The sequence below is a fragment of the Nothoprocta perdicaria genome, unplaced genomic scaffold, assembly GCF_003342845.1.
Source record: "Nothoprocta perdicaria isolate Ctin4 unplaced genomic scaffold, notPer1 scaffold_103, whole genome shotgun sequence".
NCBI classification, from domain to species: Eukaryota; Metazoa; Chordata; class Aves; order Tinamiformes; family Tinamidae; genus Nothoprocta; species Nothoprocta perdicaria.
This window is the reverse complement of record NW_020454128.1, coordinates 102661-171490: the sequence shown is the minus strand read 5'-3', so window position 1 is coordinate 171490 and position 68830 is coordinate 102661. Positions and strand designations below refer to the sequence as shown.

Genomic DNA, 68830 nt, shown 5'->3' with positions numbered 1-68830 from the left:
AGCGCAGTTGAATAAATGAGTAGCACCTTTTCCCGATAGCATTTAATTCTGGATAAGTATCGTGTTAAATATTAAAAGCTTGAACCTGCGAGAGTTGAAACTCCTCCAGAGTTTAAGTCAGTAAATAATAGCCATTTGTAGAGTGATTAAGTTTACGAAAGCTGACTTATTGACTGTTTTTGACATATCAGGATCAAGTTATCTATGCAAGCTCAAAATTCAGATAAAGCAGCTTACCGTGGTGTGGCATGTAGATATGGAATTGCTCAAGTCATGAAGAACATTTGTCAAGTGTCTCCCACACCTCCAGTAGGATATAAAAGTTGAATGTTTCTGGGGCTGTTTCCCATTTTCATTTTCTGCAGCCTCTTGTTATTATCTGAAAGGAAAATGAAGGGATTTGTGAGTATACACATTTTTATTGAATTTATATTTTAGAAACTTCCTTTCTAATGATACAAATGGGCATTTTCTTCTGTTCACTTCAAAATGACTTTTATGTTTTTATTAATTTTTAATTAACTTCTAATTCAGAAGTGTAATTTATTATATTTTATTAAGCTGGTGTGCCACTGCCCTATGTTTCTGTTAGATGTGAATGTGTATTCCTTTTACAGGCTGCAATCCTCGCTTTGCTGGGAGTCTTCTCGATTCCGACTTTGGCATTGAAGGTAAGCAGACTGAGAAGCCTTCTACTACATGGATTGTTTAAAATGCATTATATTTTTGGGCATGGGGGAATATAATGGGAGGAAAAGCACAGTGCTAATTTCCAGGAACTGAGGAAAATACCCTTTCTCAAAGGAGACAACTGTACAAGCCCAAGAGGGGGTTCTGTGCAGCCATATAGCAACAGGAAATTCCGAGTGGGTAGCCCATTAGCTCAAGCTAAGGTTTGGAGCCTGTCGCAGGCTTCCCTCGTGTGTGTCTGCTGCCACGCAGTGACAGGCTGCCCTGTGTGCTTGTGTGCTTCACCTTTTCCTACAGTGTGGCTCTGTCTCCTCCTTTCTTCCCCTAAATTGAACTTTTGGGCATTTAACCTCCACCTTAAAGACCTCCTGGCATTGCTAGAGAGTTGTAAAGAGAGTTAGGATTTATGTGAAGCAATTGTCTTTGATTATTTGAAAGGAAACACTTTAATTTATGTGATAATGATGAACAACTATTTTGTGTTTTGTTCCAAAGACCTATGACTTGTCAGGACCTGAAAATGCTTTTGTCACTGCAACTATGACTATTGACAATAGTAAAAACGTAGCTGATGTCCATATCCGTTCTGGGATATACTCCTCTGATACCATTTTTGACTACTGGCATGTAAGTAAATCCAAGAATCTACCTAGGCTCAAACAATCTCTGTGAGGAGTTTTTAAACACACAAAAAAATATAGTGGTATATTGTCCTTGTGAGTTGTCTCAAAACATTCTTTTCCATCACTTCTATTCCCTTTTCCCATCTCTGTCTCATACATATGATCATGCAGTTGTTTACATTAGGCTTGTAATGAAATACATGGTGATTATTCATGAAAGAGTTCAGAAGTCCATGGAAGAAGAAAATTTCACAATTATAGGTAGATATTAATATAAGGAATCTGCTTCAGTACCCCAAAGGTTGACGGTGTAAGTGCAAAGTCATCATGGGCTGTATAGCATCTTTTTTATTTGTTCACCCTAAAGAATAGGGGGAACTGCCAAGTGTGAATGGTAGCTGTTTTTAATGAACTAACTGCAATTTCTTATCACAGGGTTATATTGCAACAAGGATGTTTTCACGGAATGCCTGCTTTATCCTGAAAATGGATAAAAAATCCTTCCCAGAGATACAGGAAATTGGGCGCAGGGCTTATGAGAAACAGGTATGGAGATTCTTGTACTGTATATTAAGAAAGTTGCCTGGTTGGGTGGTATGACAGAAGCCCTCTCTTCTAACATTAAGAACAGTTGTTGTTAGGAAAATATGTTATTGGATTTGAAATGATGAAACAGAACGGTAAGATAAAACCTCAAATGCATATAAAATACAATATTATTTTAAGATAATGAACAATTATGGCCCACTTTGCAGTATTATAGTGCGTGGTAGCTATAGATAGAACTATAAGATATCTTGTCTATGGAAACAGTGTGATTGAATATTTTGGGTGCTTCTAATAGGAATTCACACAAGCTTTTGCCCTTTTTTCATTGTCATGCTAATATTTGGGGATGAGGTATTTGAAGTTATTTTGTTTTCAGAACAGAATTTGGAAATCAATTTACTCTGAGCAGACTATGACTTTCCTACTCAGGCAAAACTTTCACAAAGATTCATTGGGAATACTGTTTGAAGATGAGTGTCAGCTGTGGCCCATTTTATGACAGCCTAACAGTAGCACTTCTAGAGCAAAATGTACTATTGACCTCTTTAAAATGCCTGTGCAGAGTGGGCAGATGAACATTTAATTAACAGATTAAAAACCAATTAACAGATTAAAAAGTATGTATTTTACTTAACTTGTAGCTTTCTCAGCTAATGTTTTGTGTGAGACCAAAGGAAAACAATTTTAGTTTGGGCGATTTTCTCACAAGATATGTTAGCAGACCAAAACCAAATCTACACTGCTGATGATATTTCATGCTTTCTCTTTAGACTTTGAAGAAGATATTCTCCCCAACTAATCTGTGGGTACAATATACACCTGGCAATTCAGTAATCGCAAACATAAAGGATTGGTTTATGTATGGTAGCGCCATTGAGCATCTCTGCAAAGATCTGCCTATCTACAAACTTGTAAAAACCGAAGGTAAGGAGTAATAACAGCACCTAAACCTTCCATTACAGATAGCAAGCAAGCATCTTTCAAACTCTTATACCTAAATCCATGTGGCATCTTTGTGAGGTAGCAACATATCGCTCCACTTTAGAGAGAAGTGAATTGCCTAGTAGAATTAAAAGTGTAAGGCCCTGTGATGCTTTGAAAAAATTCCCTGAAGCACCTTTCTCATCTTAGGCATCTTTATGGAACAGCTCTCTGTAAGTAGTTTGCCCAGAGTCGCAAAGGAAGTACCCATGGGGTACAGCTGTACCCCACTTGTGTCCTGATGATACAAAATACATCTAGCATATGCCAGGATGGTACCTCAACTCCTTTGGCTATAGTAAAGCAGGAACACAAAAGTGGGTTGAAACCACACACGTATTTCACACAGATACCATAGAAGTTTTACATGGTATCCATTCAGATCAATGGGACCATAACTGGGAGGGAAACGTTTATGTAATTAACAGACCTTTTGCTACTGCGTGCTGGGAGCTTGTCATTGAAAATACCTTCATTTTCTTGTTCCTATTTTAGCACCACTAAATACTCAGCATTGCGCCGATGCAGGAATCCCAAGCATTTTGGGCATTAAAATCTGTCCAAAACTCGTCTAAACCTGGTCCTGACAATTCCACTGCTTGGAAATGGTTTGTTTTCCTGTGTGCTTCCTCTACTGCAGCCGTGTTCTTAAACTGGGTCAGATCTTACTCATAGACTCAATCAGCCTATCCTAATCTGTGAACACAACACAACTCCCATGTGCAAATAAAGATAATGCATTTAAGAGTTTCTTTTTCTTTTCTTCATCTGAAAACATAACAAAACTAAACCAGGCCTTGCTATAACCTTTCATCTAAAACCAAATAAACATTCTTTTGGCACACTAATATATGCAGGCTACAGCAGATGCTTTGTGTCAATGAAGAAATGGGAGAAGAACGTTTTTTAGTGAAAAAGTCCCCTTTGGAATCAGCACTGAGCATCTTCAGGCACTGACTCACCTCATATGATCACTTGAGAGACTATGGGAGGGATCAAACCGATGAAAGCGTAGAGGGTAGAGTGGATATATATTGCCATCAATCACCATAACACTTCATAGCATCTTTTAGCAGATTGGATTTAAATGTTATTTTTAGAGGTGTGTCTGAACCAAAGCCCTACTTTGAGAAAATTCACCTCTTCTAGAATTTTATGTTCAACTCTTGATTTGGTCCTGCTGTAAGCCAAACTATGGACCGGTACAGCATGTTGTCAAGCTGCAAAAGTTCTGTATAGCAAGCGAGAATTTTACAATCCCTGTCAGATTCTTTACAAATTTACCCTGTGATTTGCAAAGAAGCTTAACTTCTGCAAGGCCAGTGAGAGTTTGGGTTTAATAATTTCAGTAGGTCAAAACCCCAATGTTTAGGGTGTAGCACACTACGCATTGTAGCATATTTTATAGGTCAGGAGCTGATGGAAAGGCAAGATGAGGCAGTACTGATGCTGCCTGCATGGTCCTCTGCTGGATACCACTGAATGGTTAAATACTTATGCATCCTTTTCCATTAATGCTTGGAAGGAGTGTACATTTTTAGGCTGAAAACGGAATGTTTGTAGTTTATTTGGGCTGCCAGAGAGCAAGGCAATCCTTTGGGGTCCAGAAAACTGGCCCCAGGTTCTCCATTTGTTATTTTCAATATAGGCTCCTGGTCAAACCATCTGTCAGTTATTAGAAGAACATTTTATTGTGAAAATGCTCTTTTAGATTCATCCTATTCACAGCAGTCTGCAGGATTTTGGTGCTCCAAAGTGCACAAGCTTAGATCTAAAAAAGGTGTTGAAGGAAAGAGTCTAGAAAAGAGCATCAAGATGTGACTCTCATTACCTTCAAGGTCACCTGATCTTTGTAAGAGGTTCTTTCAAAGTCACATACTTACTTTTAAAGTTTAGCTARCTTCTCAGCTAGTCTAGTTCAATAAAAAGAAGGGAATATATTTTATGTAGGAGAGAGGGAGCATATGGGGGCATGTCTGGAAATGCCTGAGTATCTATGCACGCATGTGCCTGTGCATCAAGAATACTTTATAAGCAGCTTTTATAAGTTAAAACAGTATTTATCCTGTACCAAGATAGCAGAATAATGATGTTAATGTGCTTCCAGCTTAAAAGAAAAGAAAGAAAAGAAAGAAAAGAAAGAAAAGAAAGAAAAGAAAGAAAAGAAAGAAAAGAAAGAAAAGAAAGAAAAGAAAGAAAGAAAGAAAGAAAGAAAGAAAGAAAGAAAGAAAGAAAGAAAGAAAGAAAGAAAGAAAGAAAGAAAGAAAGAAAGAAAGAAAGAAANAAAGAAAGAAAGAAAGAAAGAAAGAAAGAAAGAAAGAAAGAAAGAAAGAAAGAAAGAAAGAAAGAAAGAAAGAAAGAAAGAAAGAAAGAAAGAAAAGAAAGAAAGAAAGAAAAGGGAGGGGGTAAGAGATGATTAAAGGCGTCCCAACAATGGTATCATTGGATGCGCACTGACAAGCAGCTGAAGTATGTCAGGCATTTGTTGGGGCAGAATTAGTGCACATTCCAGTCACATCTCCACCTCTGCTGCAATTAACCTTTCTTGATCCTTGTATCAGTGGGCAGGAAGGAGCTACACTCCCTCACTGCCAAGGACACCAGTTTATCTAGTCGCCTGTGCTGCCCTTTAATCCAAGATCTTTTTACCATTGAACTCACTGCACTGAACACCTTCCGCTACCTACTGTTTCCCAGCGTACAAGACTTTGTCAAATCCCCAATGTGTCACTTCTGTCCATTGTGGTAGTTTTAAAATCAGAGATTAGCCCTGAAACTTTTTCCCAGTAAAAATGGAAGCTTATTCTCATTTCAATACCATTAAATACCTATAAGAAAGCCCTCATTTGGTAGGTCTTCCCACTCCATTTTTTGCTTACAATAGATGGTAGCTAGAAAAAACATCCCTTGTCTCTTGCATGTGTCTCTAAAACCACTCAGGAACCAAATGCTGCAGTCAAATACAGAACAGCATGGCAAGATCCACATGCAGGAAGAAAAGAAGCAACATATCAGGAAAGGGAAAGCAAGTGCTCAGGTTGAATCAAGATGCCTAATTTTAGATATTCAGTTTTGAAACTATTGATCACAGAGGGGAGTGAGTTGGGTTTATAGGGTGACTTGGTTAAAAAGGAGACTGTCCTGCTCAAAAAGCACACTAGATTTTCCAAGGTGCAGAATTTGGACCTGGAGTTGCGTTATTTGCTTTCTACTTCAAGTAAGGACTCAGTGTAGTTTCAGTTGACCACTAGATGGCAAATTGTTACAGAAATCTCCCAAATTGCTTTTTAATTGCACCTGCAAGGTTATTTTTAAGGAGTGAGATCTTGCCATCGCTGGGCTAGTAAGAACACTGAGTAGGTGCAAAGCATAACTTAAAAATAAAATGAAATGAATTTCTGTCAACCTGAAACCTGTTACTTGGGGAGCAAAAGCTGGGTCAAGATGCAGAGGATTAGAATTCTTTCTTTCAGATTTCCACACCTCTGAGATAAGATATTTTCCCTAATTGAAGCTCTCTCAGTCCCTCAGTAATTCCAATTTCTTCACTGTAATATCTGTATTTATTTTCTTTATTTATGTATTAAAGTACTGCATTCACATAGTGTGTGTTAATCAAAGACATAAGATTCTGGAAACATATGTAGCGAAGACTCACTAGATCTAATATAAATGAGAGAAATCATTTCTGTTTCAGAAAAGAGATGCAACAAAGGATGAAAAGTAAATGTGACAAGCAGGAATCGCTYGCTGATCAGGAGCACTGGTAAGAAGGGAAGACCCAACACTCTTGCTTGTTGGCTGGGTGAAGTCAAAGCAGAAAAAAAATTTTCTTTCTTCTTTCTTTATCTGTTTCTTTTAAAAATGGCTTTGTAATGCCTGGTGCTAGGATGAGAGCTGCTATGAGAATGTAAAGGAAGAAAGAGGGGAGAAGCAGTACAAGGAATTCTTTTAAGGATGTTCTTTGCAGCTTCTAGGACAGCCCGGACTATACAGATAGTTACAGGTACCCAGTACAGGTACAAGGGTACCCCGAGGTACCCTAGTTCATCATTTAAAAATACACTAACTTTGAGACAAAAGACCATTAAGGCTTGAGCCCATAGTGGTTGCCAATAATTTTTCCATGCGCTGTTACAGGGGATGGGGGCCCTTTTTGCCTAAAGCTTCCTGATTCGGAAATTCACTTCAAGCGTGTTGGGAGGTGTTTGACAGCAACACGTTGAGCCATGTCCCTGGGTGCAATACAGTGCAAGCTGAGCCAGGGCACTCTGCCACTCGTCCCAGATAAGTCGAGCTCTTTAACACCAGGGCCTGCGAGGGGCTTGTTCCATGCTCTCAATGAGATAAGCTGCCATCCGCGCTTCACAGCACACTCCTATCTGCCAAGGCGCTCTGAGAAAAACAGGGAGATGTGCAGCGTGATTTAAAGCACCTTACGGGCTGCCCAAGCTGAAATCTGAGTTGTAGTCGAAATTAAAAGAGAGGAAGCACCAGAGGTGTGGGGTCCTTCAGATACAGGACTGCTTACAAGCAGCTCATAGGTGTTCAACAGATGGGCAGTAGATAATTACAACACAAGTAATGGTAGAAGTTGCAGTTCTAAAGCCTAAAAATCAGCAGAGTCATTACAAATTCTCTAATTAGAGAAAAATAATTGCATTTTCAATCTTTTGAACTTCACAAGTGTATATAGTTACAAATGTACCTGGGAAAAAAGAAAGGTCTTTATCTACATACACTTTCACAAAAAAATCATCCCGAACTGATACAACGGCTAATCAGAAAACAGCCCCTTGAGTATCAAGAGGGAAAATTCCTGGCTGTAAAGATATTTTACCTAGAGTTATTACCTAGGGTCTCTCTCTCTCTCTTTTTTTTTTTTTCTTTGCCATGTGCATTGTGTTTTTAAAAAGCTCTTAAGGTAAAGTCATATTTCTGGTATGTTGTTCTGATTTGGAAACCTATTAACTCTTAGTATGATCCTGTTCCTGGGTATCCGTGAGATTATCCATGAATTCAGGTGAGGAGAATTCAGCCGTTGCCTCATGAACTGAGGTAGTAGAAGCACTTGAACAAATTCCTCAATAATGCCAACTAATACTTATATATTCTGAGCATTCTAACAAATAAAGCTACTGAAACCAGACATTAAAATCTGAAGCAGACAAGTAAATCTCATGCAACTAAAACTGATCTGGGCATATTTTTTCTCCTTTAGAAAAATAAACAAGGCAAGGCAAAAAAAAAATTAGTAATATTTTTCTCTGAATTTTTTGAGCTATCACAAAAAATTAATGAACATCTCCAAGATAGTTCTCCTCTGTCTCCAATGGTTTTGGCTGTGGAAAACTTTAAATTTTAATTAAAGAGTGTAGAGGATATTTTAAAAAAGAAGGAGGGTTGTTGCAATTTTTTCAGCAATTTCTAGTGTAATTTTATAGAGCAAGTAATATATTGCTTTTCTTCTGTTTGGAATACAATCACTGAGCTATTTCTTTTGCACTGAAAAAAAAAAAACCCAACACACCCTACAAAAGTGAATTTCGTCATTCATTTGTTGATGAAAAGGGCATACAAAGAGCACAGCACTAGGCTAGCAGAGTCAGTCTGAGTTTAGAATTCTTCCTGTGATCTAAGCCAAAATTAATAAAAACTCCTATACAATTTCCTTGCAAAGGATAGAAAAGACAAAATCTGGTGTTAACTTGTGTGATAAACATAACTAGGAGCAGCTGCTAACAGTCCTAATTTATGCAATATAATTATCAGGTTACAGAAATTCAGGTGTAAAACCTATTAAATTTTTGGTTTTAGAGTTTTGATTTAAACAGGACTTTTTACTGAATAACTCTCTCTACTGTTGCACGCAATTTATTTTCTTTGTTTGATCCCAACCCTAACATTAAATAATGAGAATAAATCCATTCAACATACTTGCCTAGTTTTTCTTCTTTATGTTCTGTTGAGAGGATTATTAGCTGTTGGATTTATAATTACTGTCTCACACTGAGACACTGATTATTTTTGAGGTAAAACATTCTAGCCTCGATGAAGCACAAAATTCATGTTATTAATCTAAGTTACCAGAAAAAAAAAAAAAAGATAAACAGAGCCTCTTTTTTTTTTCCAACCAAATGTTTATGATTAAAAATCCATAGTTCTAAAAACCAAGGCCTGGATACATTTAATATTTGTTCCCAAGAACTTTGTCCTTTTAGGGTTTGGGGAATATTTAAATGGGATTCTCATTAAGGAAGAGAATGGTATTCCTCAAACAGCCTACTTGGACACAGCTGACAACAACAGAGGAACAATTTGGGAGATTCTGTCAAGTTTTGTTCAGGAGTCTTGCTTTTGTCAGCGTCACTGAAGCTGTGCAGTGACTTGCCCCAAGTTTAACACCCAAATGAATACCAAAGCTACATAAAAAAACTAGATGAGGGAAGGAATTTCAAAAACATAGAATTAAAACTTTCTCTTGACCTTTTTCTATTAAACTGCACTGTGAAGCAAGCATGATAAAAAGCTGGCAGAGTTAAAACTAATGGTATTATTAAACTGCATGCCTACCCTGCTGCTAATTAGCACTGCAGTACAACCACTTTCCATGTGCAATTCTCAAATAGTAATTGATTTATTTATTTTATTCCATGTCCCACCTTGTTATACTGAATTAGTGAATTTTCTAAGCTTTACCACTACTGCATTTTAAGTGACCTTTGTATGTTAGTAAGGATTTCTACTTGTGTGTAGAGCAGGGTTATATCACAGAGCAGGGTTGCAGGCAGATCGATAGATTTCTTGAGACAGCTTCCATTGAACAAATGACATGTACAAATATTTCGCTTAATGCTCCTGACAATGCTTGTACTACATGTAAGCACTTTGTTAGCCTATGTTCCTGTGTTTTGAGGGCTGGCAGGAAAAAAAGGAATGCCTGAATGCTAAAGTTTACAGAAACAGAAGCAATAGCAAGAGTCTGCTTTGTCTTTCTCGCATAAGGACCAAAGAATGTGTCCCCGTGTCCCTCTTCCACAAAATTGCTCCATGTGCCCGAGTGGCAATACCACAGATTTCCTGATAAATATAAATACAAATATAAATACAAATACAAATACAAATACAAATACAAATACAAATACAAATACAAATACAAATACAGGCTAAACAATGGCAGCTCCTGCATCTAGCAGTGCAGGCTGCGCGCCGGGGCCTCGCCGAACAGCGAGGCTGCAGCGTGTTTGCAGCGGATCTGCCGCACGTGCCTGGCAGCCGCTCGGGGAAGGCAGAGCGCGGCGGGCCAGCCCTGTGCTTACTATTTCAGTTGCTCAGGCTTTGCAAGCGCTCAAGGATCTCTTTATCTGCACTGCAGCGTGAGCAGCGACCTGCAGCTGAGCCCCAGGTCTGGGTTACGCTAGTGCAATGATGGGCTTCCTTCCTACAGACCTTGACACCTTTTCAAGGAAAAGAAGTGGGTAGAAATAAGGGAATTGCCAGTAATTACATAGGTAGTTTCTCTGCCCTGGTCATTAGTACTTCCTCCTTTCCTATTTGCCTGGAAATAGCTGATAGATAATGTGGTGCCACTGGCTTCCCACATAAAAACCTTTTGATGCACGTTTTGGGGTTGACACCAAAGGCACACGAAGAGGCCTAAGTAGTTGCCTGCCCACATGGCTGCAGAGGGACTTTCATTCTTCTCCCTGCTTTGCTTTCTCTCCATGACTTTAGTCGCAGTGGATATCTGCACTTCTCTCTCCCCACTCTTTCTTTAAATACTTTCTTTTCAATTTCTAGTGACCTCCAAAATCAGAACAGAGAGCTGCTGGGAACGGCCCATTTACGGAAAGGAAATCCAGAGCAACCATGATCCAAGGCATACAGCAGTAAGGACTTAGGGAGATGCAGGAATGGAAACTAATTTTAGTTATTCCATTGCAAGCTCATCACACTGTCAGTGTCACACTCTTCTTTATCTCCCATATCACATCCAACAGTTACCTCATGCCACAGCCATCTTCTGACAGAGACCACTGTGGGGCATTTTTGTTATAATTTTATGCCTGTATTTTGGAAAACTTCGAATCATGTCTTGTGATGGTCACTGGAATGCATTAGTTTGCATCACTGTCCTACTTCTCTGAAATGGCATCTGTGTCATCCTCATTAGAGAGCAGTCTGGATCCATAATCTCTGCGTTTATATAGCCTGAAGTTTTGGAAAGGATTTAAAAAATGCCGAGTCTGAATTTAGAAATTTTCTGGACAAGATGCCTTCCTGCTAGTTCAGTCTGGGTGCTGAGGCTTGATCAAAATGCTGAGATAGAAATGCATCTTATGGTAATACCTGTTAACACTCCTGTCTAAAAACTTGTGGGTGATTTTAGATTTATCTCAGAGTTTTTAAGGGCTGATTAACATCAGCAATGCCCCTTTTCCCATGATATAATACATACGCTGACTCAGAAAGCAAGGCGCACTCCTATTTTCCCATGGAAAGACACACGTTTCTCCTTGATTAATCCTCTCCTAATTATGGGTAAAAGCAGTTATTTGCCTGAGAGTGACAGCTGTCTGCATCCTATTGAAGACACTCAAGTTTGACATTAGTTTTTTTCTCAAATGTTTTGGCATAGAAACAAAAGGTCACTCGTGCTATGAGGAAAATCACTTACCAAATCAGAATAAAGGGGTTGTTTTCTTGTAATGAAAATGGGATGTTTTATTTTGAATTCCCAAAATCTAAACACAGTTATTGGCTCTGCTGTCGATATCCTGTGTGACCCTGAACAAGTCATTTGATAAATTTCCTTGTTCTGTGAAACAGGGAAATTTTCCCTTGCTCTCCTGTATCTTCCTTCTTTATATAGTGTAAATTCTTTGAGGACAGGTTTTGTTTTTCACATGTGGCAAAAACATCCCTCTAAAAGTGTTGCTGACAAATAGACAGAAAGTTTAAATGAGAATTACAATGTTCGGTGCTTTGTTTCCTCTTTCTTCTGAACTAAATAAGTTGAGTTGCTGTTTGAAGATCTGTAACAAAAGTCTCAAAAAATGCATGCTGGATGCAGATCTTTCCTGTGTGGAATTTGACATGAAATGCTCTTACCTACACATCCCAGCCACAGCTTTAATTGGAAGAGATATTTCTATTCATTTTTAAGCAAAGAAGGCAACATTTTTTTATTCCTGTCTTCTGCAGATATTTATTTGGATTAATTTCTTTTAAATATCTCCAAATAATTTCCCCTGAAAAGGAATCTCTGAGGAATATTTTGTTTTCAGCCTTGGTACTTAAACTAAGAATGCTCCTCTTTTTTCTCTACTGAAACTTTAATTGATTTGGGTTTGCTTGGTGGTATTTTCTGAGATAGTCTTTCAATAAAAAACATTAAAAAATCTGAAGAAAAAAAGAAACATAAAAAACCTAAGATTTAATACCTTTAAAATTGAATACCTTGAAATTAAATATTTGTAAATACCTTTAAAAGATTTAATTTGAAAACATTATTATAATTTCTTAGATTTGTGGGCTGCTGAGCCAAAATCCACCTGACTGCATCTACATTTAGGAAACAACGTGTGAAATTATTCGAATTAACTAGTGAACTGTTCTTTTATTCCCTGAGGAGCCATTTGCGTCCAGAAAGGCCAGCCCAGGGACACGTTAGTCGCTGTCTGCTGGAGGGGACCAGCACACACGGGTGAGTTCCGCGTGCTCGTGGGAGCAGGTGTTCCCGGCCGGAGCGCGTCACACCACGGCCGCCTGCGCAGGCCTCCGAGACCCTTCACATTCTTTCTCCCCTCTTCCTCTTCCCCAGACGAGCATCACACCTTCCACTCATTGTATACTGGCAACCCTGACACTTCGTCAAGCCCTGCTGCACTTTCTGGCCTTTCAGCACTGGCCCGGATTCACACATTCCTGCCCAAACCCATGCTCTTCTTGACGGAGGAAGCTGCGGAGGCATCAGCACCATGGAGGTTCTGGGGCGCCGCAGATTAGAGGCTATTTTGGAGCCATGCAACCTTTGGGGCTGACCCTTTCGACAGCTGAATGGTTCCCTGGAGCAGCTGACACCAACGGCTCTCGTCTGCTTGGTGCTGTGGTAGAAAGACCCTCCGTTTGCTCTCCGAGCAGTTTTTACTCGTCCCATTCTCACCAGCTCATATAAATGCAGAGCATCCAGCCTACAATGCTATCTCCATCAGGGAACATTTTTGAGCTTCAAAAGGGCGGGCAAAACATGAATTAAGCAACTTCGTACAAGTGTTGAATGTCACAGGATCAATGCACAAGCTCAGGTTCCCATTAGCTACATTTTCCTGTGCAAATTCACTGAAGAAATAAACACAAACTTCCTAGGAAGGCTGGCCAAAAGCCTTTCTATAACTCTGTCTGCCTGATACAGATTTTACTCCTCATGAAATGGTCTCATCATTTATGCTATAAATTTGATAACATTTAAACAGTAATTATTATTAATGTTTCTTCTCCAGCTAACTTGGCTAATCTGTTCAGCAGAGATTTCTTGAGGGCAGTTTCATTTCCAGAGAAAGGCCAAACCTCTTCATTTTAGTGACATGAAATTAAGCCCTTCTGTTAAACATTTTAATTCAGCAAAAAATATGCATGTGTTAAATTCATCAGCTTATAACCTAATGAAACAGGAAGCTGCTTTTGTATCAGATACACTCTATGGGTACTGCTCATCTGGCTAATCTCCAGCAGGGTCTAAATTGAATAAGCTCAGAAACCAGCAAAAACTAGTTTATGTATAACAGCATTGCCCTTTCATATGCTATTGTTCATGGAGTTATCAAAACAAGAACGGAAATGCAGAGAGAGCTGGAATAGCTGAGCAGTAATTGAGTTCCTAATGAGCCACTGAAGCAAGATGACTTACTTGGGGTTTAGGAAATTTCTGTCAGATCACTGTGTGAGGTTTTCACTTATATATTTATGTCTACAGGATGTGAAATTACAGAATCATAGAAAATATGTCTGACTTAGTAGAGCTTAGAGAGGTCACTCGCTGTTCCAGCCTCAGCTCTGTCTATGTCACTGCCAGAGGAAAGTAATTCTGTTCAGTTTTGTCACCCAGCAAATGGAAGTTGTGCAGCAGATTAAGTTTTAATCTTTGTTACAGAAGAGTGAACCTGGAAAAACTCCTCTGACTTTAGAAACATTTATGTGATTAACACCAGAGTAACAAAGAGGAGAATTTGACTCAATGTATGATTAAGGGCCAGATGTTGTCCTCAAAATAGCCAGCATGCTCATATGGAGAGAAGAAATTCAACTAAAAACTCGGAGCAAACACTCTAAAACTTCCTTTTAAAATCACCACCTTTACCTAAATCTCATGGGAAACCCCAAATCCTCAGCAGAAAGTCATGCAGTACTCAACATCCCAGCATGTACAAGCTCTGCAAGGAATATCTACGTGCTGCTGCTTGTGCATTCAAGCTATTCTCAAGGTTAATCTCGTTTCCCTGTCAGGTTCTTAGTTCAGCAAACTAAGGTGATGAATCACAGAAAAAAAAAGAARATTGTGCTTTTCCTTTTAACTTAATGAACACTAGTGACCTGGATTCAGCTCCAAAATTTCCCCAAGATTTTCTGGAGAAATTTTCTGGAGAAAATCTTGGGGAAGTCTCGGGATGAGTCTTTGATAAGGCTGCAGAGGCTGCGGAGGATTTACAGATAAGCTTGCACAGATAACTGTGAAATCCACACTGACATCTAAATTAATCTCTCTCAGCTCAAATATCTACTTCCAGTGTAACTTAGCAATAGCAGAGACCTTGATAATAGATTTAGCTTTTATTGTCAAGCTCCCATATTTAGAAGAAGAGTTGGATGAAACAAGATAAGAAGGCCGTGCTGATGCCTGGCTCTGTGGCGTTAATGCTAAACATTTTTTTTTCACAGAGATGTATTAATATTTGTGAAAAAAAAAAAAAAACTATATGGAAAGGATGACCTTAAAACAGCCATGGTTGAGAATTCATTCAAAGGGAGTCGACCGGAGCTGTGGCTCTTTGTTCCAAAGATAGATTTGCTAGGTTGAGGAAGACAAAGTTACAGATCTTTAGTAACGAATGGCTAGGAGTGCTTAGCCATGATGGAGAAGCAGAGTCTGGAAAGCCCAGCAGCTCTGTGGAGGTTTCCTCTTTGGGTTAAGCTCTGCGGTGCTTGCACAGAGAAACTCAGTGGTGCTAATGAAAGGAGACTGGACTTTATCTTGAGTGCTGGACTACAGGGGCCAAGGAGCTGTTGTCAAAACCAAGGCAATTTGAAAAGTCTGTGAACAATGAGGTGGTTGTAAGAAGACAATGTTACACAAGAACTAGATACAAAATGATTTTGACTTTTTTTTTATGAGCATTTTGATGAAATTCTCATGTTCTGACAGAAAATTGCTATATAGTTTTAACATGTCTTTTTATTTTTTTATTTTTTATTTTTTTTCCCAGCAAAGCCCTGGCAAAGCACCACTTCAGAGCTGCAGTGTGGGAGACCCTCCTTACCCAAGTTTCTTGAGTTCACCCGCTCCTCTGCATTCAGCACCTTGTGACCCCAACATAGTGGCAGTAGCTGGAGCTCTTCTCTTGCACTAGATGCTGTCCAAGCACAGAAGGATGGACTTTGTGCCAGGAAGGTTTCTTTGTGAGTAAAACAAGCGTTTATCTGTAAAACATTTTTACAAAGGACAGATTTGTTGTATTAAAGAGGCCCTTCCTAGCCCTTGGTGCAGAATTCATAGGTTTGGATGGAGGCTGAGTAGCATTTACATTCGAGCCTCAAATCTGCATGGCAAAACATTGGTCATACACCAAACAAGTCAGCTACCAGGAGAGAGAAAGAGAGGGCAATTCCTCTCGAGGAGAAACTTGTCCTATCTCCTAGTGTCCTAGCGCAGAATGTTTACAAAATGCTCATTAAGGGAAAAGGGATTGTGAGATAGCAAGGAATCTGGTGAACAGCTTACACTGCCCGAGATAAGAGAGGCAAGGCGACCATAGAAGAGAGGGAACCATATCCAATTACCGAGACCTGGATTTGGGGAGGGGGAAGGGTGAAGAAAAAGGGAGGGGGCAAGGGGAGAGAGAGAGAAGGGCTGGATCACAAGTTTCAAGACAAGAGCTTCCAAACTTGTCATCTCTCTGTGACACAAGCCGCGTGCAACCCAGGGGATAAAACCGCCACTTAGCCCACACGAGAGCTAGAGCTTGTTGAGTGTGCTTGGAGCTAGAGGGAAGGCATGGATTCTGTAGTCCTCCAGCTGTGGGCTGGCCTCTCTCTCTTGGTTCACCTTGCCTCTTGCAGTCCCATCCTGAGCTTGGAGCAYTCTTCCTTGGAGGAGGACGTGCCTCTTTTTGATGAGGTCCTCTCTGAGCAGGATGGGGTTGATTTCAATACGCTGCTTCAGAACATGAAAAACGAGTTCCTGAAGACGTTGAACCTCTCTGACATCCCCCTGCACGAGACGGCCAAGGTGGACCCACCAGAGTACATGCTAGAGCTGTACAACAAGTTTGCCACCGATAGGACATCTATGCCATCTGCAAATATTATTAGGAGCTTCAAAAATGAAGGTAAGAAATGTATTTTTCTAGGAGAAGCAAATCCAAAAGGGTATCATTATAGTCAGCACAAAWTAATCTTTACCAGGCATGGAGCATGAACAGCACCAGGGGAAAAAGGGCCTTTTGGTGAAGAGGCCACTGGAAATAGGCAGCTAACACTGTACCACCTTTACGCAGATCCCACTTTTTGTGAGGTAGATCCTTTTAGATCCTTTTTTCCTCACTTTTGAGACTGTCAGGTGTGGAGGGAAGAAGATACTTCTTTTATGTCTGTGTTGTATAGTGCTAAGTATAATTTGGGTGTGTTTTTATTATCCCCATGATCATACAAATCTTTGGCAATTAGCTGTTTGATTTTCAGATGGCTTTAAATTTGAAATTAAGGGGATAAATGTCTTCACACACCTTTTAACGATGCAGTATATGACTCTCTATTAATATCCTTCCACTATTGATCCTCATGGGAATCGTAAAGTTGTGTTCCTTTGATGTCTGAACATAGTCCAGCAAAAATACAGAAAGGTATTTAGCTGAATTTGGATAATCTTCTGGTTTTGCTTCAAGGAGTATAATGCTACCTATTAGAAAAGAAAAAATGGGGGAGAAAASGACCAATTGTGAGCTTAGGTGGATCTCTATATGTTTCCGCTTTAATGTTTTCCCTCCATTTAACAAGGCAAAGGTTAAATTTCAGTGCTGACATTCAGAAGTTTTTCTGTCAGAACTTACTTGCACCAACATAGGCTATGTGTTAAAAAGGTTTTTCAGGTAGTCATTTCCAACCTCAAAATACTCTACCAATGCAAGCACTTTGATTCTTTTTAGCTATTCAGAGATACACGGAACTATTCAAATCACTCTGGATCTTCTCGTATCCCTCATAAGTCTAATTATGATGTATAACACTAATAACTACATTTTTCTCTGACAGTCACAAATAGTAGGTGACAAACTCTCAGGGAAAGTTGTGGGCAGATCAGTTCAATTTGGCAGGACAGCAGGGCTGGTCTCTGCTTTTCTGCCAGCCCTGGGCAGTCTCTACCCACAGTATGTTTCTGATTTGAGGACTGCTTTGCCATTTAAATCTTCTTTCTATATTCTTTTTCTGCACTGTGGTAATGTGACACTAAATTTATTGCAGCACTGCTAGCAAACCAGTTACACCTGCTGGTGAACTGTTCCTCATCTGAATAGCCTGGCTGATCATCACCATAACTGAAGAAATACACAGAAACAAGCATTGTTCTTTTCTCCTATTTCCACTCTTCAGGAGAAATAAATCGGATAGATAAATTTTGCCCTGTACAATATGTTAGAGAACAAAATGCAGTGATTTACTGAAGTGAATCTGAACGGATTTCAGTGGCAAGACCGAAATGCTTCCAGGCTTGCAGCACTGAAAATGGCGCAGACCGACCTGCGAGCGGTAACACGTGCCACAATTCACAATTCTTTGCCGTTMCATAAACACGAGGGAGATATTCCATATGTTTTTCATGGCTGCAGATGTTCTGTACTGGCTAGGGTAAACTTGGTGCAATTTTCTGCCATTTCTGTGTTTTTCTCACTTCTAATCCAAAACAGCAGCTGCAAAGTGAGACTTCTTGTTAAACACATCAGCTTCATAAACCCATGTAGTTATAGGGACTGTTGCACTTAATGATTTTGATCTGTCTTGAAAGTCCATGAATGTAGGAACCATTCCTTTCATAAACAAGGATGGTCTTTTTAAAGAAGAAAGTGAGTTACTCTCAATTTCCAGGGCACCAGGAACAGATCATACCATGAAGATTTTTTCCGCTGTTTCTTGAAAATTGGCAGTGACTGCTTTTTCATTATTATTCATTAAATCCCTTATTAGCTTTGTTATTACTGTAATGAGATTATAGATATACAATGTGCTGCCCAGTCGAGAGTAGCCAGCCTCTGTTGCATTATTATTATTATTATCCACCTTGTCGTCAGTAATGACTGCAGCAAACTGCAGGTTAGGAAATTGCAAAGGTTTCTTGCATTTGAGAGGTTTTGGCTGGAGCTCCCCTGATCTTGAGCCTGCAGTTCACCCCGACCCTGGAGCATGTTCAGCTCCCACTCTCATCAGTTGAGGGGAAGGGAGAGGCAACCAGAGCTGCCGTTTGGGTTTTTTGTTATGGACAGATGGAGGTGCAAATGGGAACAGAAAACCAGGTGCCCCAAACCAAGCTTCATGTCAGTAGAACAGCTCCTGTGCTTGCTTAAGTGCACTGGTGGAGCAGGGCCAGCACTTGCAGCGTTATCAGTGTCATTTTGCTGCAAACACATCAAAATTGGAGAAGTCAGAGATGAAGACAGTAGCAGATCCCAAGCCGCTTGTCCCCACGGGCCTCGCAGGAACGTCACCCAAGGTCTGTGTGTCCTGTGCAGTCTGAGCCACGAGTGAGAGCGCAGCAACCCGGGCGTGGAGGCAGTCACCAGCACTAGGATGCCTGTATGGCATTAAGATATGCATATTGCCCCTGTGTGAGCAAACARCGCAGATACGACAGACAGACTGACCAACGAGCAGCTATTGGGGGCTTCTTATAGGTTTTATTAACTAAAGCTGCCAAAAACGTCCGTCTGAATGCAGGTCTTTGGCTTAGTTCACAAACCTGTTAAGTACATGGCAGGATTTCTGTTGAGTGGCAGCTTTTAGATTGGGGAATCACAGCCTGCTCCTCCTATGTTTGCAAGCAAATTTTCCTCTCTTAGAATCTGACCGTTTCAGTTGCTGATGGCGTTTGAGCAGAAGGAAACACTTGCTAGTCAGAAATGCTAACCCAAGTACTGCCTGCAGTGTCTGCGTGCACAGGTTATGTGTCACCTGCCTGTCTCTCATGTTCACTCTAGGGACGCATGGTTCTTCTTTTCCTCACCTGCAATAACATTTTCTCCTATTTGTTAAACAGTTGCTGTGCAGTAATGTAGAATTGATTTCATTGCTGTATTTGGCAAAGCATTTTTAACACACAATCCTACCAGGTGTCAAGGAAGGCCTAGAAAGCCATGCTGATTGATAGAAATTATAAAACCAGGTTCGCTGACTTTGTCATGGCTGAGAGTTCCATCCTTAGACATCTGTAATTAAACAAGGCTTTTATTGATCATCCAAGTACCATTTTGGGAAACAGAACAAAACCATTTTCCTGGATTGTTCCACCGAAACCAAAGGAATGCGAAACATGTCAGATGTGCTGGATATACTGACCTGCTAAAATAACTGATCTTTGTCATTTCCAGACTTGGCTTCCCACCCTATTGGTGTTGTAGGAACTCGGAAATACCCCCTTCTATTCAATGTATCCATCCCTCACCATGAAGAAATCACCATGGCGGAGCTGAGGCTCTACACCCTGGTGGAGCGGGACCGAATGCTCTACGATGGCCTTGACCGGAAGGTCACCATCTTTGAAGTGCTGGAGAGTGACCACATGGGGGTAGGAGAAGAGCGAAAGATGGTGGCACTCGCATCTAGGCAGATTTATGGCAAAAACAGCGAGTGGGAAACATTCGAGGTGACCGAAGCCATCAGGCGCTGGCGAAGGGCAGGCCTGACCACGCACCGGCTGGAAGTTCATATAGAGAGCAGGGAAGGGGAGGAGCAGAATGGAGAGGGGAAGCTCGATATCGACATCAACTCTGAGGCCAAGCATGTGCCCCTGCTGATTGTGTTCTCCGATGACCAAAGCAATGACAAGAAAGAGGAGAAGCAAGAACTGAATGAAATGATAAACCATGAGCAACTCCTGGACTTGGAGAACCTGGAAGTCGGCAACTTCCACGACCGGCCTGGCGAGGAGGCGCTGCTCCAAATGCGCTCCAACATCATCTACGACTCTACCGCCCGCATCCGGAGGAACGCGAAAGGCAACTACTGCAAAAAGACTCCGCTCTACATAGATTTCAAGGAGATCGGCTGGGATTCCTGGATCATTGCGCCAGCGGGATACGAAGCCTATGAGTGCCATGGAGTGTGCGCCTACCCCTTAACGGAGCACGTCACGCCAACGAAACATGCCATTGTGCAGACTTTGGTTCACCTGAAGAACCCCCAGAAAGCCTCCAAGGCCTGCTGCGTGCCCACCAAGCTCGACCCCATCTCTATTCTCTACCTAGATGCAGGGGTTGTCACCTACAAGTTCAAATACGAGGGCATGGTGGTATCGGAATGCGGCTGCAGATAGTAGGAACACATGCACGGGGGAGTGCACAGGGGAAGTATTTAATGATTCAGTCTGTAAATTTGTACATTTTGGATTTGCTATTTAATAAGGTTATTTAATGAGGCATGTACAGACAATTGTATGTTTCCTACCACGGGGAATGGGCAAGACATACGACTGTAGGGAATGTATATTTTGTTCCATTGCTTCTTGCTCTTCTTTCCTATCCAAATTAAGACTCAGCCTCTCTTCATACCAGGGCACAGACCAGATCACTGGGTTGTTTGGGGGGGCTCTTCCTGTCCCAAAGGGGCAGATGCAAGTTCCTAAAAACATTATCCTTCCTTAGATCTTTCTGAGCCTTGGCTAAAGGCGAAAGACATCCTGTCCTTTCCCTTCCGATCTTGCGATGGAGCGGTGCCAGGCTCGGCAGTGGCAATGGCAGGAAATGCCCCCCACGCCTTTAGCGCAGAAGCTCCCTTGTCCCGCAGACCCTAGAGCTCTGGGTGGTCTAAATCAGTGCATCAGCTCCTCAGTCCTTGAGGCTCTGCCAGGTCGCAGCAGCTCAAAAACTTGTTCCCCCGGCCAGGCCGCTAAGTTACGTACAACCCATCTGTATAACCAGCAAAGCAGGATTATGTAGAGCTAGAYAGAAAAGGAGTCCCCTTCGTGCCAGCCAGAGAGGACCTTTCCCTTACGGATGTGCTCACGGTGTCAATTCATAAAGGTATTGCCCCCCACTTAAACTATATATGCTGGAGTCACATGCCATGTTTCCGCCACTCTTCTGCAACAAATCCTAGTGATAAGAAGGTGTCGGAGCTGAGAAACAATAGACCCGTCACTTTATTTATACTAAGCTGCAAATTTGTCAGATTCTTGGGAAAGTGTAAGTGACGTTGACTCTTTTAGCCTTTAGCAGAGCCTACTGTGCTGTCCATGCATCTGTTCTACACTTTTAAGGGAAAGTTATCTTCACTGGAAGTGCTTAAGGGTCTTTGAAGGAATCCCCTAGCACTTCATGAGAATGAACACAAAAGACTTTATCAAGCACCAACTAAAACCAATTTCACTTGTTTTTTTTTTCACACGTATACTTCTRTGCTTCCCATAATTTATTGATCTATTTATTGACTGCCTGCCTTTGTAATATAATGTAGAATACAGAACGTTTTATTTTTGTGCTTGTGCTTGTGCACTTGGATAAAACCTTGTACCGATCCTATTTCACACAGAATCTCCCTCTTGAGTTGTGTTGCACAGAGATTGGCTTGATAATTTTTTTTCCATGCTAGATGTTTGTAAATACCATATACCACCATTCTCTCTCTTGCTTGCAACCTGTTCATTGCAGTAATTTAAACAGCATTCTGAACACACATAGTCGTATCCAATATTTAACCACTCTTGCAGGGCTATCACTTCACTAAGTGGCCAGTTGTGTAGTTTATTGTAGAGTTATGCTGCAATCTTAGGCTGCGATTAATGGCAAGTCAAAGGAATTCATAAGAGGGGTGATAGTTGCTCTGCTGACAGGAGCTGCCATAGCCAGCGGCTAAAGTGTCACCACGCAGAGCCTTCCAAGCCCCCCCTGCTCCTAATGCAGCTGTTTGCCAGGACAAACCGTTCACCTTGTTAGGATGATAATCCAGCGCCAGGCAGATAATCCAGCGGGCGCTGCTACCGGCTCCTCGGCGCGGCTGTTCCCGTCGCGCTGCTGTGGTTCGGGCACCACTCTCTGTTATTTGCTCTATTATGAAACTCTGCAAGTGGCACCGGGATGCAGCTTTGGCACTGGGGGAAGCCACACAGGTGAATTTTTACAAGACCAGTAAAAATTGCTGTAAAAGCAATTCAGAATTAGGAACAAGGTGGTGTTTGGATATTAGCAAGTTGTTTTATGAGACACGGACTGTCCTGCCAAGCAAGAGAATCTCAGGTAGGATTTGTGAGGAAACCCACAAAACAGAAGATGTACCCGAGTGGGCTATTTTGGGAGAAACTTAAGCGTTTTATGACTCCCACAGCCGCAACTGTTCACAATCGGAGATCAGAACAGGGTTAAGTAGCAAATGAAGGCTCTTTTGGCAAACCCAGAAGTACTGTGTTTTAAACCTGTGGCTACTCCTGTCTGTTTGGCTGTGGTCCTCACAAATGCTGTAGTGAGCGGGTGGCCAGAGCCAGTGCTACAAAGGCACCAGTGTCACTAATGTCAGCAGCAGGTCCCCAAAACCTGTCCCAGCGATTATTTTTACTTCGTACCCGCTCGCTTCCCCCGTCCTTCCGTCTACCCGCTCACCCATCCACACCACACATCTATATTAAAACTTTGGCTTCTTCTGTTTCTTAAGGAATTTATTTTTCTCATTAAAGACTCGTGTGCATTGATTTTCCTTTCATTTCTGACCTCCTTTATGTCAGCATGCTGGCAGATTCCTGCCTTAGATTTCAATAGCAAAAATCTGGTTTGAAAGGTTCCGTTTGGTCTGGAAACACCTCTCTGCAGGGGCCTTCCCAAAGCTGCTGCACACAGATAACCAGAGCAGCAACCCTTCCTCACAGAAGGCATCAACACGGAGTTTTGCCTTCCTCTGTTTAGCATTCAATGCATGGGAGCAACCATAAGCAGCTGTGAGGCTCCTTTTGGGCTCCATGCTCTAAAAAATGCCAGGAGGCCCAAATAGACAGGACAGGCAAAGGGTGGGAGCCAGAAAAATGCATTAGGGAGAGGAAGAATGTGGATAACGTATCAGCGAGGGAGCTGAGGATGGAGTTTTGCTCCTGGGCCTCCAGAGTAGTGTGAGCTTCAGGGCATGGTGCTGGTCCTGTGGGCACCTGTCTCCGGCGCAAACGCGGCGCCCACCCCGGCTTCCCCAGCCCGGCTCATCGCTGGGTGCCCAGCTGGGGCCAGAAGGTGCTCAAGGAGCAGGTTTGCCCTGCAAGCTTCCTTGCACACTGCCCGTCTGGGTGCAGCCCCACAGCCCAGGCTGGGTCGCTGCCCGTGGAGGATGGAGCTTCCCGGCAGCTCCTGCATTAGAGCTCGGCCCATCGGGACCCCTAGGGCGGTTTGAGGAGCCCCAAGGAGGAGGCAGTGGCTGGCGGCTGCCCGGCACAGAGCAAGAAGCTCCACAAAGGATTTCTGTGCAAAACCTGGAGCCAAACCCTAGCTGAATCCATCACTCACGGAAAAGAAGAGAAGAAGAGAAAAAAAGAGATTTCCTGGCATGTGAACAGCTGCTTCCAGCATTTGAAAAACTACAGTGCAGTGCTAATTTAAACTTCCTTATAACCCAGTTCAACATTTGACGAGCAAACGCTGCTAATAGGCTGGGAACCGTGGGGCTGGTGCTTTGCTTGCTATATTGGGAAGCGAAGCCAGAGCAAAACTAGCTTGAGATAGAGCTTTTGTTTACATTGCTGACCAATCTGTCTTCATTAATGCACTATTTACAGGAAAAGTTAAAAAATTAGAGTCTGCTCCTTCTTCAATTGCACCAGTGAAAAATAGCGGCGCGATGGTTCGTTTGCCCCAACTAAAAGTTGAAAGTCTTATCAAAAGCCCCTGACAAGAGAGGTTTATTAAGTGGAGGATATTCCCGTGGAGCAGGAGCGCTGGGCCCAGGCGTCTGGGTGCGTTTCTAGCAGAAGCGATGTCAGGAGCAGCAGGAGGTTGGGGAGGTGCTGGGTGCACCCACGCGGGAAGCAGAAACCAGCGGCGTCCATTGGCACTTGGTTTATTACCCTGCCTTGAAGTTGAGGAGAAAAACAGTGTTTGGGGTTTTCTTTTCTTTAGCAACGAGGTACTGAGAGGGGAAGCATCTATGCAAGGAGAGCTGGCGGGGACGATCCCCTTCTCTTATGTTCAAGTCAAGGGGCCCTGCACACACTGCCTTGTCTAGCATCAGATGCCTGAATGAGGACAAACAGCTGCCAGGCCCCAACTCCTTCAGCTAAAATGAGGCAGGTTTGCAAAAAGCTGCTCCCGAGCCAGCATGGCTGGCAGGGAAAAGGTCCGGGAATGCATTTTTGCCCATGGACACTCCCGAGCAAAGAGGATGTTGTCCTCCTCCTTTCAAGGAGTCGCTTCGAACGCCGGGGAAAGCAGGATTTAATGGAGCAATTAGCTGTGGAAGTTTCTGCCTCCAAGGCCACGTCAGCACGCAGCTCCGCTGGCAGAAGGCATCAGGATATTGCTGCGTTAGGGCAATAAAGGGAATTGCTTTTTCAAGCGGCCAGCACCAAAAAATATAGATCAGTCCTGCTAATGCGTGTGCTCCAAGGCAGCCCACGGGCCATAAATCACCGCCAGCTCGGGCCAAACGAGCGCACGGTGCAAAGGCCAAGTTCCTTTGCTAGTTTTAAGCTGCTGGATGGACGCCCAAAGCGATTCCATTCGGAACGCAAATTGATCTACCTCCTGTTCAGCATTGCAAGGGCTCGGCACRACTTTTGGTTGTATTTGCTTTTAAGGAAACAAAGGAAATGCAGAGGATAAAAGCAATCAGCATGGCTACAATATAGGGAATGATAGGAGAGGAATGGATTTCCGTGCCACAGGTCAATGCTTCTGGAAGGGACGCTTTTCTTTTTCTTTCCATGGCCTCAAGGATGGTATATTCTGCAGTGGCCCAAGACATGGCCAGGGAAGGCAGCACGATAGAGTTTAAATAAGCAAGGCCCCTGTTCCCATGCACTTCAGGAGAGTTGGCAGCAGCTGTCAGGATGAGGCAGATCCTGTGGGATGAGCAGCTCCGTGCCCCTGGGAGCATCCCAAGCAATGTCCCCCCCTCGGCGCGGCTGAGCCTGTGCAGGCTGCCGGCCTCGCACTCTGTTGAAAAGAGACGTGTCGAGTTAAGTGAGAGGTTTAAAGACAGGGTGGTCTCTGCAATGCAGCATGGTAGCGCGCTAGCAACAGCGCCTAAACAACAGCCCCGTCTTCCATGGCTCGTGGGTTTATGTTGGCTTTGCTGTGGCAACTCCTTATCTATGCGGAGATTAGGGCATTTTGGATCGGTTGTTGTGAGATTCGGTGGAATTCGTTTCCTGAGCTGTCACCGCCGGCTAATGGGGCAGTCAAAATACAAAGCTCTGGGAGAGGGGCAAGTGAAGGCAGCTCCTGCACTAGTGAACGTGCCCTTTTGTGCTGGGCCCTGCAGCAAATCTGCACTGGGAAGTCCAAACCCAAAGCCCAGCATTGGTTAAAACAATAGTAGGGATCCAACAGAACTTGAACCTTGCCTGGAAATCTTAGCTGTAATAATACAGTTACAGTTCTGCTGTGTGGCTGGATCATCCACGGACCTTTTCAGGGATGAACATCTGCAAGATGCTCTTCCTCATTTAATTTATACCCTTCTCTGTCATCTCTGAGGGAGACCTCTCTGAATTTAAGGCACTTAAGGGACCAAGGGGCTTCTAACTTGCCCTTCTTGTCTCCGTGCCTGCCCCCGGCTGCTCTTCCATCGGCCACCAGCCGATTCTGCAGCATTCAGACTGACTTCTTCGCCACTGACCTGCTGCTAGCAGCGCTTCCAGGCTGAAAAAATCAGTGGCCTGGCATCCAAGAAAAGGGTTATCTGGCTAACCCGGCTACCTGGTCATTATCCCAAATATCTATAACTTGGTGCCCAGGACTCAGTACCTTTCTAGGTCCATTTTATGTGTGTTTTGCAAGCACTTTCAAAAGGCCTCATTAGTTTCTTAACGGGTTTCGGAGGTGAAATCTGTGGCTTGGAGGCTTGGATTCTTTGGGGTTGGGGTGGGAGAGCAGGGTGCATTGCCCCGGACACCTCAAAAATGGTAGAGCGACCCCACTAGGGTTTTATTTTTAAACCCATCCTGCTGCCAGGACGCATGATACAAAGCTGTGAGGCCTTGGGCTTGAGTGAGCAGCAACAGTTCGGGGTGGGTGACAGCAATTTAATCCCCTTTTCCATAACTCCTGGTGCCATCCCTGAGCCTGCGCCAGTCTCCCAATTGCTGCAACGGGAATGATCCAGCGCGGCCGAGTGCGGGAGTGGCCGGGCCTGGCTCCCGAGTGCCCGCCGGGGTGTTGCTTACCTCAGTGATAACAGCCCAAGCAACTGTAGGGAACAACGCAAATAAACACACTAGGACCCCAGGCTTGCTTGCATCAACAGGAGCCTGGAGCAAACCCCGCCAAGCAACGGGGCTAAGTCCAAAGGGTGCTTTATCCGTGGATGCCACATGTGGGGTCGCTCAGTGGGGACAGGCCGAGCAGATCGTGGTGGGGTGCTCTGTGTTTCCAGGAACTGGGCATTTCAAAGCATGGACAGGGCTGTGCAAGGCAGCAGTAACACAAACACACGTAGACAGAGTCAATGGCAGATGCTGAAATCCATCCCAGAGCTCCGGGAGAGGATGTGTGGGGCAAAGGGGTCACCCAAGGGATGGAAACCTGAGGGAAGGGGTAAATGGGATGTCTCCTGCTCTCCGAGTCCCCTGCGCCTGGCAGAGTGAGTCTGTGGATTCTCTAATGTCTAATAAAGGTTGAGCCTTCATCAGAGCCTTTCAGATGCAGCATCTCTCTGTGCGGCCCCCATGGCTTAAGATTAGGGAATTGGCACCCAATGTTCTATCATTCAGGCTGCTGCCTGCTTGTCATAATTAGCAAAAATCACTTTGCATTTTCCAGGAACGAGCTGCCAGACAGTTGCATGCAGCAGGAAGCTCTAACYACGTTACACCCGAGCTCCCACGTCCTTGCCAAGTGCTTCAGTTTACAGGAATTACGTGGAGAGGAAACACTTGCAAAGGTAAATTAGGAGGAGGGTAACCTCTGGCCAGGCATACTGGTGAGTGGTTATTTGTACAAATAGCCAAAATTTGGCAGTCTTTTCTTGCCAAAGACATCCTGTTTTGGGGTAACCTTTCAACTCCTGTGTAAGGGAAGGAGGAACTGGGTTATTCAGTCATTCTGGGGAAGAACAACGTGTTCTTGCTGGTTTTCTCTCATTTGCATAAACTATCCTCAATAGCGGCTGGCCGCTTTTCCTGCACGTCCACCTCGCCTCCAACAACAACTTGCTATTTAATGCAATAGCCAAGCTAAAAAAAGAAAATCACTGCCATGCCAAAAATGTGGCTTTGATAAAATATGAGGGGAAAAGTCAGCATAAGTGTGACTGGCTTGGGATCCAACGAGGGTAACGTGGGAAGGATAATTTTGTTTTCTTGACTCTCACGCCTACTGATTCCTGGATACAGCAAAGTGAATATCAAAGAGTGACAAAACAGATTTGTTCTAATGCAAGGCATGCTAAGCAGTAAGAGCAGGACTGGAATTATAGCCTAGAAAATACCATCTTTTCACTGCATTATGCATAGTTTGGTGGGTCTAGATGCAGGAATTTCCACACCATCTGACCCCCTTGGAAAGTCTATCTTGTAAATATGAGTACTGTAAACACTTCACATTTTAATGGGCAGAATATCTTCAAAGCAGCTACTGTGCCACTGCAAAGCAGACATGGTTTGAGAGGCTCTTGCAGCCTATCTGCAAAGGAAGTGGAGGAATGTGCAGTTTATACTAAAGCAAAGTGCACTTGCCCCGGTCTCAGCAACTTCTGAGCCTCAGCCGAGGCTCCTCACATCATTATGAGCTCCTTCATCTGTAATGCAGGAGCCATTACTCCCACTCTGCAGGCRTTATTTGCCTCTTCACACTTCTGATATTAACAGGGAGGAGTGTGTGGCCTTTCCAGCCCAGCTGGTCTCGTTCCTGTGACGTCCAGGTCTCCCGAACGTCCTCCCGCTCGCCGTGAAGGACAGGCAGCTTCCTAACAAGCTCTCTGGAAAGCTAAAATGTTAAATAAAACAACCGCTCTGACAGTTCTCTCGAAGTTACGGCCTTTTGCAGGGTCTGAAGACTCAGTTGCAGCCTGAGGAGCTGTGCAGTCCTTGGGGGTCCTAGGACAGGTATCTGCAATCACAGTTTATAGGTGGGATGAGCTGCTTATGGGCCAGATTCTTAACTGTGGCACAACCTTGACAGCTCTTTCCTTTGCCAGTATTTACTCCGTATCTGCGCAAAATGGATTCAAAATGCCAAAATAAGTCTGACATGGGACTAAGGATGCCAGCGCTGAGGAGTCCTGGCTCCGTTTTAAAGCTAGCCTAGTCCCCAGCAGCAAATCTTAAGCCAGCAAGTGCTATCTAGACAATACCAACTTTTATTCCATATTCACATTTTCCCAGTTCAATCTCCCCACTTTTCACGTATTTTCCTTTTTTGTCATTTTTCTTCTTGGAGCCTTTTTCTTCTGCAGTGTCTGCCAAAAGGGTCTGCAGCCTGTTTGGAGCTGAGCTTTTGCATTGCCAAAGCCACGTCCTCAGCGAGAGTAATCCAGTGTCACTGCATTAATGCCACCGTGCTGGGCCAGAGCCATGGGGCTGTGTGCCGGGGCACCAGCGAAGAGAAGCTCCCTGGCAGGCGGTGGAAGAACAAGCAGCTGAAGCGACGTGTTTACAAACCACCAACATGGTAACACGAGGCCTTTGACTCCGGTTTGTCCTTAGGCCTGATGGGCAGAGTCCCAGCATCGCAGCTGGGGTGCAAATCCCCAGGTATCCACTGAGTTGAGCAAGGGAATCCTGACCTCCACCGACGAAATGATGAAAAACAAAAGGAGAGGCATAAAAAAGTTCAGTGAAAACCGTCTCCCAGGGAAACTGGCAGATCCCGCATTTTCTGTAACAAGTAAAGCTCCTAAAGGATTAGCTTCAGATGAACAGCTCCCTGTATAAATGCTCAGAAGCAGCGCTCGGAGGCTTCAGCAGCAGCTGTGCCAGACATATATAACACAGGGCTATAAGAAACAGTGATCAAAAGCAGCTGAACAGTGATTCATCTAAACAGGTTCTTAGGGTTTATCAGGCTGCTCAGATCATTGCTACCTAGAGCCGTAGTATCGGTGGGTCTGGCACAACATGTCCTAGCAAGTGCCATTGCATTAGCCCTCTTGGTGGATCAGGAAGCCTGCCTGGTCCTCTCTTGCTCTTTAAGAGCCATGACAAAGCCTGTGTGTTAATGCAAAAATCTCGAGCTCATTGCAGAGCATGTCTTGCAGCACATCACCCAGGCACAGTGGGTGTCACCTTGGCCTGGGCATTTTCTGACTCCCCATCTGCAGGATTCAGGCTCAGAGCACTAGGATATCTTCATCAAGGAGACCGCCAAATGGCAGGAAGGCCACTTGCTCATTTATTTCTGTTAAGTATAATATATATTTAACCTGAACTCTTCCTACAAGACATTTTGGTTGAGCAGCAGGAAGTGTTGGCCTGTTCTATAGGTAACTTCAGCAGCCAGAGGAGGGTTTAAAAACTGAAATAAAGCTAAAGAACAGTTTTGAAATTTCCTGTTTCATAGTGTAAACCAACCTCTAACTTCCAGGCTCCTTCCTCCAAACCAGCCCGCAGGCTGTAACAGGGCACCTGCCTGTACGAGTCCCTGGCTCAGATCCCGCTGGACAATTCCTCTGGATACTAAACCATGCAGCTGTGTTTTATGTCCRCACACATGCAGGTGTCTCCTCCTAGTTGTTTTTGGCATCGGCTTTGCTCCTGGATTGGGTTAAATTCTTTATCTCCTCTTCAAGCCTTTTGTTTTTCCTCTCCATGTCTTCCTGCAAGAGCTCCATGTCCCTCAGCTTTTGCTCCAGTTCCTCCGATTTCTTCTTCTCTCTGTCAACCTCATGGTGCAGTCTCACCACTTTGGCCCAGACTTCATAGTTTTCCTTCTCAAGGCTGCAAAGAGAAATGAAAAGGAGCATGGAAAGTTTGAATTGGAAGAGTGCTGGGAAGGCATCCCCTGGCTTGGAGGTCAGTCCTCCATGTCATTCAGCAGTTAAATAATTCAGATCTTATCATCTCCTCTGCCCTGGGAGATGCCTAGCAGCACAGGGGTGTCTGCTGCAGAAGAGTGCAGAAGTGTTTGAACCCACATTGTCCCCCAGCCCTCAGTGACCATGTCATATAATGCAATAAGTTCAGTGCATGTAATGAATAGCACCTGAACGATACCTGAAGCTGAGTAACACTAACAGCTACAAACATACAATGCTGTAATAAGGGTAATAAACTATTGAATTCTGGTTAGCATAATGATATAATATTGTAGTAATTGCAATAATTACGAGTGTATAATTAATAATAATCATGACCATATAAATTATTGCAGAATTTATATGCTATAATATAATAAAATTAGAAACTACACCATTAGTCTATACGACAGGAGCATTGAATTCTAGACAGTACACTGTAATACTATAATGTAACCTTAGCCATTACTGTAATAGACTATATATCATTACAGGTGAATAATTTGGTGAAGTGCTAGTATTGTAATAGTATGGGCTGAAGACTTCACGCCCTCCAGAAAGCAGCATTCAGCAGTGCGTTACCTTTCGATTTGCTCTTCGTAGGTATTTTTCTGTGCCTCCATTTCTTTCTCCAGCTTCAGGATCATGCTGTGCAGTTGTTCCTTGCTCTCCTGGCCAGAATCCCGAGCCTCGGCTGAGCTGCTGACAGGGCTGCCTGTTTCCTTGGGTGGATGGCTGAAGCTGAGGCTCGGTAGGAATTGCTGCTCGGAGCTGCCGCTCGCCATGTCGGGGCTGGAGCAGCTGCCTTCCCCCCTTCCCGCCTGCGAGGTAGCTGCCTTATCGCAAGTTGTAGCCCGGTGGAGGTCAAGCAGCTTAAAAAGATCATGAGACAATGTTCTTTTATGTCCATCAGGGAGCCCAGAAGGCACGCTGGTACCTGGGGAGGATTTCCAGAAGTCACTGGCAAATACATCGCCTTTGTCATTCCTGCCTTTCTCCCCTGGAGAAGCAGCTGTCAGGAAGGATTTCCTGTTAGGTAAGGTCTGAGTTCTTTTCCTAGACTGCATTTTCTGCATTCCCAGAGTATCTTTGGATAATTTCACATCATTATCTTCTCCAGGCACACTTGAATTCGCAGCTGGTCCAGCAGCACTGCTGGCATTCAGGTCGTCTCTCTGAAAAACAGACCTATGAGTTTAGACTGGCTCACCCTCTTGCACATGCAGACATAGGGTTCCGCAACTACAGAAACAGTTTATGTACAAAGGTCACATTTTGACATGCTAGCTAGAATGGCCAAGAGTTTCTCATAAAAATGATTTCAATCTGAAGTGTATTTCCTATTAAAAAGAGCTTTCTGTAGAGACTCTGTAGAGACTCCTTCTGTAGAGACTCTGAGAAAAGCCCTCAGTATTTTCACTTTACCAGCATGAAGTGAAAGTATTTAATCCATTCTGCCTTTTAGCTAAAAAAGCTTTAGGATCCCTGATTTTTTTTCCCCCCAAAGAGTAAATTTTCCACAGGAATGAACTCATTTTCCTGATGTCGGTATTCCAGGGGTGGCAGTTACAAATCTTTAGTCTATTAATAGCAAGCGCTCTTAATGGCTTGCTGACCTGTTAGATCTCGTAATAAATAACCATTTCTCGTGGTTATTTCTCTGCTACTGGCCATTTCTCCAAGGATCTGGTCTTACCTTAGACCAGATTTGTCTTACCTTTAGACTAGTTTGCCTTAGAACCAGGCTGTCCGCCCTGGACCCTGCAGGGTCCTCAGCAGCGTCCCAGCCCACGGAGCTGCGCGTCACAGGGGCTTTCTTGAAGTCGTCATTTCTTTCAGCGGGTGAGGRGAGTGGCGCATCTTCGGATGCCGGGAAGAGGTCTGCATGGTCACTTATCATCACAGTCATCACTTTCTGGATCTGAGGGGTGCCTGGAACATGCAGGATTTTACATTTTCTGCTTGGTCTTTCTGGTGTCTGAGAGGCAGAAGCAGACAGAAACGCAGGGGAAGGCAAGGAGCACAAGCACAAGACTATATCAAGAGGGAGATTTTTGTATCACACCAGAAGAAGGAAGCTGTGACTCTGCTCAGCTGAACCAAACCGCAGCTGTGCCCCCTTGGCTCAGCAGGCAAACTGTGAGCATCCCTTATACCACTGAACATCATCCGCCAAAGAGTTTGGCACGTCAGGAAGGAATTTATGTCATCTTTCTAAACCAGGCACCTGGCCTCACGCACTTGCCTTCCAGGCATGTGGGGAGTATTTTATTAAAAACAGAGCAGAGATCAGTGGTTGTGTGAAAATCCCTCTCTGGGGAGAATGTGGATGTAATTCGTGAAGGACCATTTGTGCGCAAGTGACCTTCAGCATGAGGGATCTCATGCTTTAACTCCATGAAGCAGGGAAACCTTTGCCCTTAAAATGTTTCTTCCCTCAGTTCAGATACATCTGTCCCTTGCCCAAGGAATTACATTGTTTGACTCATTAAAGCAGTTATTTCTTTGAGTTTCTCTTGTTTCTTAAAGAAGAATTTCACATTTCCCTGCTTTGGGTGAAAGAAAGGTCACTTCACCATCTTCCTGAATATTTTGTAGTTGCCAAGGGAGGGAATGCACAGTTCAGCTCTGAATGCATTTTTACCACAGACACATTTATAGCCCAGTTGGTGACCAGGCTTTACGTTGCCTTCCTCTATTACTGCCCTTGGATCTGTCCCAGACAACTTTGCATTTTAAGATTGGATGCAGCTGAGTATTTCAGTGCACTGTGTTCTCCTAGGCTAAGCATTCATTTTACCTCTCATAATAACAGCAGGGTCCCCTATCTTTGGCCTGATGAGATTCACTCCAATCACTGTCGCCAGATTGTCCACGCTCATCTTGTTGATGCTACAGTTCAACTGTATTTCATGGAGAAACCTGCAGGAATCCAAGGGCAAAAATTCCAAGTCARAGAAGAAAAAAGAGTGGAAAAAAAATCACATGTCACCTAGGGCCAAGTGGGATAAAACTCTACAGTTTCACTGTAAAAGACTTAGTTTAAATTCTGTGCTTCATGTTAGTTCTTACGGCCCTGCAAGTGAGTTTGGGCACTTTGGAGCAGACATTTATGCTCTGACCTCCTTACTGTGCTCCCTCACTCCCATGGGGTGAGACTCTCCCTTTACAACRGCTGCCAAACACAAGCTTGCAAGAGTCCTCTCTGGAACCAACTTCAGCCTTTGGGGTGATGGTTTTGTTACGAGCAGGAAATGGGAGCTGTTTGCACCATACGCGAAGAACTGACCTGCAGATGTAGCTGAGGAGGTTGTAATTTTCTCGAGGAAGGAGGGACAGCTGCTTCAGCAGTGCKCGATGACCCTAAATGCAAGTTAAGAAATAGCTCTGTGAGGTCTCACATATAAATTCACAATATGAATTGCAAACTGTCTCCTGTTTGTTCCAGCCCATGCCAGTATGGTCTCTCCTCGCCTTGGAGATGAAATCCAGATGTTTCATTGGCAGAGCCAGCATGGACCTGGACGAGGTTTTGGACACATCAATCCAGCACAGCACAGGCTGAGCCCTTTCAAAAGAGCTGATTGTGCCTAGTCTCAGAGGTAACATATCTGTAACACATATTTGTGTTTGTAGATGGATCTGTACATGCAAATGTATTTGCAAATGTTTCTTGAATACAAATGTTTATGTCATTTCTAATCCAAAGCATCCTGAAGTGAAACCATCTGCAAGCAAACACCTGCCCTTGAAATACAGGTGCTTGTAGGGCTCAATGTGTTGGTTTGTAGCACAAACTCTGCTAAGGAAAATACCTACCTTGTTCTTTTACAGTGTACTCGTGTTTCTGCATATACAAACCACATCCATGAGTGTTTTCTCGAGGGGAGAGGGATGCATCAAAACGCAGCGTTAGCAAAAGACTGCTCCTCTGCACCTCTGGCTTCTCTGACCCTCTCCCAAATCCCCACTTCCTTCATGGCTCTCGCCCCTCGCTCCCTGGAGCCCCGCGTGGGGTGAGAGCCGCTGCACTTCCTTCCTCTCCTGCTCCTCATGCTTGCTGCARGGGCTCAGCTCAGAGAGGCACCGATCTGGCCCTGAAGCTTCAGCTGCAACACAGATCAACCCGTGTCGCCAGGATGGAAAACCCCGCCAGCTTTGGGAGATTTTCTCTATTTTCTATTTTTGTGCTGCTTTCAAGCCTCGTGACTGCACATCAGCCCTCATGGCCCAGCTAATGAGACGCCTTTGAAGAAGTGAAACTTCAAGAAGAGCCATCAGGATGAACCAAAGCAGCTACTGCCAAGCGACCACATCTGCAGCTCCCCATTCCCATGTTTAATCAAGGTCAGTTTTCCAGCCAGGAGGAGATTGAGTGCCCTTTTGTACCTTGCTCTCATCCGCGTCCAGCTCTTGGCCACAGAGTAGGAAGTCCTCGTACTGCACCCAGGGCACGATGGGCTCGGGCAGCTCCCGCAAGTAGAGCTTGAGCAGCGAGGCCACTGTGTGCACATCCGTGTCGCTGTAATGCAGAACGAGCCGCTCGCCAGGGCGCACACCCCAAAAAAACGGCACCAGTGAGGTGTCCAAGCTCTCTGGGCAGACATGGAGACATCTCCATGGGGCAGACAGACCAACCTGAGGGAAAACTCATAGGGGGACCACAGTCCCACATTGGGGACAGAGTCATGGGGCAAATAGCTGCCGGCTGAGGACTTGCTGCACCGCAGGGCTGGCAGGTCCCCAGCATCCACACGCAGGCTGAGTGCCCCCAGCCCTTCACAAGTGTTTCCCTGCAAACAGCGCCCAGCATCCGGAGCTCGCCCGCGTTTTTAAGATTAACAGCAATTACTGACGACATCCTGTGAGGACAGATGTTTGCAGCTTTGCATACCACRCAGTTTACATTATGTCAAGAAGACACTGTCAAGATTATCAGCCTCTCGTTTGACCCACCTTGAAGTCGCTAAACTCTTATAAACTCCTAGCGAAAATCCGCCAGGTCATTTATTTTTAGGATTTGTTGTGTGTTTTAAAACATATATACATACACACACAAAAAAACCCAGAAAAACACTAGTCTCCCCTTTCTTTAAATCCCATCCTTATCCAAACCTCAGCTACTCAGGGAAGGAAAGCAGGGAGAAATGTTATCCCTATCTGGAATCTCAGCAGGAACATGTCTCAAATGTAGGCCTTGGAGAGGGAAGGTGAGGGACACCCCTAAACTTAATATCTGCAGCTGGGCTTCCCCCTGCTCCAACCTCACCGTGCTTTGGCTTTCTGCTGAATCTCCCCTCTGTCCTTGCTGAGTCTCTCTGGAATCGATGGGGTTTAATGAGCTGCTTTTCCCAAGATCCTGGGGTGCAACTAGGGGGAATGCAGCATTACCGGTCGAACGAGGGCCTCTCTCCAGCATCGAAGGCGTCGCGGAGCCGCTTCACCACGTTCTCCTGGCCGGGCAGGCGGAAGATGCCTTCCTCGCTCATGCCGTGCTCCCGGATGAACTCCACGCACTTCTGCACCAGGATGGGCACCTGGTGCTGCCCAAACTTCTGCTCATAGGCCATGGTCTCCACCAGGCGCTGGCCGAACACGGCTAGGGAAAGGACACATGGCTTCAAAGCTTTGCAAAGAACACCCCATTGCTCTGAGTGGCAGTTTCACGGGGATGCTCTAAACCCTTATTTTGACTCTGCCGACTTACAAACTTCAATGGCAGCTCCAGTTTGCCAAGAGCAATAGCACTGCAAATTTGCTTTTTATTTTGGCCCCCGCTTGCCTTTGGGCTGCTGTGATTTGTATTTAGGTGGGAGCTGCGGACCCTGCTCCATCCCATGCAGCTGCATCCTCCTCCCGCCAGTGCAGCACCAGCAGTGACAGCATTGATGGTTTGCTCCTTGCTGAGCAGTAAAAGCTTTACTTTTCCCTAAGCATAGCTTGCAATGGTCTAAAAAACTGCCTGTTGGGTCTGCACCCTGAAGAGCGGTAGAAATGAGGGAAGGAGGGCTGGGCACTCGGAAAAGTGGAGCCAGGAAAGGAGAAGGGGAAAGGCAGGGATTTTTTTACATGCCTTATTCCTCACTCCGTCACTGACCTATTGAATCGAAGTCATCCTCGGGAGTGGCACTTACCAAGGGGTCAATGAAATTCCCCAAGGGGCTCCAGCTGAGCCCTAAGATCCTCATTTGTGCTCGACTACCCTTAACTCTGCCCACATTTATATCAGGCCCAGCACCCTGGGGGCCGGTCTGGTTTGGAGGGCAATGACTGCACATAATATTGCAGATTGCAGTGTGATTGTTGCAGGTCATGCTTTTTGGCCTCCAGCAGAGCTGTTCCTGCTTTACCTCCGGAGGCCGAGCCGAGCACTCTGCGGATGGACTTCACCCACTCCTCCATCTCCGCCTGGGAGCTGGCCATGAGCACGCACGAGTCCTGCCCGGCCCGCATCGGCTCTCCAGAGGCCCCTGCAAAAAAACATCCTTGGTAAACGGAACAGGATGAGGGAAGGCATCAAGGTTTCTTGGCTTCTCTGCTATACATTTTTGGGGTCCCAAACGCTCCGGTAATCCCTATTTTCCATGCAGAAGGAAGCAGCGCTTTGGCGTTTCACTTGTGCTGAGGCTGCTCAGTGAGAGAACAAAAAGTGCTTAAAACTACAGCAAAGTGATAAGCCGATCAGCAAGGTTTCCGTTATCGAAAGGAAATGAAACCAAGCCACGAAAACGCCCTTTCCGACCAGATTTTGGCGCTGCTCCAGCAGGACTCGAGCGAGGCCTGGCCCAAGAGGTGCCGCGGGCTCCGACTCGGACCCTCCGGTGCCGCTGTGGAGTGGAAGCCGTGCGGGAGCTCCCAGCTCACCTGGGATGATCTCGAAGATGAACCTGCCGCCTTCTTCCACGGTGCCCGCCACCTCCTTGATGGTGCTTCCCTGCAGGGACAGGCAGCCCTAGGGCCAAGCAGAGCAGGGGGTGTAAAGACCCATTTTTCACCTGCCCAAATCCTCCCTTTGAACAACTTTTAGGAGCTAGTGTTTCTTTTTCTCTTTGCAAAAAAAAAAAAAAAAAAAAAAAGCCTTGTAAAAAAATGATTTTTCATGCAGTAAGGGACAGTTCTTAAGCACCATTCTTTTTTCTGATGAGCTGATAAAGCTGAGAAAGCTGGTTATTATATATTAATGCATTATATTAGGCCAACGGGAGTGCATTAAGAAGAACATCTCCAGCAGGTCGAGGGAGGTGATCGTCCCCCTCTACTCAGCTGGGTCTGTTCAGCCTGGAGAAGAGGAGGCTGAGGGGGGACCTGATCAGTGTCTATAGATACCTCAAGGGAGGCAGTGAGGAGGAGGCGGCCGGCCTCTTTTCAGTGATGGACAGTGATAGGACTAGAGGAAATGGCTTCAAATTGAAGCATCGGAAGTTCCACAGGAACTTAAGGAAGCATTTCTTCACTGTGATGGTGACAAAGCACTGGAACAGGCTGCCCAGAGAGGTTGTGGAGTCTCCTTCTCTGGAGATCTTTAAAACCCGCTTTAAAACCCAGCCCTGTGCCAAGTGCTCTAGGTGACCCTGCGTGAGCAGGGGGGTTGGACTCGATGACCTCTGAGGTCCCTTCCAACCTTGCGCATTCTATGATTCTATGATTATACTATATATTATACATCAATGTATTCTATTATATATTATTCTTCTGCCTTTTCACTTTTAGCTGTTCTTTTCTCCTCTTGGTAGTGGAAAAGACCAGAAGAGATGGGCACAGCCGAACACTGGACTATGAAAGAAACTCGTTCCCTTTACATGGAGGCCCTTGCAACAAAACCCTAGTGACAGCCAACGCCGCGAGGGCCAAAACCCAGGGTGCGGGGACAGCCAGCGGGCTGGGAGCAGCTCCGGACCACGTAGGTGAGAGACGGCACGAGCCGTCAGGGGCCATGGGATTTCACTTTCTGTTTCCACATCCCCTTTTACAGTTGGAAAACACTTCTCCAAGGTATCCCCAAGCTGGAGCCGGCATCAGGCCCCACCGCTCTGCTCGCTGCCCTCCCCGTGCTCCGACTCAGTCCGAGCATCGTCTTTCCCTGGGGAGCACGACAGCCCCTGTTGGCTTTTGCCTTGAGAGCAGCGCCTTAAAAGCCTCCTCAAAAGGGGCAAAAGGCACCGCAAATCCCGCCACAGAGCCTGCGCTACCTGCGGCTTGGCCTCGTCCTCGTCCTTGTAGTAGAGCAGCTGTTGGCCCTTGAGCACGAAGAAGCGCTGCTGCCAGTTCTTGACGATGGAGCGCTGCTTCCTGAGCCAGCCCGTCTTGAGGGGCCGCTCGAGCGGGCTCGGCGAGGCTGGCCGCGCGCCGCCGGGTGCTGCCTCGCCCGGCATCATGCTCTTGGAGCGCGCTGGAAGCGGGAGGCAGAGAGGGAGCTGGCGGGATGGGCCCAGTGCTGCCGCGCACCGGCTCGTGCGGAAGCGGCTGCCGCAGCTGGCAGCAACACTTCCTTTTTCCTGCGTGGGAGCAATTGTCTCGCAAGTGAGAAGAAAATCATTAGCTATTTTTGCTAATTTCTTTTTAAGGGCAGTGGGTGGGTTTTTTGGGATTTTTTTGGCACTTTTTTTTTTCATGCCCTCCCTTCCCCAATCCGCAGGCAGCAGCAGTAGCCGAACGCCCCGGCCGACCTTGTAAACAGCCCTTCAGTCTAGGTCGCTCCTTGCCTGCCTTTTCCAAAGGGGATGTTCCCATAGGAAGGTGACCTCATGGGAAACAAAGCGCGGACATGGGTTTATTGATCAGGAAGATGCTGCTCCYGGTCGGCATCGCTCGGACCGTTCATGCCAGCATTGTGCTCCGGGTGGAGGTTTCGGAGGTTGGTGGCACCATCCTGCTTCCCCTTCAGGAATCCCCCAGCAGGGAGCCCGGATGGGTTTTCCAGATGGTGCTGGTGAACGAGGCCTGGCCACCGAGTGGGAAATGCTCCCACCACTGGGACCCTCAGCCTAAATGAGTCAGGAAATGGGAATGGGAGTAGGAATGGATGTGGGAATGGGATCCCTCCTTGCAGCCTTTACAGTGTTTCACCCAATGCAAAATGAAGGGGCAGGTTGGGGTCTCCTTCCTTGTGCTCCACACATGGGCGCAAGGTCTCCCAGCGCCCGCAGCCTCTGGAAACGTCCTTGTTCCTCCTCCCGCCCTGTCCCCTGCGCGGGACCGAAGCCCAGGGTCTCCCTCCCTGCATCCCACATCCCGTATCCCACATCCTGCATCCTGTGGTGGCTCCGTGACCGCAGGGCCGGCCCTCGCCGGCCGGCAGCAGCCCGGCCCTCAGCCAGCACCAGCCGAGTGACCGCACAGGGACAGTCACCGGCCCTGTTCCAGCGTCACCTCCTCGCCCGGCCCCCCGTCACCAAATCTGTGCCAGGGGGTTACATTGCAGATGATTTGCAAAGGGCCCTGCGCGCTGAGAGCCGGCGAGGGAGCGGGTTGGGCCACGTCCACAATCCCACCCATGCCGGCGGCCCCAGAGCAGTGTCCCCAGCGCCGACCCCCGCCAGCAGGACCCCGGCTCAAGTGGCAGCGCGGCAGGCACGCAGCGCCAGTGCCAGTACCTATTCTCGCAGCATCCATTTTCAGGTTGAAATCCCAGTTCCGGGGCAGCTTGAGCGACATTTTGGGTCAGGAACAGGGCAGGTTTTGATGTCCTTTTCCTTCGCCTCGCTCCCGCGGGGCCCCGCTGCAGAGCTGGGCTGAGTCCTGTGGGACCGCGGGCCCTTGCCGGCACCACGGGGCTCCCTTCACCCGTGCACTTCCTCCTCGGTGCCGCGCGGCCGTGAGCCACCCCATAAAAGTACCTTCCTGCCCTTGCTTCCCCGCAGTGCTCACACCCCACGCGCTCCTCTGCCCTTCCTTCGGAAACCCTTGGGGTGCCGCCTCGGGGGTGTCCGCATAGCGCCCGCGCCGGCGCCTTCCCGCTTGCGTTGCCCTGCGCTTGGGGAAGTGGCTGTGCGGCCCCCGGCGCCGTTGGGGAAGTGCCCTGGGCGCCGCGTGCGGCGGGACCGGGGCGCTCGCACTCGATCATTGACACTGCCCCGGTCCCCAAAGCCGCTCCGAGGCCGCCCTGATGCAGCTCGAGGGATCCGTGGGATGTGGCCAAGGGGGGGACTGCAAACGGGCACATACCCCCACATCCTGCTTTGGACCCTGAACTACCCCCGTTTGCCTCCTAGCAAAGGGCTCGAGCACCGAGCGTCACTTTTTCCACATTTCAGCTCTAGTGTTTCATGCAAGTCAATTTTTTTTTCAGCCAAGTTTCTTTAACACCCACAGGGGCAACAACGGGCCGGGGTCCCACGGCCCCATGTGAGCAAGGACCATCTTTCTAGATGAGATGCCCAATCCCAGCACCTGGAGAAGGGGTCTCCAAGGCCGCTGCCAGCATGGCGGCCAGGCAGGGCGGATGCAGACACAGCGGCACAAGGAGAGGCTCTGAGTCATCGTTCTGGGCTGGCCTCTCGCCAGAAGCCGCTCACAGCAACCAGGGAACCTTGATAACAGCTGAGGATGAAGCAGAACCGAAGCGCAGGTCAAGCCAACCTGGGCAGAAGGGAAGAGGTTTGAGAGACATGAATCCTCCTCTTAATCCCCAACCCTGATGAGCTAAAACCCGTGGTGTGCGGGCAACCTGCTCTGCTCTCTGGAAGATCCCTGAGGAAGGAGGAGCGAGGAGGCAAGACCTGAAGCTGTCAAAACCATAGTAGGTTGGTCCTTAGCTGCTCCACAGGGCCACGATGATGCCTCCTTGAGTGATCTCCTTTAAAAGGCTTGGAAAAAAGGTTCTTGGCACCTCCCCCACCATCCCATGGACAACAGGAAGTAGTTTTGCTCAAGCCACTYAAAGCAGATTGGGCAGCTCAGCGCCATTTGCAAGCAAGGACGAATAAAACTCCTGTACAGATAATGGAACTTATATTTATTTAACTGTAACATATAGTATATAAATAGGGTAAATACTATTAAAATATACAATATCTCACATTCGGACATTCGGTCAAAGAAAGGCAACTCTACATGTGTAGCTACAATATGAATCAAAAGAACGATGCACAGAGAAAGAAGCCAATGGTCTCAACACAGCAGGCCCAGAGGAGGGAGCACACGCAGATCACAGCAGCAGCAGGATGCGGCTCTGGGGCTGGCGCAGTGGGCGGGAATCACACGAGATCTCATGGGATACTGTTTGTGATAAAAAAGGAGCCCGACCTGGATGTACAAAGACAGCGGCAATTCCTGGGCTGGTGCCGAGCATGGGCTGGTCTCCTCCGCACTGCGAGCAGCAACAATGCTTTAATGTTTTACTCACTTTTCGCAAACTCTAGACGGGCTGGGAAGCAGAGCAGAGCCCAGACCATCTCCCCCAACACCCTTCATCTACCATCAACATCCAGTGCCGCTTCACCAGGACAGCCAGCTTGCCATGTTCTACAGAAGTAGCTTCCTAGCACCTGGTCCCTCTCCATTCTTTCCAATGCTTCATTTCCGTCATGCAACACTTAATTTTCCCTCCCGGGCAGGAGGATCTCTCTCCAAACCWACCATCCTGGGACAACAGCAAGGTCAAGTGTTTGCAAGGCACAAGGAAACGCAAAGAAATGCAACATCGGAGCAAGGAAGTTCAGCGAACATGGGCGCGGGATGCTAAACCCTGTGCACGTGACTTTGCTCTTCGCTGCTAGGAAGGAAGCAGAAAGAAAAGCAAATAGCTGCAGGCTCCTGGCGAAAGTCCCTGCCACCTCCTGCTCTCGGCCCCCACACRCCACCGCACGCAGCTGCTTTGCCCTCCAGTGTCCGCAGACAGCACTGCACCGCTGCACAAGGCCACCTTTCACTTCAGATCAAAGCACACAGTGCTTTGTGCTGCCTTATTAACTACAACTCATAAGAAATGCAGAAAATGTAAAGCAAGAGCAGCAGCACACGGAAGAGATGCAGGAAAAATGCTCTGCTATAAAGATGTTTTTTCGTATTTACAGCTTCTTCTGACTTAGGACCTGCCAGCACAGTATGAGGGACAGACTCCTTTCGACTCCTGCCAAAAACTCTGTCATTTCCACATGCATTCTCCATCCCGGGACTCCCCACCCGCATCCCCAGGCCTCACTTTGCCCAGCTTTACTCAGATCGCTGCAAATCACACCCAAAAACCTACGTTTGAGCAGACTCTTGTATCTGCAGTGCAATGGATGCACACATGTGCTCCGCAGGGCCCAGAAGCTGAAGCAGCTCTTGCAACACACGAAGGGTCATATAGAAATGAGACAGAGATGGCACCTGTGCAAACACTCACACGCGCTCGCGCTCTCCAGGGGAACAAAAGCAACGGCAGAGTCGGAATATGGAGCACGAAGCATGAAATATTTTCAGGCGTTTTATTTTGCATCGACACTGAGCAAGCTTGTGGGTGCATGTGTTGCTGGGTACGCGTGAAAGGTTTATGACAGCAACTGCTTGAAAACACCAGTGTATTTAGTCGGTATCACCTTTCCCTGACACTCACTCACCAGGTTAAAATAAGGAAAAATTTCTCTCTCCCCTGCACAAGCTATAGAAAGGAGTAAAATCAGAATCACCTTGGACATGGGAATACTGCGTAGGAGCTAGTATAAACTTGGGATATTTTCACTACCTGATCACCAAAAAAAAAGGTTTACAATCTTTAGGGCGCTCATTTTTAAATAATAAAAAAGAAAGCATGACAAAATAAAGGAAAGTACTCAGATAAAACTTCCAACTATTGAGTGCAACCTAGTTAGGATGAGATTTAAGAAGCAAAGCAGGGCAGCAGCCTGCTGGTAACCAAGGCCAGGCTGAACTGCAACGCAGACCATGATAAACTCAGCAGCATGACACCTAGAACTCAAGTAACAAACAGGTGAGAGACATGATCCCTGAAAGAAAAAATACAACAACCGACAGTGCCGGCAAGTGCCAGAGCCCCAAGTTGCCACAGTCAGACAAAAAACTCTGTTGGAAACCAGCTCTCCACAGGAGCTAAAGCATCACTGGGGTTCCAACCATCAAGATGGGAAGTGTGGTTCAATGTTGTTTTCTTAAAGATTACATGGGGAGGGAAAAAAAAAAAAGAGCCAAGTTATTTAAATGGTTGTTCTTGCTTGGTAGGAGCTACTCAGTGAAACTTCGTTCTTTCAAATACCTTTTTACCTGGTTCAGTTTTGAGGCAATTTGAACTTCCCATGTTCCTACAGCAACCACTGTGTTCTTGGCTCCTTGACCCCATGCAAAACCTTTCCTGTAACCAGTTTGGAGTTTTGATGGTTAAAATTTCCCAAAACACCCCCCATAAGGGTGAATATGGGAGACCAGGAGAGAACGTGGGTCCCCGGAGCTCCTGTCAGGAATGGTGACGGATCCAACCGCCAAGAGAGGAGGAAGGAGGCCGGGGAGCCGCGAGGCTCCAGCAAATGGGGAGGTTGTGTCCCTGCGCGAGCAACACTCGGAGGAAAAGCCCAGCTCTGCCCACAGGTATCGAACCAAAGACCAGGTCCAACTGGACCATCCTATTTCACCCAACCGTCCTTCCAAGCCCTAACTCCTTTGCAGCTACAAACTCAAGAGTTGTTCATTTTAACCAAAGCTATATAAATATATTACATAAAAAAAAAAAAAAGCAAACATTTACCAAGAAAGGAAGAAAAGTTACAGTGAAATGAGGCCTTGTTATTGTCTTAAATCAGGCAAAAGCCAGGAATTTCCTCAGGGAGACTCGCCTGGTTCTCAGTTCAGTTCCAACTGCCTGGACGTCTAGGCGTCCTCCAAGCCCCCTAACATACCCTTGTCGACAAGGTGCGCCTTGAGCGTGTTGAAGATGTGCAGCTGCTGGTCGGGCCGCAGCGTTAGGAACTGCTGGATCAGCTTGCTCGGGTTTGGGCCTCTGAAACACAAAGGCGGCATCATCAGGGAGTTGCTCCCAAGCCCCCATGGTCAGGAACCCAGTTTGATCCAAATAGCAGTCTTAAAATAGCAGTTGTGCTGCCTCTTCCTTGCATGTGTGGCTATACAACTATTATATGGTGCAAGAGAAATGGCTTTTTGCACTCAGTGAGTTCTGGGGAAGCTGTGCGAGACCCAAAGAGATGCATAAGGAACACGGAGCAGCTTCAGGGGGGCTGAAATAACACAGCTTGGGAAACGAGGGTTGCACTCCCAGCTAAGCACGACACTGGCAAGAGGTGCTTCCTTTCCTGGAGCCTCCATTTCCTCTCTCATTCTTTGCCTTGTATTTTCCCATGTTAATCTCATGGGCACAACCACTGTCTCTAAATAGAAGCCTGTTTGACTGGGTCCCCAAACTTTACCATGAAGCAGCAGGTACCTGATAAAGCTGGCGATGTACACGTTAACGAAGGTGGCCATCAGGTACTGACAGTCAAAGCGGTCCATGATTCCCCCGTGGCCTGGGATTGTGTTGGCAAAGTCCTGCACAAGTAAGAAAGGGATGCACTGAGCGGGCTCAAACACCCCTCACCTGCTCCTGCTCTACGTGCATCTCTGCTCTACGCTCAGACTGGGGCTCTAATTCCTCTAAGATAAAAGTCAGCCCAAGAATTAATTTTGCTCAACATCTCCCCTGGCTAGAAGCGTTTCTTCTTTATGAAGGCCACTAGCACCTGAGGGACATCAAGACTTAAGTAAGGTCTGTCAGGGTCGAGGAAGACTAATGTTTATCACTTGCACCCCTCTCCTGCCTTTCAAGGTATTTTAACTGCACAGAAGAGTGTTTATATATATAACCTGCCTGTAACACATCAAGGGAAGCCCTAATTGCAAAATTTCCTGACTCTATCTTTGTTCCTCTAACTCAAGTTCTGCATTAAAGCAGGGTTTAGAATATCACAGTTTGATTTGTAAGATCTTCCCCCTCACCTGTTCAGTTAAAAGAAAAAACCCACCCAGATTGTGCCCCACCACTGTATTTTGCTGCCGAGCAAACCTCTTCTCTTCCAGAGCTCCCAGTTTGTGATTCTTGGAGCAGAGGGACATTTTATAGTGGTAGCAGCTCTTGATGGAAGGTCTGAGTCCGTTCAAACTTTGCCTTTCAAAAGGCAAACAGTCTTGGACAAGAGGGGTGTCCTTACCTTGATCTTGAAGGCCCTCTTAAATCCACTCGCAAAGAAGCCTCCAAAAGGCCCAATGAGGGAGGCAAAAGTGGACAGGGCAATGCTGTGGATTTGGAAGGGATACATCCGGACCGTCTTCTGCAGAAACAGACAGACATGTCAGAGCAGCATTTTCACAATGGACAGCAGTGCCCTGAAGCTTTCCCTTGCTAAATGCAAAGCCAAAAGCTGCAAGCAAGCAGCAGTTACAGCCAGCCAACTCCTCCAAAATGCTACACACATATCCTCTGGGAAGGAGCTAGAAAAATGCTACAGGGCCTCTGCAAGTGTCCTTTCCTCCCCTCTAAAGGTAAAGATTTTCTTCAGTCTCAACACACATCTCAAGACAAATGACACTGAGACGCAGGTTGTACAAAAGGGAGCTGTGAGATGTCCTCTGGATCATCTTGCCCACTGCTTGTCCCCATTTCCATTCTCTGCAGGCTTCAGGCCAGTTGATTTACAACTGACTTAAGCCACGAGACTTGGGTCAATTCTTCTGAGACTTCCACTAACAGAGAACACCATTAATTCCCCTCTTGACTAGATCTAGCACAACCATTTCTTGCCATATAGGACTTCGGAGGGTTAAAACACATCCTCACTCTCCTCCTGGTGCTGTCCCAAAAAACCCAACCCTTCCATCCTCCTGCCAGGCAATGGTGTGCACCAAGAGTCCTACCCAGCCGAGCACGGACTGCAGCACTGCGGGGATTTTGTACTCCTGCAGCTGGAACAACTCAGACGGCTCACAGTCCACCGTGAAGCTGTTGGTGTCATTGTTGAACTCCACCGGGCAGGTGAAGCACCGGTAGCCAGACATCACGTACGAGAGCTTCGAGAAGACACAGATGCACCAAGAGAAAGGAGGATTAGTGGATCCTGCGCAAGGAGACGAGACGGGGCAACCCAAGGAGACAAGACTAGGATGGAGCCACGTCCTTCCTAGGCTTCATTAAGCAGATTACTCTCCTGAGAAGCACTAATTGGCTGAAGGTACAGTAAGCATTTCCTTTAAGTGCATCTGTTCAGCAAGCATGCAGCAGCAGGCTGAGACAGGCTACACCGCTTGGTAGCAACCAGGCCCAGGGATGCTCAGAAAAACAGAAATATCTTCATACTCAGAGATGATGCAGGCCTCACGGCTACCTATCTCGTTAAAGGCTTCACTTAAATTGTGTGGGTAAGGAAAGCAAGCTGCTTTTCCTCATGCTCTAGTCCTAAAGAGAAGAGTTTAAAGCTTTCCTGAATTTGGGGGACCAAAATGCTGTCACCTTATGAAGGGAAAAGAGCAAGGAAGTAAAGCACCATGTCATTTACCAGCAATCCAAACAAAACGGTGGCAAAAAACCCTCCGATAAAACCTTCCCAGGTCTTCTTTGGGGAGAGCTGCAGCCAAAGAGAGAAGAGGGAGATGGTTAAAACTTCTGCCTCTACACACATTAGGCAGCCCTTCCTCCACTGCGAGCCCTGAGGGCAAACACAGACCAGTGCAAACAGCCAGCAGGGAGGGCTCAGGGCAAACCTCACACTGCCCTCTTTGTCCTAACGCTCCGTTCCGCTGCACAAGACCCAAAGAAGCCCAATGGTTTGCATTTGGCTGCTTGTTCTTATCAGGAGCCTTTTCACCCTCTTTCTTCTCGTTTAACTTAGTGGATGAAGCTTTTCGGGCAAGAGTTTTTAAAGGCCATTCTGTTCCCCAAAGCATTACGAACCTTGATGAGCGGCGTGCGGCCAAAGAAGAACCCAAACATATAGGCCATGATGTCGTTGCAGATCACGCAGGAAATTGGGACGATGAACCTGGATGGGGAGGAAAACCAAAGCATGTGAAACCACCAGACACTGGACATCTCCAAGAGCTAACAAGGTGAGCAATATCATGTGTTCTCCCAGGCTGTCCCATCAACACCTCCCTGCCCAGTGCAATCTCATAACACCCAGAGCAACCACCCGAAGCTCCTAGGAGAAACGGAGGTGTCACACCACCGCTCCAGACCAACCAGCAGGCCAAGGACACAGAACAGCCCACTTTAAGCATAGCTTTTCCTTTTGCAACACACGATGTGTTGGTAGAGAGATGAGAAGACAAATGCTGCTCGAGACCAACACTGTACAGACCAAGCAGCCAAAGCGGGTCCTAAGTCAATGCGGTAGCACTCAATCTTGTGCTTTTTTATCCTGAATAGGTCAGTCCCTGGCAAAAAGCATCTAGGCCATTTGGGATTTTTGAAAGGACAGTCTTAWCTGAAAACACAGCAAGCCGCACCAAGCTGCAGAAATCACAGGAGGGCCAAACATGCAGCAACTCACCATATCATTCCTTCAAAGAGGTTGTGAATGATGAGGTGTGACTGGGTAACAACGATCAGCAATGTCACATGGGTCCATCCAAACTGGAAGAGAGCACAGCATGGAGCCCGCTCCGCCCACAGACACTGCTCGAGAGGCAGCGCCGGCAGGAACCAGAGGTTGAGCCCGGACACCTCATGGAGCCCGGACAAGTGACACCCTCCCCAGACAGGCCCTGAGAGCAGGGAGCAGTGACACTAATCAACAGACACGTCCTTCAGCTCCAGGGCTGAGCTTCCCTGGGAAGACTTCTGCTAGACCGGGTGCTCTTTAGCCTACCCATCCCGCACATCTCAGTCAGCTTTTTGGCACTAGGAGAAGAGCCCAAGGCCAATGGATGCCCAAGCTGTGTCCCTGTGCGCTGAACCTAGCTGGGTCAGTGGTGAAACATGAGCAATATCCTACTGACATTTGAAAAAGGGGACATAGCCAATTAACCCTTGGGTGATCTACCCACAGCACAAGAGTCAATTAGTCTCATGCGGTCATTTCAGCTTGCAGAGTTTCTTAAGAGCATCCTCAAGTGCAGAGAGAAGAGAACTGATGTCTGCAGGGCAATCTGGTCACGGCCACCTTCCTAAATATTCAGTCTGCTAGCAGCAGTTTTCTTTTGGGGCAGCATTACAACGCACAGCAGCACTGAAGCCCCAGCTGGCACCTATTCCTCTACACAAGGCTTCAAGTAGCCCATATTATTTATTCTTCTGCCTCGAGCGGGGGCAGCCAGCCCCTGGGTTTAACCTTACCATGTAGAACTGGAGGCGATAGTGTTTCTTCACCAGACTCAGGACAAACATGCAAAAACCTGGTGGGAAGAAGAAGAAAAATGAACTGATGGGAACACATCTTCATCAGAAAGAAAGGCTTTTTTCTCTCCGTAACAGCGCACAGCTCCACAAGGAGTTTTATTCTGAGTAAAGTGGCAATAGCAACTGGGGAAATAGGCTTTTCGGGAAGTCAGAAAATACGATTCCCTATATATAACACTTGCAAATCAAGCCTGATCGTCCCCAGCGAATCAGAGTTTTTTTTCCAGAGAGGTTTTCCCTTTTTCCCCGCTGTGAACTTGCTTTCACATTAACTGGACATGCTATGGAAGCTGCGTCACATGTAACACTTGTGAGAAGACTATTTCAAGAAATGAAGGAGATTTCCTCCCTCCAGCCCAGGCAAACTTAAACCAGGGTCTTTACCTGTCAAGTAGAGAGCAAAAGAAATGAAGCGGTGGTATTTGCTGAGAATTCGCAACGGCTCCTCTCTCTGAACGAGGGTGAAGAAATAATCTGTGACAGTCTCGCCGTAAAAGAAGTAGTTTACGCAGAGCAGGAAGTACCTGTGGGTGGAGGCACAGGTCTGTGAACAAGAATCCCAAAAGTTTTCCTGGGAAAGAGGCTGATCTCCAAGGTCTTTACACTGGTCTGACCACAGTGAAGAGCCTTCCTGAAGGCCACAGCCCAAATTTCAACCTGCCCGGGGTTTGAACTTGCAGTTGCACCACCCCGTGCCCTCTCCCCATGGATCCTGTCTGGGATTAGCTCAAGCCTTCAGATGCACAAGGATGTTCTGCCTTTAGGTGGCACTCCTCAACAGGCCTCGGGGAGCTGGTGCATCCGAAAAGCTCCGCTCTGGACCTGGCCTCRGCCTTGCTCTGCCTGGCATCCGAGCTGCCCCGCTCAACCATGGCCCAGTGTTCAGCAGCATTGCACAACCTCCTAAAATAGGCCTCCCATGCCACGTGAACCACCGTGTCTGTGTCCAAGTGGTGACAGCCATCCAGGATACTCAGACAGATTCACAGAATATTTAAGGTTGGAAGGGACCTCTACAGATCATCTAGTCCAACCTTCCTGCTCAAGCAGGCACACCTAGAGCATGTGGCACAGGGTGGCATCCAGGTGGGTTTTGAAGACCTCCAGAGAAGGAGACTCCACAACCTCCCTGGGCAGCCTGTTCCACTGCTCTGTCACCCTAACAGTAAAGAAGTTGCTCCTCACCTGGAGACGGAACTTCTTGTGCATCAGCTTGTGCTTCAGACGGATCACAGGATTCAAAATCTCAGCTATTCATAAATTGCAGGACTAACTTTATCATGACAGGGTCTAGCAAGACATTAATCTATCAGGATATGAGGGAACATTTTCCTTACAGGAGCTGCTAACATCCAACACTGGACAGTTGACAGCAACCTCCATGGTCTCTGTTTTGGAGGTCGTGAGGTGATCCCAACCCCGTGGTCTCCGTTTCAGAGGTCTTGAGGTGATGCCCTCCGTGCATCTCCTCTGCGTTGAGATGAAATGCATGAGGAGGAAGCAGCCACCTACTCACCAGCTGAGGGTCCTGAACCAGGGCAGGTCATATGAGTGATACACGTTATAGCCAATAGTGATAATCTCATGGAAACACTTGATCTGGACGCACATCACCTGCACAGAGACAGCGGGAAGCTGTAGCATGTGTCGCCTAAATGCTCCTCTCCTCACGGAGGAGGAAGATGAGGCTCTGAGCTTCCTGCACCAGCAATGGTCCCAGCAGCCACCCCCCTGCCAACATCAGTCACCTCCCGGGGGCACTTACTATCATCATTAACACCATGGGCCCCAAGTAGATGATGATGAAGAAGAAGGTGATCATCGCCAGTGTGAGGATGCCTCTCACCCACCAATTCTTCCATCTAGGCCACAAAGAAAGAAAGAGGTTAGAGAGAGGGCCAAAGCCTCACTACAATGATGATGATGATGATGATAGCTCAAGTGGGTTGTCCATCTGTTCTGCAGGCAGGAGGCCGCTGCCCCGCGCTACCTTGAGGACAGGTTGGAGAGGGCCCTGTTCAGGACCTCCGGAGTGTCGTCAGACGTGAGCATCGGGGCCGAGCCTCCGAATTCAGACTTGCTCTCGCTGTCAGACGCTGTCTCCCCATCGAGCTTGTTTTCCGACTCTGACTCCTGCAAGTGGGAGAGAGATGCTGGAGCTGAGACACCCAGACGAGCCCCACAGAGCGGCACCCACCACCCTCTGGCTGACATAAAGGCAATGTGAACCAACAGAAAAATAACATCAGCTGTTTCACGCGCTCAGAAGAATTGTTTTATTCCCCTGGCCGTGACAGCAGCAGCAACAGGAACAGATCTGATCCCTTTGAGGGCTGAAAGATGCCTGAGAGGTGATGGGAAGGCCAGCTCCCAGCACAGCGAGTACCTAAGGGACACGGACTCGTTAGCAGGAATTTCTGCAAGGTTTCCCAATGTCCAGGCACGTCTCCAAGCAGGACGGCTCGAGGCTCCCACATGGATTTTCTGAGCGCTAACTTTAAATGCTGTTGCTATAAATAGCCCCACGGCTGCACTCGGGAGGCCAGAGAGGAAGAACGCGGCTTATCGCTCAGCGCTGGCCGGGCCGGCAGGAAATGCAGCACGCGGGAAGGACACGGCCACCCCTGCCCCTCGTCCCCATCCTTTGGCCCACGCGGCACTTTGCTCCGGGCAAAGTCCTGCATTCAGGGGGCTGCCTAAATAAACAGCAGCCTGGCGGGCAGGAGGCTGCTCGTGGCTCTGCAACACTGGGAGAAAAGGATTCAGGCCAATTCCAGACTCCCCGGCAGTCTCTGGGGGCAGTTTTAACTCCAGTCCAGCTCTTTAGTACAGCACAGATGCAAATTTCTGCATTTTGCCCATGGTTTCATCCTGCCCCTTGGAATGAGAAAGGAAAAGGTCCGCTCCCTGGGGAACGCTCATGCATGGAGCATGCAGAGGCCCAGGAGTCTGCTCACGTGCTGGCTTAAAATTCCCAGGAAAGGGAACATGTTTGCAGGAAGGGCAAGGAAGGAGCCGGCCAAGCTCCTGGCAAGCGGGAGCTGCCACCGGCCCCGGCTCCCGGACAGCGGTGCCTGGCTCTGCCCGCGCTTCCCTGGAGCACCGAGGCTCCCTCAGCCCAGGCAGGAGGGATAACAAAGCCCTAAGGTAGCGGTGGCTGCAGGTCAGGTGCTTACGGCGGACACCGTCGGATGGAGGCAGCTAAAAATACCGCGCGGAGCCAGAGGATCGTTCCGGAGCGAAGCCAAGCACCCAGGCATCGTGTGCGCTCCGAGCAGGGTCCCCGGCCTCCAGCTGCAGAGGTTGGAAATAAAATCCTTAAGTGCTGATTTTAAGGCAACCCAAGTGCCCGTCACTCATGGAAGCGCAAGGCTCTTGCCAGGCGGTAAAAGGACTGAACGCTGGAATGGGAATAGCGTAAATAGGGGAAAAAGTCACCCGTCAAATGGATGGATAACACACATTTTAGTGCCTTCGTTTTGTAAACAACTTGGTGTGGGAGACCAGCTTTTCTCCCTGGTTGGATTGCTGCTGGAACAGGATGCTAGGATCGCACAGGGTGTCGTGCTGGAGACAGGCTATGGAGCAGGCTCAGTAATTGCCGCTATTTTTATTCCCTTTATGCAAATTGCAACCACCAGCCTGCAAATCATCAGTCTAAGCAGCTGAGCACAGTGCTAAATAACTTGCTCCAGCCCGAGCACGATGCTTTCGGGCCTGGTCTCCTTCGCCCAGTGGTGCCTTTGGCAGGGAAACAACCTCCCAGGTGTGTTTCCATCTGTATCCAYGCGCTTGGGGCCGGTGCAGCCTCTCACCGAGGATTTCGGGTCGATGGATTTGCTGTAAGTGCACAGCAGGAGCAAGCGCCGGGGAGCACAGCACCATGCGCGCGGCAGTACCGCTCCTGCGCGCCCGCACTGCCCCATGACGCGATGGCAAAGGTGGAGCTGCACCTTCCACATCCTGGAAGGTGCATTCAGAAGGGGAGCATCCCCATGACTCCCTCCCGCTCCGACCTGCTCGCCCTTTTCTGTCTTCAAGGCAAGGGTGATCTTGGGGCTGGGCGGCTCCCGGCCGCCTCTCCATGTGCTCCGGGCTACGTCATTACGTCTTTGGATGTCCATCAGGAAGAATTCGCCACAGATCCTTAATCACCACAGATCCTTAATATTTCCACTGGCTCCAGGCATTATTCAGGGTGATAATCACACCCTGCTAAACCTCCGCAACAGGCTTTGAGCTGCAGCTGGAATAAGCAAAACCCTCCAAGTGCCACCTCATTGCGACGGACCCCTTGCAAACAAGGGGTGATAAATATGCTCCACTTGCAGCAAATTCACCAAAGAATCAGGATTTACCTCTTTCCCCTGCCAACAGACCCCACTCCCTCCTTAACATTGCAACATGCCTCTTCTGTGCATTAGCAAATGCAGCCCAAGAGGATGGAGGCGGCCATTGCAGAGCCATTTTCACGGAGCTCATCCTAAACTCCAAGGCACTTTGCCGGGGGCCGATGCTCCCATTCCTTTTGTCAGGCGTTTTAACCTTTTACGACTTGGAAGCAGCACTTTCCGATCGCGAACCACAGGAGACAGAGGCAAGAAAACAAATCCTATTGCGCATTCCATTCAGAGAAGACGGACGCCTGAGCAACGTTTGTGAGTAAATATTTTGTCCTCTCAAAGAAGTTAATGGCAAAATGAGTTGCCCGGGGTTTTTTTAACCATTTGCAGGCAAGTGGTGGGAATCTGCRCTGGCGTTTTGGGCGGCCACCGGGGTTTTACCTGAGGATCCCTGATCCATCTCAGTTGCCATAGAAACTAGTGGGATATCTCCCAGCCCCAAATCTCCTGCCCAACAGGGAGGCAGAGWTCAGCCCAGGCAGCCAGCAGTGCTCAAGAAATCCCATCATTTGAGCACCTTTCTGGCAGCGAGGCTGCGTTTTATTTGGATTTCCTGTCAGATTTTAACCCAAAGGAGCCATGGAAAATGCTAAAATGCTGTTAAAGAGAAACCTCACGTTGTCTTTTGCRTCTGGCAGCTGGGAACAGCCATGCGGAAGCCTCTGCTATTCCCACCTCAGAGCAGGCACTGTTTTGCCCAGGCAGCTCTCGCCTCCGATATCTACAGGGTCAAATTCGATATAATTAATCTATATAAAGGTGATAGTCTCGCTTATGGAAAGGGCAAATGGAGCTTTGTTCCCAGGCAGATGCAGAGCTGAGTGCTTGATCTTTTCTGGGGGGAAAATGAGGCCTTTAACCACCTTCTGCCCCAAAAGAGGCCCACAGGACAGCAAAGTTGGAGATGTTTCTTCCGCCCTCCCACCCTGTCCCTGCGTGACGGCATCAAGGGGACCCTGCCGCTCCCTTTGCCTCTCCAAAAACAACGGTGAAGGTCAGGATTCCCTGCTGTTCAGAAGGGATTCCCTCCCCCATCCAAAGAAAAAACACATTCCAGCCCAAAGCACGCAGGGAAATTAGGAGATGCCTATAAATGGAGGCAATAACATCGCGAAAAGCAGAAACACGAGGGCCGAAATGAGCGGAAAATAAAACAACACCCGTTGCTGACTCGTGTGTCCGAATGGAGCCGTCCGCTCCGGGGTTTGTTATCCCAGCAAATCCAGAGGGTTAAGGCTCCAACCGCTTTGCAGGAGTTACTGTATACAAAAGAGCCCAAAAATAGGTTGCTGGTTCTGGCATCCCCCCAGGATTCCCTACTGCTAAGACAGGAACCTGCCTCCCCCTCTACGGCAGATAAGCCGTAGCACGAGGTTCCCCCAGATCTGCCTGGCGCCTCCCAGGGCCCTTCCCGAGCCGATGGGCTTTGCTGTCCCTGCAGAGACAAGGAACATTCCCAGCGCAGAGCTCCCAGGGCAGATGTTAAAGGAGGCTGGTTTGGAAGAGCTGTCTCTGAGCCCCTGTGTTTCCCACCTCGTGCAACATCCTATGGAAAAAGGAATATCCCTCTGCCAAGGGGGGAAACACAACTCCAAGGGATGCGATGCAAGAGGGAAGGCAACGAGCTCTGGCTTGACGTGAGGAATGAATCTAGAATCTGCAAGCGGGAAAAGAATCCGCATGGGAACGGCGGGAGAGCAGGATCAGTTTCAACCCTCTAATCTCCTCCATCCGCCCATTAGCRGCAGTGGCCAAGAGCACCCGAGTCCCTGGGGCAGAAGAGGTGCAAACGGTACCAGCACCATCATCCCTGCCTCAGAACTACACAGATCTCCCAGCGCTCGCTCATTTGAGTGAGCAGGTAAGAGGTTTTGGGGAGAAAGGGGGTTCTACGGCATTTTTGAGCAGCTTCAGCTCAAAACGCTGCCTGGCGCCAACGCAGGGGAAAGGTCTGAGCTGGGAACCGTGAGGAGCCGAAAGCGAAACCGGCCTCTCCCTGCACTCCGTGCCACCGGAATGAGGAGGAAACCAGCATGACACGACCAGCTCCTGGCCTTGCGGGTCCCAGCTTGAGATCCCCCTGCGCTGGGGCCCTGCATCCTGTTTTGCACGCGATGCTGCTGCGTTTCCCCCGCGCGCAGCTCTGCGGCTCCATGGCCCGCCAAGCCCTCGACTCCGAGGCAAAACCGGAGGAGGCCTTCAGGCACGCCAAAACACACCCTTGCCCGGAGTTACCAAGATTGCACCCAAAATAGCAGCCCTCTGCCCTTCTTTAGCAACGACGCTCGGCCATAGAGCTACCCCAAGCGCTCCTGGAGGGACACGCTCCAGCTCCCGCCAAAGTGCTGGAATTAGGCAAGGCCCGGATAGATTCTTTTTTTTWAATTTTTTTCCCCTGCTGCAAAGGAAATTGCAACTGAGACAAATGCTTTATCTAGAGGACAACAGATTGGTTCTGTGCAAAGCAAAATGCTGGCAGAAAGAAAAAAAAAAAAGAAAGAGGGGTTTTATTGTTGTTTTGCTGGAGGTTAGTAAATCCACGGCAGCAAGCGGCTTCATGCCGGCTATGGAAAAGAAAGGCAGGGATTTGGATCAAATCAAAGCAACCTGTTCTGGGCGCTGCCAGCCCTTCCCAGTCCCATCCCAGCTCCAATCCTGCTGGTGCATTCCGAGCAATTTGAAGCCAAGGGCAGAGCAGGTGCAACAGATATGTGCAATGCAGTATTAAATGTGATATTTCCATTGCAAAAGAGGTTTCTGAGCGATGATTTCACGCAAGCAGCACGGTTTGAGCGGGAGAAGGCAGCGTCAACACGATGCACTCGCTGGGAGCAAACGGGCAAGGCCGGGACGGCCCCAAAGAGGCGCAATGAGCGGAGCGRGACCCGTCCGCCCCGCCGGGGCTGCCCGCAGGGCTGGGCACAGCGCGGACTGGGGGTCTTTTCCCTCCTGCTCGCTCCGAGGAAGCAGGCGGGAAGATGACGGAGGGAGAAGAGCCAAAACAGCCTTTTTATTTTTTTCCTCCGAGGAAACTGGGGGGAAAATAGCAATAAAAGCGCAGGGAAGCGCAGACGTTGCCGGCGGCGCCGGCGGAGCAGGCGAGGCTGGAGCCCCCCCCACCTTGATGCGCAGTGTCTGCCCGGGGCTCACAGGGAGGAGGAGGAGGAAGACAAGGGTGAGAAGGCTCCGCCGCGGCCCGGACCCCGGCACCGCCCGCCCCGCAGCTCCCACCTTCTCGTCGGCGTCCGGCGGCGCCGCCACCCCGGGCCGCAGCCGCAGCTCGCTCATGCCGGCCCCGCTCCGCGCCCGTCGCCGCTCCTGCTGCGCCGTGCCGCGGCCGCCAGGGGGCGGGCGAGGGCAGGGCGCGCTCAGCCAATGGGCGCCGCCACTCGCGCCGGGACGGGGTGTGGCCTCGCCACTCGCCCCGCCCCTCCGGTCCCTTGTGGCCACGCCCAGGTGTACCCGGATGTACGCTCCGCGCCGCCATGAAGGGTGGGCGCCCAGGGCGTATATCCCCTCCACCCGCCTTCCCCTTTCTGTCACAGTGTCGCCAGGCGTTGTGTCGCCAGCGCCGCTAACTAGTTGGAGGGACCCGGGGTGCCTCCGCTGGGCATCGAGGCGCCGCAAGGCCCACTAGGCCGCATCCGCTGCCTGCCGACGGTAGACGCAGCGCGGCGCCTTGTGGGATGTGGGCACGTGTAAGGCGGCGCGCTGATTGGCTCCCACCRGGAGAACGGGTGGGAGTAAGGGGAGGAACGGCGGGACGATTAGTCAAAGCAGCGGGACGGGAAAAGGACCTGCCTGTGAGGCGAGAGGCGATTGGGCCTTACTCTGGGAGAGCGCGCGCAGTGATTGGCACCGCCCCGTCGGGGGCGGGGCCGGTAGAGTATAAAAGCGGCGTTTGGCGCGCGGCGCCTCTTGGCGGCAGCTGGTCCCTGTTGCTGGTGGTTGGTCGACGGTCGCTGTCAGGATGTTCGAGGCGCGGCTGGTGCAGGGCTCGGTGCTGAAGCGGGTGCTGGAGGCCCTCAAGGATCTCATCACCGAGGCCTGCTGGGACCTGGGCTCGGGCGGCATCAGCCTGCAGAGCATGGACTCCTCGCACGTCTCCCTGGTGCAGCTCACGCTGCGCTCCGAGGGCTTCGACACCTACCGCTGCGACCGCAACATCGCCATGGGCGTCAACCTCGCCAGGTGCCCGCCGAGGGGCCCGACCCGACGGCAGCGGCCGCTGGGGCTGCTCTGGGGCTGCAGAGACCCGCGGGGTGGCGGGGGAGGCCGGAGAGGAGCGACCGTTGGGGCCGGGTGAAGAGACCGGCTCTGAGGGGAGCGACCGTTGAGGGGGAGGCCGTGAGGGGAGTGACCGTTAGTGTTTTGGCGGGGGGGAGGGGGTCTTGGCGCGGAGGGCAGCGGCCGCTGCGGCCCCTCCGGAGGAGCTCGACGTTGGTGGGGAGTGGGGGGTTGTGCGGAGGTTCCTCGCGCCCGGGAGCCGTCGGGGTCCCGGGAAGAGGGGCGCCGCCCCTCCCCCACAGCGCTCTGGCGCCGTTTTTGGGAGCGCGCGCGGGAGGCGCCCGCGTGACGTCACTGCCGGCGCGCCGTGGCGGGAAAGCCGCGCGGGGGGATGCGGGGGGGCCGCGATGCCGGCGCTGCGGGGAGGGGTTTCGCGCCCGTTCCGGGGCGCAGAGCAGCCGCCACCGCGGGAACGGGGGACCCTTTCCCTTGGGACCTGTTTTGGGACGTCCTTGCATGGGCACCCCCCGACTGGCCCGGCTTTTGTTCCCTCAGCATGTCCAAAATCCTGAAGTGTGCGGGAAACGAGGACATCATCACTCTGAGAGCAGAGGACAACGCGGATACGCTGGCCTTGGTGTTCGAAGCACCGAGTAAGTGCGAGGTCTGGAGACYAGCACCTTGCTGAGACCTTCCACGGGGCCTTCCTAGGCGCAGCAGGAGCGCTCTGGGTCTTGGGGCCAAGATAAACTTAGTCTGATTGACCAACGTCTCCATGATAGGGAAAAAGGAAAAGCCTTTCCCTGACACTGGCAGTTCCTGTTGTCTTAACTGAGGTGTTTCTGTGCCGAAAAAGTTTTGAGCAAAACTTCAATTCAGGATAGTGACTTTAATAGCTTTTTTAAAAAGCACTTTGTCACCCTAAAGTTTGTTTCTTTTAGATCAAGAGAAAGTTTCTGATTATGAGATGAAGCTGATGGATCTGGATGTGGAGCAGCTTGGAATTCCAGTAAGTAGCGACTTGAATTTCTCCCTGGGTTACGTTATTTTTCTTACAAGCAAAATATTCCCTGTGTTCACATCAGGCCCAAAGCTTGAGTTCATAAAGAGAATAAAGAGAACATGCTTTAAAGGAAAGCAGAGTCTAGCGGCTGCCTCTGGCTTCCTGGGAAAGTTTAACTGCCCCTTGCTTGCAGGAGCAGGAATACAGCTGCGTGGTGAAGATGCCTTCTGCCGAGTTTGCTCGCATCTGCCGGGACCTCAGCCACATCGGCGATGCCGTTGTCATCTCCTGCGCCAAAGACGGTGTGAAGTTCTCAGCTAAYGGGGAGCTTGGAAACGGAAACATCAAGTTGTCCCAGACCAGTAACGTGGATAAAGAGGAAGAAGCTGTAAGTTGTTGGCCCCTGTTCTTGCTTAGGTTTCTCCTAGTGATTTATTCCATGAGGATACGGCTTGGATTTGTTGGACCCTAACCTGCCGTATGTTTTTCTAGGTAACAATAGAGATGAATGAGCCTGTCCAATTAACTTTTGCTTTGAGGTACTTGAACTTCTTTACCAAAGCGACTCCACTGTCACCTACAGTAACACTCAGTATGTCTGCAGATGTTCCCCTTGGTGAGTAAACAGCCCTGCTCCCACCTTAAAGCATCTAATGATGGAATGGCTTTTTTTCTGAATAATATTCTCAATATTTTTTTCAGTTGTGGAGTACAAGATTGCTGATATGGGACACTTAAAATACTATCTGGCTCCAAAGATTGAAGATGCGCAAGAAGGTTCTTAAATGGACTAGGACCGAGGCAATCTTGGCTCTTTGGAGAAGACAACTGACTTGGAGAAGGAAGTTGTGTCCATGCAGTTTATTAGCAGTTTCAGTGCATGGTGTCATCAAATGAGCACTGCTAGGCTTGTTTTGTAGATATCTCTGTAAATATTTTTCAGCTTACTATTTTGCTATACTGGTGTGACTTGAAATAGGAATTTTTGCTGTTGCAGTCTATTCCTGTACCTGCAGTAGCCTTATATGCTGTCTTTAGGTGGAATCCTGTACTCCTTTGAATTAGTAAAGGAGTGCAATATTTAAGCTGGGTAAGGATGACCTTTTTTAGTGTCACCTGTGAACTACACTTCACACAGGTTTGTTTAATGATGCCAGGAGTTTGTTCTACCTTTCTTTATATATTTGTTTTCAAAGTGGAATTTTGAAATGTGGAAAATGGAAAGAAAGAACATGATTGGAAGTTTTTTTTTACCCTGCTCAGGTATGGGTCAAATAAAGTTTTGGGTGTGGAGGGGTTTTTGTTTGTTTTGTTTTTGTGTGTGTCAAACTGATGGTACCCTTGCTCTGCTTCTAAAAACTGTCTTGAATGGGAGGATTTGCTTTAACTGCTCTGGAGTCCCCGAATTCTGCTGGTGATTGTAAGTGGCAGACACAGGGATGGCTCCCAGACTTACGGAATATAAAGCTGAGCTGTGGTGATCAAAAGCTGTTTGCCCTGACAGGGAGGTTTGTCTAAATCCTTGGTTTATAGTTTATTTAGGGCAAGTCCCTGCATGTTTTATTTGTTTGGTGCCTCCTGTTGATGTCTGCAGGGCAGCCACTGAAAGGGGCACATCCTGATGGAGGGCATTGGAAATCATGGTCCAGGCTGTTGCTAGTGAAACAGACAAATGGACGGGTTAGAAAAAGAAAACTTGAGCCTAAAACCGGATGTAAAAGCCACTTAATTGCATGTTGCAGCTATTGGGGGTTTAGCAGAAAAGTGGCACAAGGTGGCACTGTTAGACTGACATAAGGTAAAAATCATGTGGCTGCCATCATGACTAGCCCCTGCCCAAAGCCTTGGCCTGGCTTTCTTCATGTCTCTTGCCCCTTAGTTTAGTAGCAATTAACTGTTTAGAAAATTTAATTTTACTTTTCTTGGAAAAAAGAGTAAAAAGTAGTTGAACTTGCAACTTCTGATGTGAGCTTCAATTGTCTGTGGCTCATGGGGGTACTGGCTTTGTGTTCTTGACCTTTAGTAAGTTGGTGAGGAATTTGGTATCTAGAAAACTGTGTTGAGAAAGCAAGACCTGACTTGACTGCCCTACGTTATTGTATAATAAGTTGTTCTTAAGACAAAAATGTGACTTTATCATAGTGCACTATTTATTGAGGAAAATGATTCCTTTTCCTCTAAGGGTGTGTCAGTGCTGTAAGTAAAACTGGGCTAGTACCTGAAACTTAACTCCTTTTTGGTGTGATCTGCCAATTTAGGAGTTTCTGGGCTTCTACTGTCCTACCCATAAAAAACCAAATGGTTGAATTGCTAATTCCTTAAAACTGCAGCACCCCCTTTTGAGAGCTTCGTAAGAAATATATCCATAAATATATTTCAATAGGAAATCCAATAGGAATATTATTCATAAATTCAATAGTAAATACATCTATGTGCTAAGTGTCTAGGTGCTTGTGTTTAAGAGAAATCCACTTAACTGCTTTTTGGCTAACTGCATGCTCAGTTAACTGAAAAAAAGTGGTATGTATTTTTGTCCTCTTTGAGAGGGTATGTGAGGTTGATAACCTTAGTTATTATTAAGAAAAGCATAGGAAAAGAGGGGAAATGATTTACCCATTTACCCATTTAAGATGTGGTCTGGTGGTAGCTGGGGTCGCTGCCGGGTTTGGAGTAGCCATCTGGAGCTGGGGCGCAGCCAGGGCCGCGCTGGGTGGGCGGATGGGCCGGCTGCACCCCAGGCCCTGTGCGGATGGGCTGGCTGCCTCCTACCGAGGCCACAATCACGTGTGGGGACGAGCAGTGTGGGTTGGAAGGCGCTGCCGCACGCGGAGCTGCCGTGCGCCCTGCCCTAACCTGGAAGGAAACGTGACATTGGGAATAAACTTCCTGGGTTGGCCGGCGCCGCCAGAGCAACCAGGAAGCGATGGGCTTGGCCGGGCGCGCGCGGAGCCGGTAACAACCCCGGTGCTTCCCCAGCGCCCCCCGGACCTCGGTGCTGCCAGGGGGCACGTGGGGCCCCTAGAGCGTTCCCTGCCCCAGGAGCCCCTTGGGGCCGACGGGAAGGGCGTCCCGGGCATTTTGTGGGCTTGGGAGCCGTGTTTGGGCTCCCGGAAGGGCGTGAGGTGCCCTGGGGCTGCTGGGCAGAGAGGGGCATGCTCTTAAAATGCTGCTTTTGGGGGGAAAAACAGGGCTTGTTGTGTTTGCAATTGCGCTTCCGTGCTTGCCACAGCAGCTGCGCTCCCTTCTGGAGGGTGCAGGGCAGGAAGGTGCTTTTAGGCTGGTATAAACTGGGAACGATTCCCAGGACGCCCGGGCAGCCCTGGCTTTAACTACTGGGAATTAAAACCCTGGCTCTCACTTCTTGAGGGAGAGAAAGGCAAAGGCCACGTTTGGTGTGGAGGCTGTTGGGGCATCTTTGCACAGTTCCAATCTGTAGGGGGAGGAACCAGCTCGCACGGAGGGTTACGGCAGGAGAAGGCGACAGAGCATTTTGGGGAACGTAAAGCTCTTACCCTGGCTGCCAGATAACGCTGCGGAGAGGGCAGGCGCTCCTGGTGGGGCCGTTGGGGATTTGCACTGCTGCAGTTTGGCATTTTCAGCATTCAAAATATCCTACTGGTTGAAAGGCTGCTTTGTGTCATTCTGGTCAGGGTTTATTTGTTAGTCTCCCTATTTAGATGCAGCTGGAGACCTTGAGCACCTCCCTGCTGGAACTGTGGTCTTCTTGCAAAATGTTTTTTGGGCTGCTCTTGCTTTGAGCTTGCTGGAGAAGGGAAGTTTTAGGACATCAGGTTCCTATTCAGATTGTAGGTCTATGGTGCCTGGCTCTTGGAATGGCCCATTTGTATCTGGTTTTACCTAGGAACTTCTAGCATGTTTTAAATGCACATCCTACCTCAATCTGATTTTCTTTCAGATATTGCCAAGCCCTGTCCATTCCCTTGCAGCTGCAGCTTTGTATTTTAGGCTTCTACGTACAAAGCTTTGTTGGAAAAGATTTAGCCATTGAAAAGATGATTCCTTTGCTTAGCACAGGCTGTGTCTGTTTCCATGAGCTGGATCCATGTGTCTTGGCTCTTGTCTTGTTTGCTCTGATCTTGTTGCTCTTCCTCTTCTTTCCAGGTTCTAGCTGATGTCCTGGCTTCCTTGTTATGATGCCGTCACGCACCAACCTCACTGCTGGGATTCCCAGCAGCAAAGTCAAGTATTCCAAGCTCTCCAGCACCGACGATGGATATATTGACCTGCAGGTAAGAAGGGGGAGGACGGGGACACCGCGTGGATGCATCTCCTCTGGTGCAGCCTCCCTTTGGAAAGGCCCAAGCCCGGCTCCACCCCAGGGCTTCAGCCCTTCTCCTAGAGCCCAGCTACAGAAAAACAAAAGTGCCCCAAGCCTCCCTGGCAAAGGGACCCTGCTCGTGCAGCAGGATCAGCCCTCTTGTCTGTGGAGGGAGGAAAAAAACCTGAGAATTTAGCTGCCGGTGGCTCCCCGGGCTGGGGGGCTGTGGACAGAGCCTGCAGCGGTTTGTCCGTCCCCTGCTAGTTGCGGCATTCCCATCTGTGTTACCAGGAGCCAGGGGAAACTGCTGTTTCTTTCCTATTTGTCTCCCGTACAGTTCAAGAAGACCCCACCAAAAATCCCCTATAAGGCAATTGCGCTGGCCATCGTGCTCTTCATGATTGGGACCTTCCTCATCATCATAGGAGCCCTCCTCTTGGCTGGCTACATTAGCAAAGGGGTGAGTGTTCTGCGTGCGCTTCCCTCAGCAGCTTCACATCGTTTTCCCCTCTGCAAAGGGTGCGAGGTGCCTCATGCTGCAGGTGGGAGCTGAGCTGTGCGAGGAAGCGCTGACTCTGTCCTGCCTGCGATGCAACGAGCAGCTTCACCCTGCTGCTCCTTGCTCTCCTAGGAAAGGGCTTTCCATAGGAGACGTGATGGCCAGAGGGCTCAGCACCATTTTCCTCATCTTTCCGCACTTGCATTCAAATCCTCGGGCAAGGACACGGCTCTGTGTTCCCCTCTGCATGATGGGGGCTCTGGGGAGCCGCACTGGTGGCAGCCACTTATCAGTTGCCAGGAGCCCATCTGAGACGCTATGCGTGCGCGGGAGCCGCCTGTGTACCCGGAGGGAAGGGTTGTTGGATCTTTCCTGGAGCAGGGAGCAGAGCCAGGCTGGGAAGATGCTGCTTGAGCCTGCAGGAACTGACCATTCTGATTCGGGTCTAAGTTTCTGTGAGATCCTTGCACCTTAGGGACAAAGGGATGATTTGCTGCACTGAGCCCCAGATGGACAAGGAAGGACCCAGCACAGGTCTCTGCGCTAACACGTTTCTCCCATCACATCCCTCTGCTCCAGGGAACAGACCGTGCAATCCCTGTGCTCATCATCGGCATCCTCGTCTTCCTCCCTGGCTTCTACCACCTGCGCATCGCGTACTACGCTTCCAAGGGCTACCGGGGCTATTCCTACGACGACATCCCGGATTTCGATGACTGAGCTGCATTCCAGATCGCGCTGATTAGGTCGGCAATAGGAGCTGTTAGTCACCCCGAGCACCAAAGGGAAGCGCCTGAGGCTGTAAATGAAGTAGATAGACCCCTAGATCTGCTCCCTGGTTTTGTAAATACTGTCTTGAGGTGTTGCCAGATTCTCGTTTTGGGGAGGAGTTTGAAACATGGGATTGACCAACGGCATTGTGACGTTATGTGGGGAGAACACAAGGCTTATTTTTCCCCTTTGGGTTATGTCATGCTGGTTGTTTGCAAAAAGTTCTTCTTGGGCAAGGTAATTCCAGCCTTTTTCCAAAAATCGATGAGCCAGACAGTTTCAGCAACAGAAATATTTGTTTTTCTAACTATTTTCTAGAGTTTCTCATACTTTTCAAAGAGGTGGTGGCTCTTCTTGGGTTTACTCTCGCAAACAAGCAGCATAACGATTCTTTTTTTCTCTCTGGCCATCAGAAACATTTCAGTGTACTCCTTGTCTTGTGTTTGCAACTGGAATAATGGAAGACAAATGCACACAAGAGGGAAAACTGCACATGCATGAAATAATTCACAGGGCATTTGCTACACGACTCCTCTTGTTAGAATTTGTTAGAATTTAGTCAGCCAACACATTCCTCGAGCAAGCAGCTTTCCCTGCCACTTTGGTTTTGGCAAAACCCATTTGTCATCCACTAAAAGGACCGTTGGGTTTTTCAGTATTATTTTAAACTGAATAGACAGGGAGGGGGCAGAATTGGAATTCAGAATCAGGGTTCAAGTGTCTGAATACCAAAGTCTTGTTTTGGACAAGTGAGGATATTGGAGACCCATGACTTGCAGCTGCCTGTATGTATATTTGGGATCATTCTTTCTCCTCTAAACAATATGCTGGGCATAATTCCCTAGAAAAATCTGTGTATAATTTGTACTGAATGAATCCAGTTTGTATTGTTTTGCTGGCTTCAATAATATGATGTTCTGGGCAAACAGACTGATAGCCCTGTGCTCAATGCAGAAGTCAGGCGTCCCCTGAAGTGGGAATGATCTCCATCCCAGAGGACAAGTGCCCACRAACAGCAACACAGAACTCTTTCATACATGTTTAAGACGAGTAAACTTCGCTCTGTTCTGCGAGTGCCTTGGGAAGCCCTAAAGCACCAGGAGCTGCTGCTGCCACGGGGCAGGTGCCGCTCTGTCCCCTTCCTTTTTGCCCTACGTGTGTTTATTCCTTGGTGCCCTGGGTACGGGCTGACGTCCGGGCTGTGCCCGAGGCGCCACTGGCCGCGTCACCCCGCGGCCCTGGCGCTGTCGCATGCGCTTGGCAGCACCAGGAGCCCAGCAATTAAAGCCTGGCCTGGCCAGCAGAGCTGACGCAAATCCATGAATCAGGGCTGAAACACAGGCTCGGCCCCTGGGGGAATCGGAGGCAGAAGGGAGAGGGAGAGGGAAAAGACGCTTTGAGGTGAAAAAGGGAGGAATGTGAGATGAGGACAGCAGGGCAGCCTGCGGTGATGGTGACGCCCTTTTGCTGCTGGAGGGACAGAATCGATGGTTGTTTAAATCAACAATCAAAGTCCTGGGGCAGCAGCACGCTATAAATGCAGCCGTAAAGCAAATACTTGGAAGCAGCAGCGCAATCCACGATGCATCCCTCTTTCTGTCCCTTTTCCGTCCTTTTCCTCCCACCGCAAGGAGGTGGCTGYGTTGAGTCAGAGCCCGCCTGTCCAAAAGGTGGATGTGTCCATGCCTGGGGCTTCTCTTCCTTCTCCTTCCTGAGCACGGAAGCACCTGGAGAGTTTGAGGAATGCTGAATTTAGCTAAAAATAGCCCAGATAGTTCAACGGGCCACAGCAGATTCCTCCCTCCCCGGAGAATTGTTTTCTTCTGACATAGGGCCAGGGGTCAAAACAAATATTTATTTATTTATTTATTTATTTATTTACGTCTTGTGAGAGGGAAGCTTAATTGTAAATAGGGAAAGATTGCTTCCAAATAGTTGCATTGATCTTTCACTGCTGTGGCCCGGCTGTTTTGCTTCTCCAGGCTCAGGTTTTGGTAGGTGCTGGTTGGACACACGTTACCCTCGGGCCTTCTCCCTTTGTTTTCATCCATGGCTTGAAGGTGCCAAGAGATTTCTTGCAAGGCAGATATTAGGAGGTCTTTTTGGTGGCTTGTGTGGCCAGGGCTGATTCAGGGCAAGAATCAGGAAGCATATGTTTCCTTCTTCTCCTGGCTGGGAATTGGGGTGTTCTAAAAACACACAAACAGTTCCACAGACCTGCAAGATTCCTCTGTAGTTTTTACAGTCCTGCTGCAGTTACAGTAAGGAACAAAACCGCAGTGAATCTTCCCCGAGAGGGCTTGTTGTGCTCCTGCAAAAGAGCAGTTTTGGCATAGAAAGCACCAATTCTGGGGAAAGCTGGGGAATCACCATTTTAGACTGAGCTGGCAAAATGAAGGAAAAAAAAAACCCTCCCCAAGTCACCACTAATTTATTTTATTTTGAGATATTTACTTGAATTGAAGTAGTAGCTGCTCTTAAGCCTTTAAAGGATTAGCTGCCTGCTAGTCCGTAGCTCCTGCAACCATTTATTTAAGCGGGTGCTGCAAATCATGCCGTTAACCTGTCATGCAAGGGTTAACCCTCCTTTCCTTGCAGTGAGCGATGTACGACGCGTATGACCCTGCTGATGTGACAGCGGGCAGTGAACACAGCTACAGTCACTCCAGATTCCTCTGAGCTTTCCAGCTTAAACTGCCGTCCTCTCTGGGTAGGATGTCGTGTTTCCGTTGTCCCCGTTTCGCTGTATCATGTCACACGTTTAATGCAAGGGGTTGAGGTGAAACAACAACCCCCAGCAGCGACGAGTTCACATGTACCGGAGCTGAAAGGCCCCTTGAGCGAAGGGAAACCCGTGTGGATTCAGGGAGGCTTCCTGCAGGACCCTGCATGTGTGCGTCATACATTTAGTGCCAAAGGGGCAGAGCGCAGATCCTTAGCTACGAATACTAATTGGCACCACTGGATGATTTTCTATGAATTTTTATTAACATGTCGTTAGAAAAAGGCCACCAGCTCGCACATTGCTCATGTTTTTTGTCTTTCCTAATAGCAAATGCAGCAGCATAGGCTGTTCAGCACTATTTTGGGTTCTTTTTTGGGCCAAGCCTGTCTTTCTGTGTATCTGGGGTTTATTCTACAATAATCCTTCTGCTACCGTTTCTGTTATCAGACATTCACAGGACGAGTTAAGTGAGTCATGGGGAGACGGGATAAAATCAGTGACCAGATCCCAGAGCATCCTTCCCGTCTGAGCAGACTATGGATGTTCTTTCAAAACTGCCTGTGAGGAAGTTCCAGGAATGAGAGGTTGGACAGGGCTCCTCTCTCTGCCTGAGATTTATGAAGGAGGCCTCATGCCGAGCTGCTGTCTGCGCTGTGCAAAGTGAGGGACCTTCTTGTGATCTCCCAGGGGAAGCAGCTTAACAAAACCTGCTTCATTCTGGTCTGAAAAAAGCCCTTTAATGGGATGGTGCATGGCTCTTGCAACACGCTTGCTCCAAGGATTAATACTTACAAAACTAGGGATGGGAATGGGCTCGGGGAGGTGAATAAGCACATCTTCCTCTGCCTCATCCTGACTCAGCGAGCTCAGTGTCAGCTATTCAGTACAGCCCTGGAGGTACCATACACAACAGCATCAAGAAAATACAGCTATTCTTCCAGAGGACAAGTTGTCCGGTTGTATTAGCGTTGCTGTAGGTGACCTTGGATACTGTTATGGCCACATGCGTTGACAGTGTTTGCGTAGGGGTGGTGGCCCATGTGCCCCAAGCAGCCTCATAGTGAGAAGTGCAGGGAGCTGCTCAGAGTTATTTGTATCCCGATGGCCTCCAAAATCTGCTGTTTGCAAAATATTTTGCATGTTCAGAAATGAAGGGAGGTCTCTCTCATCCCAGCAGCTACCAAGGGTAAAACCATCTTGATGCCAACAGCAGGGATCCAGCAGTTCTGCATAGCTGCAGAATTGCTCTCCTGTTCCACTATTGATTGCTCATCTGAATTTGGGCAGCTGTAACTTTGCAACCTCTGCTATTTATCTTCCTACATCGCAAGCGCAGCAATAAATCTCCCTCTTGGAGAGAGAGGCTGTCTGAGGCCTCCATAATTTGAGTACTTGGATCAGAGCGGTCCAAATTGGACATCCTTGGGCCAAAAGTCCTATTTGCTGTGAAGAGCACTTTGTGCTAATTAAACCTCATAAAACTCCTCCAGAGTCTAATCACCTCCATTCTCCAGATGACAAAACCAAGGGTTTGGCTCTGATGATGGGCTAGGAAGTACGTCATTCAGTGTGGGAAAAATAGCTCTTACAAAGAAATACCTTTTTTTGGTTTTTTTTTTGGTGAGATATAATTTCATTATGGAGAGGGGGAGAGGAGCAATCAAATCACGACTCTTCCCAAGATAAACCAGATATATGTAGGTTGAGGAACCCGGGTTGGGTTTCCACTAGGTGGTGATAGAAAGCATTTTTCAAGAGTATGTTCACGCTCCCTTTCTTGATGCCATGGCACAGAAACCCCATTTCAGATTTTTATTCCACATATGCTACCACTTATTTTAGCGGAAGGTGCAAAAACGTCAGCGCTGGTGAGTTGTGACCCACCTTTCCTCAAGGAGCTTTCTCCTCCCAGCCACCACAGTCCCTTATCCTTGGGAGATAAAACGATGTGGGGAATGTGTTAAAGGTTTGCAAAAGCCCAATGCCGCCCTTGTGGGATACAGGGAAGGATGCTCAGCCCAGAGCGAGGCCTGGATGCTCCCACACTAACGTCTCCCTGCGGAGCTTTAAGGTTTCACCTGGCTCCAAAATCAACCCAGACTTGTGCACCAATATTCCAAGGATAGATTGTGTGCATCCT

The 68830-nt window shown here is 47.9% G+C and overlaps 6 protein-coding genes across 6 annotated transcripts in view; 4 read left to right on the top strand and 2 right to left on the bottom strand.

Moving 5' to 3' along the window:
• The window catches only part of GKN2 (gastrokine 2), a 7742-nt gene extending 4198 nt beyond the window's left edge, over positions 1 to 3544 (top strand). The window contains exons 3-7 of the mRNA XM_026043534.1: positions 618 to 671; positions 1186 to 1317; positions 1749 to 1859; positions 2633 to 2786; positions 3339 to 3544. Coding sequence (XP_025899319.1) covers positions 618 to 671; positions 1186 to 1317; positions 1749 to 1859; positions 2633 to 2786; positions 3339 to 3418 — 531 coding nt within the window. The 3' untranslated portion in view covers positions 3419 to 3544. The remainder of the gene's footprint in view (positions 1 to 617; positions 672 to 1185; positions 1318 to 1748; positions 1860 to 2632; positions 2787 to 3338) is intronic.
• A 12561-nt stretch (positions 3545 to 16105) lies between these two features.
• Positions 16106 to 20692, top strand: BMP10 (bone morphogenetic protein 10). Its single transcript, XM_026043456.1, has 2 exons — positions 16106 to 16447; positions 19697 to 20692. Exons 1-2 carry the CDS (start codon positions 16114 to 16116, stop codon positions 20638 to 20640), a joined length of 1278 nt encoding a protein of 425 aa, XP_025899241.1. The 5' UTR covers positions 16106 to 16113; the 3' UTR covers positions 20641 to 20692.
• Positions 20693 to 29636: 8944 nt separating this feature from the next.
• On the bottom strand, positions 29637 to 40118 carry ARHGAP25 (Rho GTPase activating protein 25). The gene is made up of 11 exons (XM_026043479.1): positions 40058 to 40118; positions 38654 to 38853; positions 37329 to 37416; positions 36815 to 36934; positions 35856 to 36063; positions 34854 to 34986; positions 33754 to 33827; positions 33265 to 33386; positions 32182 to 32396; positions 31047 to 31639; positions 29637 to 30387 (listed from the first exon to the last, which is right to left on the bottom strand). The coding sequence occupies exons 1-11, from the start codon at positions 40116 to 40118 to the stop codon at positions 30177 to 30179; spliced, it is 2025 nt and encodes a 674-aa protein (XP_025899264.1). The 3' UTR covers positions 29637 to 30176.
• A 1757-nt stretch (positions 40119 to 41875) lies between these two features.
• On the bottom strand, positions 41876 to 56474 carry CDS2 (CDP-diacylglycerol synthase 2). Its single transcript, XM_026042781.1, has 13 exons — positions 56418 to 56474; positions 50774 to 50916; positions 50549 to 50645; positions 50300 to 50397; positions 49168 to 49307; positions 48721 to 48779; positions 47936 to 48018; positions 47338 to 47425; positions 46943 to 47011; positions 46305 to 46457; positions 45602 to 45721; positions 44839 to 44942; positions 41876 to 44397 (listed from the first exon to the last, which is right to left on the bottom strand). Exons 1-13 carry the CDS (start codon positions 56472 to 56474, stop codon positions 44268 to 44270), a joined length of 1341 nt encoding a protein of 446 aa, XP_025898566.1. The 3' UTR covers positions 41876 to 44267.
• Positions 56475 to 57125: 651 nt separating this feature from the next.
• Positions 57126 to 59488, top strand: PCNA (proliferating cell nuclear antigen). The gene is made up of 6 exons (XM_026043543.1): positions 57126 to 57377; positions 57969 to 58066; positions 58355 to 58422; positions 58610 to 58804; positions 58909 to 59032; positions 59119 to 59488. Exons 1-6 carry the CDS (start codon positions 57157 to 57159, stop codon positions 59199 to 59201), a joined length of 789 nt encoding a protein of 262 aa, XP_025899328.1. The 5' UTR covers positions 57126 to 57156; the 3' UTR covers positions 59202 to 59488.
• Positions 59489 to 61283: 1795 nt separating this feature from the next.
• Positions 61284 to 64836, top strand: TMEM230 (transmembrane protein 230). Its single transcript, XM_026043780.1, has 4 exons — positions 61284 to 61368; positions 62539 to 62666; positions 63033 to 63155; positions 63774 to 64836. The coding sequence occupies exons 2-4, from the start codon at positions 62568 to 62570 to the stop codon at positions 63912 to 63914; spliced, it is 363 nt and encodes a 120-aa protein (XP_025899565.1). The 5' UTR covers positions 61284 to 61368; positions 62539 to 62567; the 3' UTR covers positions 63915 to 64836.
• The last annotated feature ends 3994 nt before the right edge of the window (positions 64837 to 68830 follow it).

What these genes read in the sequence shown, in the direction of transcription:
- TMEM230 (XM_026043780.1), top strand. Translation starts at nt 62,568, where the DNA reads ATGATGCCGTCACGCACCAACCTCACTGCTGGGATTCCCAGCAGCAAA. An exon ending in ATGGATATATTGACCTGCAG is followed by an intron (nt 62,667 to 63,032) that starts GTAAGAAGGGGG and finishes TCTCCCGTACAG; the next exon opens with TTCAAGAAGACCCCACCAAA. An exon ending in CTGGCTACATTAGCAAAGGG is followed by an intron (nt 63,156 to 63,773) that starts GTGAGTGTTCTG and finishes CCTCTGCTCCAG; the next exon opens with GGAACAGACCGTGCAATCCC.
- CDS2 (XM_026042781.1), bottom strand. Translation starts at nt 56,474, where the DNA reads ATGAGCGAGCTGCGGCTGCGGCCCGGGGTGGCGGCGCCGCCGGACGCC. An exon ending in TGGTTCAGGACCCTCAGCTG is followed by an intron (nt 49,308 to 50,299) that starts GTGAGTAGGTGG and finishes CTCCACCCACAG; the next exon opens with GTACTTCCTGCTCTGCGTAA. An exon ending in CCGTTTTGTTTGGATTGCTG is followed by an intron (nt 46,458 to 46,942) that starts GTAAATGACATG and finishes GTCTTCTCGAAG; the next exon opens with CTCTCGTACGTGATGTCTGG.